This window comes from Camellia sinensis, chromosome 12 (genome assembly GCF_055761805.1).
Source record: "Camellia sinensis isolate YWXY chromosome 12, ASM5576180v1, whole genome shotgun sequence".
NCBI classification, from domain to species: domain Eukaryota; kingdom Viridiplantae; phylum Streptophyta; class Magnoliopsida; order Ericales; family Theaceae; genus Camellia; species Camellia sinensis.
Window position 1 is genome coordinate 149,215,423 of NC_138972.1, and position 72,089 is coordinate 149,287,511.

Consider the following 72,089-nt stretch of genomic DNA (forward strand, 5'->3'; position numbering starts at 1 on the left):
CACCACCATTGTCTGATCGGATGCACTTCAATTTCTGCCCTGTTTCTCTTTCAACCATGGCCTGAAAATGCTTAAATACTTCTAGAACTTGATCTTTAGTTTTTAGTAGAAAAGTCCAAACTTTCCTTGAATAATCATCAATGAAAGTAACAAAATAAAGTGCACCACCATGTGTTCTAACTTTTAAAGGACCACAAACATCCGAATGAATCAACTCCAAAACATTTTCTTTTCTAGAAGTAACATTTTTATGAAAAGAAACTCTATGTTGTTTACCCGCCAAACAATGAACACAAGTTTTAAGATGTGTACCTTTCAAACCGAGTAGAAGCTCTTTCTTGAACAATACTTGCAGCCCCTTTTCACTCATGTGGCCAAGCCGCTTATGCCACAATTTGGTAGAAGTATCATCTTTAAGTGCATTGACAACACCTTTACAAATTTTTCCTTGCATCGAATAAAGTGTATGAGTTTGCACTTAGCCATCACCAAAGAACCCTTTGTGAGCTTCCATATTCCATCACCAAATTTATTGTTAAAGCCTTCATCATCTAGCTTCCCAGTAGAGATCAAATTGAGGCGAATGTCGGGAACATGCCTCACATCTTTAAGCAACAATTTGCAGCCCAAATTTGTTTCCAAGTAAACATCACCCATGCCGATAATCTTGGACAAACCTTCATTACCCATTTGAACAGAACCATAACCTCCTGCAGTGTAGGTAGTGAAGAAATCAACTCGAGAAGTCACATGAAAAGAAGCACCGGAATCAATCACCCAATTGCTCTCTTGGCCCACAAAATTGATACAATCATCTTCACAAATGACCATGAGATCATTGGTAGTAACTGCCGTTGTGTCTTCTTGCTTCTTATCCACACTTTTGTCACGCCTTTTCTCCTTATTCTTGAGCTTTCGGCATTCCCGCTTCATGTGCCCTTTCTCATGGCAATAATAGCACTCAATGTCTTTCTTTGAAAAAGAATCATCTTTTGATTTGTCACGGCTTTGATCACGACCATAAGGAGTCTTACTCCTCCCTCTTGTTTTGCTTCGGCCTCTCACAACAAATGCTTCCGAATGAGAGGAACCTGCTGATTTTCTTCTAGTTTCTTCATTCAACAAGCTACTAGTGACTTGGCCCATTGTGACAACTCCATCGGGCGCCGAATTACTGACGGTCACAACCAAAGTCTCCCAACTTTCGGGCAAATAACTAAGTAGCATCAAAGCCTGCAACTCATCATCAAAAATAATTTTCATAGAAGCAAGTTGGTTAACAATACTCTTTATTTCATTCAGATGTTCCGGAATAGGGCTGCCCTCTTTATATTTTAAATTAACCAACTTACGAAACGGAAAGGCTTTATTTGTGGCTGATTTCCTATCATAAAGGCCCTCTAATTTTTTCCATAAATCATGTGCCGAAGTTTCAGTAGCAACATGATGAAACACACTGTCATCAATCCATTGACGGATAACACCAACGGCTTTTCGATTAAGCCTCTTCTATTCATCATCTTTCATATCCTTGGGTTTGCCAGAATCACCCTCAATGGGTCCATATAAATCTTTACAAAATAATAGGTCCTCCATTTTAGTTTTCCAAGTTACCCAATTGCTTCCATTGAAGCTAGACATATGACCCACATTCCCCTCCATTGATTTACACAAATAAATAAACTCAAATAAACTGTAAGCTTTGATACCAGTTGTTAGGAAAAATATGTGATTCCCCAGAAGTAAATCAATCAATGGGAATAAAAACTAATGCAGCAAAATTAAATCAAAGGCAACACAAGAATTTTTACGTGGTTCCCTCAATGTGAGGTACGTCCACGGGATCGAAATCCGATTCCACTATCCACCAAATAGTTCCAAACGATTACAAACGAGACACGAATGGTCTCACAAAACCACCTTAGGTGAATTTTAAATAATCACAAATAAACAAGAGGAAAGACCACACCAAATAGATGAACCAAAACTTCAGAACCAAAGTTGTAAAAGACCCAAAATAATAAACCAAATCAGCTTTGAATCAAAGATAGCAAAGCATCAACAAATCAAATCCAAAGCACTGATCAAGCACCAAATTGAAGATCAACACGCACGGTCACCGAGATGAATGAAAACCGTATGTCTCTATCTAGCACTTCGGAACAATATATATATATCTAGAATTTTGTAATCAAACCCTAATTGTTACCAAATTGGATTGGGTCTCCACAAAATTAGATATAATATATAAAAATATATTATACCTAAACCAAGCCTAATTAAAATTCTTTAACAGACCATGTAACGCCCTCAAAAATAACAACAATAAACCCATCAGATAAGACATGCATTTACATATAAACTAACCGCATTCTTTTATCCATTAGAGTTCCATTACATAAATATTACATGTTGACATCAAAACAAAATGCCCTACGGGCTTACAGCTTTCCAAGTTAAAACTTGGTTACAACAAAAGAGTACTAACTCGTTTACACATTAAGCCCTTGGCTTGAAGTTACATGTAATACATCAAAAGTTAAACGACAAAAGTATGTCCGCCACTAGCCTCCCAGCTATGTCCTTGGAGGTGGCATGCTACCTGCACCTGAAAATGATATTCCCATATAGGGTGAGCCACAGCCCAGTAGAAATACACTAAACCAACCATGAACAATGACTAAAATATTAGCAATTGATAGATGGCCAACACTGATACATTCACATAAATTATACATTTATGTCTTACAACTTATGAGTCTAAGTTACCTTTCATTTTCCCTTTTTCAACAGATGAGCATGCTAGCTCTATCATTATTTCCACAGATATGTATAAAAACTATATCTCACATTCAGATAAGCATAAAAGCTATATCCACATTCTCAACAGATATGTATAACAACAATATCCCACATTCACAGATAAGCATATAAGCTGTATCCACACTTCTCTAGACAAGCATATGAGCTATGTCTACGGAGTTCATCCCCTATCTTCTCCCAACACTATCCGGTTTAGAGGTACATCCCCTATCTTCCCCTAAACCGCGGAGTACATCCCATATCTCCTCCTCTACACATAACGTATATAAACACATTGGTTCTATATACAATCACCCAATACATACAATTAATGTATTCTATCAACCGTCAAGTTCCATGACACATTTCATTGATTAGTTTCAGTTTACCTAATCATCATGCATTGTCTACAACAATCACGACTATCCTCCACCGATAGCCCAAGCAGTTATTTCTAAACAGAAAATAAATGCACAATGGATATTCAATCAACATTTCATTTCTTCATTCTTCTCAATTAATTAACCCAATTAATTAAACAATGTAATTAGGTCAATTCCCATAATTAACATTTCAACCCTTAGGTCCCATTTTCATCAATGATTCAACAATCATTCCATTTTTCCATGCCAAACATGCATCTAGGTTTATTATGAATAAAACCCCAACTTTTGTAAAATTACACAAAAGCCCCAAACTTTCATAAAATTACCAAACCAAGCCCAACATCTCAAAATACCAAAATTTAAAGACAAAACCCATAGAGAGGAGTAGGATATCCCTACCTCGAAGTTTAAGCCACAAAGGAGATGAAGACTCGAAGATCAACTTGCTCCAAATCCAAACTTTTTCAGATTAAATCGAAGCTCTCAACGCCCTCTATCTTTTTAACAAAGGCCCTAGGCTAGATTCACACCCTAGGGAGATCAAATCTTAGAGAGAGTGCAAGTTTAGAGAGAGAGGGTGTCGGATTTAGGGTTTAATCAAAGAAAGGGACTGAAAAAGTGATGTTTAAGACGCTGCTGTCCGCTGATATAAAACACGCTCGCTCGAGCGAAGTCTTGGTCGCTCGAGCGACCAGACACAGAAAACTCTCGCTCGAGCCAAGAAGTTCTCGATCGAGCGAAGAAAAACCCAGACCGCTCGAGCGAAGGAAGCTCGCTCGAGCCAAGAAAGACAGCTCTCAGGTCCAGAACCAGACGCAACACAACTCTCGCTCGAGCGACAACTCCTCGCTCGAGCGAAGGACCAAAAATCTGGGCAGCAACACTAGGCTCCCAAACACAACCAACCTGTAACAAACCTGACCAACACATCCCATAACTCAATATACAAAGTACAAAGGATGCAGACACGATAATAAACAACAACCAACATCCACGGACACATGTCCGGATCACTGTACAACAAGGGTAAACCCGGGATCGCTATAAACCAATTGGGCCCCACACTCCAATAAGGAGGTATACCCAACACTCCTACCACACCGAATACTTAACCGTGTACACACAAAATATCAAAATACAAATCCATACTCTTGGAACAATTACAATAAAAAAAGATTTGATATATAAACTATTAATATAAAATAATAAAAATGCAAAAAAAAATGTTTTTTTTTTAAATTTTTTTTAATACTGTTATTTTAAAAAAAACAACAGATTTTAAGAATGCTGAATTTTTTTTAAAAAAACACACACATAAAATTAAGAAAAAAAATATCACAATTTTTGCTACTAAAAAAAAAATTTAAAAATCTGTTATTTTGAAAAAACAACAGATTTTAAGAATGCTGAATTTTTTTTTAAAAAAAAACACACATAAAATTAAGAAAACAAAAAACCAAAAAAAAAAAAAATCACAATTTTTGCTACTAAAAAAAAAAAAATCAAAAAATCACAATTTCTGAACTAAAAGAACATTGAATGAAACTGTTTACAATCTCTCAATTCTGGGAAAACCTAAAACCCCTTTCTCTGTAACAAAAGCATATCTCTCTTTATCATCACCATCAATGGCAGGTGTGGATAGAGAAGATCAGGAGCGATCAACACCATTAGATTTGTCATAGAAACCAATGACATGCATTGAGAGATAAAAGAACATTTAATCAATACTACTACTACCCTGACAACCCAAACACTAACAACTCAGCAGTATAAATTGGGAATATATGATATCAAACAAACACCTTGATACTCAATTCAATCAGTAAATCGATTCATGTTAAAAGAAGAATCTTCAGTATAAAATCGATTCATGTTAAAAGAAGAAGGGAGAGGGATAAAGACCCATTACAGAGAGAGATATATATTTACAAACCCAAAAAAAAAATCACAATTTTTGCTACTAAAAAATAAATAAATAAATTTTAATACTGTTATTTTAAAAAAACAACAGATTTTAAGAATGCTGATTTTTTTTTTTTTTAAAACACACACATAAAATTAAGAAAACAAAAAACCAAAAAAAAAAAATCACAATTTTTGCTACTAAAAAAAAAACCCAAAAAATCACAATTTCTGAACTAAAAGAACATTGAATGAAACTATGATCGTGAGAACAATTGAATCAGTTTACAATCTCTCAATTCTGGAAAAATCCAAAACCCCTTTCTCTGTAACTGTTAGCACCATAAATCTGCAATTTTTATTATTATTTATTATTTATATAATTGCAGGACACGTGGCATCCTCTTATTCATTTGGAAGTTAAAAGAAGTTATAGAGATAATGGAGAATATGAAGGACAAAGTGGATGAGTGGGAAGACAAAGTGGATGAGTGGAAGGACACATGGCAAGACAAGAATGAAGATGGAAGAAATGGGTAGTTACTAAGTAGTTATTGCTGTATTTTTTCTTCTATAAATAGCCATTAATGGCTACATTGTAAAAGATCCAGAATTCATAATCAAAGACAATTGATTTCAATATTTTTTGTCATTTTTCTTATCTTAGGAGTAGTTTAACATAGATTTATATTTCGAAGCATTTATTTTCAGTATTTCCATTTCGAAGCATTTTATGTACTTTCTTTTCGAAGCATAAGAGTAGAGGTAAGTATTTATTATTTTGATTGTTCACTCAATCATCTTTCTCCGTCCCGCTTTCTTCTTTTACTTTTTCTTTTCGCTACACTTGGCAAATTTGAAGTCCTCTTCGTTGAGGCAAAAGAACCGTCAACACAATCGCTTGATAATTGGCTTGAATTTAATCTGTAAGGATTTTTCAATCCTTGCTGGCACGCTCGCATTTATAATATTTTCCTTCGTAGGAAAAATAAGCCAACATTTTTTGGCACGCCCAGTGGGACAGCTAAGTGTAAGAAATGACAAACGATTTGGATTTCGCCATTCGAACTTGTCAATATGAAATATATTGGCGTGAAAGAGAAATTTTGGATCTTCAAGAAGAGATCCATTTTCTTGATGAAATAAACTTTCATCCCTTACAATATTATTTGGTGGAAGAAAAAAGACACCATTTAATTGGAGAAATTCATCAACTTGATATGGAAATTCGCCAATGGAATGATGAGTTATCAACTCTCACTACCAAGTCTTTAACTGAGGCTTTAATGGTCGGAATTGTTGAATTTTTTCTGAATTTTTCCATGGTTAAAAATAGTAAAAGCAAAGAATTGATTTCATCAATGGCTCGGGGGGTTCAAGAGTTCGTTTTAAAAGAGCCAAATTATGAAATTAACACAACGAAAGAGCATGTTCTTGAGCCAAATTTGGCTAAGAATGATGTTCCATATATGACTCGAGGGGTCCAAAAACCAAATTTTAGAGAGTCAAGTCATTAAAATAATATATCTATGGGTGATTTTCATAAGCCATTAATGGCTAACATGGAAAAACAACCCACTTTGCCAAATAATTATGAAAACCTATTCGGCAAAAGTCATGTTTTTCAAACAAACATGGTCAAAAATAATGAACAAGCCACTGTTCATGAATTCAAAATTTTTGATATTTTTCAAAATGTCAAAAAGTATAAATTTTCATGGTCACACTATACCATGACTTTTGGTGTTCAAAATCCTTTTTGGATTTGTGGTTCACATCAAAATATAATTATGATGATGTGGCTAATAAAATTAACAAATTGTTCTTATGAGTTCGAAGCACTAAGAACAAGGGATGACCATTTAAAATGCATGAACTTGGCTAGAAAAAGCCTGTGCATTTAAATAAATGGTTGAGAATGGCTTATCTTTTCAAATTGATGGCCAGTTGTTTGTATGTACACAATCAAAGCATCGAAGATACATTCGAAGCATCAAGAGTTGTTTCGAAGGTTGATTACTTCACATTCGAAGCTGTATAAAACTTTGAAGATACATTCAAAACATCAAGAGTTGTTTCGAAGGTTGACTACTTCACATTCGAAACTGTATAAAACTTTGAAAACTTTCGAAATGTGTACATCTCTTCAAATATATGTAAAATGACAATTAATTAGTTGTCGAATAATGCTTGTTTTTGGCATCATAAGTTGGCTCGAAGAACAACAGTTTTGGTGTCTTCGAAGAATTAATAATTGGTTCGAAACACAAAATTAATATTTCCATTAATTATGTGTGAACCAGAACATATAAGTTTTGAATAAACCACAATGGTTGGCCAAAAACAGCTTCGAAAGCCGTTTTGCCATAAGTTGCTTCGAAAGCCGTTTTGCCATAATTTTGTAAGCTTTGAAGCACTCTATCTTGCATCAACAACAGCTTCGAAGAAATAATAATGGTGGTTGTGAACCTTCGAAGCTTTGTCGAGTATTTTTGAGGATGTAATTCGTCTTTTGTCGGTTCCATCGACCTTCGAAGAATGATTTTGGTCCTTTATATCACTTTCGAAGCTTGCTACTAGTAATAATTCGAGTCATCTAGTCATAATTTCATACTCATTCGAAGCACTTTATTGGTGTTGTTACATCATTCGAAGCACTTTGCTGCTTAAGTTAGTCATGTGCTTGGTTCGGCCCTTCAAAAATTCAAATAAACATCATTTTTAAGGGCCGCGGGGGGTAATGTTAGCACCATAAATCTACAATTTTTATTATTATTTATTATTTATATAATTGCAGGACACGTGGCATCCTCTTATTCATTTGGAAGTTAAAAGAAGTTATAGAGATAATGGAGAATATGAAGGACAAAGTGGATGAGTGGGAAGACAAAGTGGATGAGTGGAAGGACACATGGCAAGACAAGAATGAAGATGGAAGAAATGGGTAGTTACTAAGTAGTTATTGCTGTATTTTTTCTTCTATAAATAGCCATTAATGGCTACATTGTAAAAGATCTAGAATTCATAATCAAAGACAATTGATTTCAATATTTTTTGTCATTTTTCTTATCTTAGGAGTAGTTTAACATAGATTTATATTTCGAAGCATTTATTTTCAATATTTCCATTTCGAAGCATTTTATGTACTTTCTTTTCGAAGCATAGGAGTAGAGGTAAGTATTTATTATTTTGATTGTTCACTCAATCATCTTTCTCCGTCCCGCTTTCTTCTTTTACTTTTTCTTTTCGCTACACTTGGCAAATTTGAAGTCCTCTTCGTTGAGGCAAAAGAACCGTCAACACAATCGCTTGATAATTGGCTTGAATTTAATCTGTAAGGATTTTTCAATCCTTGCTGGCACGCTCGCATTTATAATATTTTCCTTCGTAGGAAAAATAAGCCAACAGTAACAAAAGCATATCTCTCTTCATCATCACCATCAATTGCAGGTGTGGATAGAGAAGATCAGGAGCGATCAACACCATTAGATTTGTCATTTAAAGTTGCACCAGCAAAACTTGTCTCTGGCAGCATGCAGTCCAAAATGGAAGACAAAGAGAAAACTGATATTCTTCTTCTCGAAAATCTCTCTGAGTTCAGAGAGGAACTTGCCAATTGTTCAAAGTTTGCTGAACTATTATCAGCATGAATCGATATCCTTGTTAATGATGCATTTTCCCAATCTCATAGAATTCATGCCTCAACTGTTGCTATTACTCGCTTCTGCTATGCATGTGTTGCTGGTTTTCATTTTGAAGAGGGCCTGTATCAAGTAAAGAAGGCCATCAAAACCAACAAAAAACAATTTATTGCCATTGTATGTCTGTAGCATTTTTATGCATTAAAGTTGATTTTTTTAAAAAGTTTATATTTTCACTATATGAATCTTTGGGCTTATATTCATTGACTTTGTCAGTCTCTCATGACTAATACTCTGCAATGGATGCCAGATTGGAGGGGGTAAACTGTTAGAAAAAGCAGTTGCCTTACATTTTTTAGCTGCTAGATGTGATGGTTTGGTGTTTGTTGGAATGATGGCATTTCAAATAATGCATGCCCAAGGATTGCCTGTTCCTAAGAAGTTGGTAGAACACTGAGCAATTAAAGAAGCTTTAAATTTAACTCAGTTTGCAAAGTTCAGAAGTATGCCAATTTTATTTCCAAAAGATTTTTGGTGCATCAATGATCATCTCCCAAAACGAATTGAACTATTTCCTGCTCATAATATTTTGGATGGTAAGGTTGAATCTTTTCAACTTTTAATAAATTTTAATACTGTTATTTTAAAAAAACAACAGATTTTAAGAATGCTGATTTTTTTAAAAAAAAAACACACACATAAAATTAAGAAAACAAAAAACCAAAAAAAAAAAAATCACAATTTTTGCTACTAAAAAAAAAACCCTCAAAAAATCACAATTTTTGAACTAAAAGAAAACCCAAAACCCCTTTCTCTGTAATCAAAGTGTAAAATTTAATGTATAAAGAGAAATAGAGAGAGAATAAATTGTATGTATTATTGATTGTATTGAATATGTTTACAATGATTCCTATATATAGAAGAGTAGAGTAGGTAGGTGTGTAGTAGGTGGAGTAGGTGGTAGTAGGTAGTAGTGGTAGTAGGTGGAGTAGGTGGAATTTTAACAGCCCCCCTCAAACTCAAGGAGGATAAACAGAAACCAACTTGAGTTTGGAGAGAGTAACAAACAGGAAAATAAAAGGACAATAAAATAAAATAAGATAGGAGACACTGTATGGTTGTGTCAAATCGTTGTGGAAGACACGGAATGGTCGTGTCACACTGTTGGAGAAGACACTGTATGGTCGTGTCGGACCGTTGTAGCAGATAATGTCTGGACAGTTCACGAGGTCACACCGGACCGATGTAGAAGCTAACCGGAATCAATGGCGGGACAGTTTTATGGGGTCATGCCGGACCGCTGGAAAAGCTAACCGAAATCAATGTCGGGACAGTTTTATGAGGTCATGCCGGACCGTTGGAAATGCTAACCGGAATCAATGTCGGGACAGTTTTATGGGGTCATGCCGGACCGCTGTAAAAGCTAACCGGAATCAATGTCGGGACAGTTTACAGAGTCTTGTTGGACCCCTAAAAAGTCGCACCCTCAAAAGGTGTGTCCAATCTGTCAAAAGGCGTGCCATCAAAAGGCGTGCCCAATCCATAAAAAGGTGTGCCGGACATTATGGCGAAGCGCGTGACTACCTTGGCTTGTGCGCCCATGTTGTCGTCTAGCACCGAGCGGCGCACAATGCGCGTGTCTGCCTTGGCTATTTAACCAAGACGGAGGCTGAGGCTGAGGCTGAGGCTAAGACAAAAACCTGCTAAAAACCTCTGAAAAAACTCTTCGTGTTCTGAGAGAGATACTCTGTAACACTCTGTTGCCCAGAAAATGGCCTCTTCTTCCCGTGGTCTGCTCACTCTCTTTCCAGACCTCAACGAGTCCACAAGAGAGATAACTGGTGCGGTTGCCCGTGAATCTCAACCAAGCGCCCCTGAGTTTGCTCCGTTGACCTTTCCTATGCGGTCTGTGGAGCAAAGAATGGCAGCACAATCAGATATTGAGGCCAATCAGTATACATTGAAGTCATGTGTGGAGACCATGACGGCTGTCACAAACTTGTCGCACCGGCTTCAGAGTAGGACAAATGAGGTGCAGCAGTTAAACGCTCAACTGGCTCTGCTCCAGCGCATGTATAAGGATGCGCGAGCAGAGATATGTGTGCTGAAAGCGGAAAACAAGGATCTGAAGCGGAAGGCCACCATTATGTTCCGATTCGGAGGTCCGCCATATGCTGCGGTGGAGGAGCAAGGGGGAGTGAACGGGCTCGGTGGCACGGGAAACACAGAGGCAACACCGTCAAGGGCCGCCCAGGACGGAGGCAAGAAGAAGAGACCGGCGGCAGAGTAGAGAAGAAAAATCCCGCCTGTGGATGTGGTTGTTGTGTTTGTTTTGTTTTGTTTGTTTGTTTGTTTGTTTTTTTTTTTGTGTTTTTTTGTTTTTTTTTTGGTGTAAAATTTGGATCGGGGTTGATCCCCGGCATGAAGAAATGACAAGTTTGTGGAATGTTTTTGTTTTGGTGTTATTTAGTGTTGTTGTTTTGTTGAAGAATAAAAATAAAATAAAATAAAAAATAGATAAAAAAAAATATTTTTGGATGGGTTATTTGAGAAAGATCGGTGTGAGGTGGATGATAGATGTTTCAAAATAAAGTTGGGGGTAGTGACCCTGCAAAAGATATATTATTATAGAGTGGGTATTTGAAAGAGATTAAAAGTGTTTTGGAGAAATAAATAAAAAAAAGTGATTTTGAAATCAAACGGAGGAGAGAGAGGGGACAAGCCCATGTGATAAAGTGGAGAGAGAGGGTGTTGATTAAAAAAAGGATTGTGGGTTTGAAAGTGGAAATACGAGATGAATCTGTTTTTTTTTTTTTTTTTTTTTAATGGGTGGTGGTAAGAGCTTAGTCCATTTTCATTGGAACACGATGAGGGAGACAGGGAGCGAGAGCCGAGAAGGAGCCTGTTTTCAACTTAAAGAGCAGCCCCCTGTTTTGGTTGTTCTTCTCTTTCAACTAAAGAGAGAGCCCATCCGAGCCCGAGAGAGCACAGGCCGCCGTTGCATGCTTCCTCTGTCATTTTCCATTCCAACACCAGCGGCGAGTAGGGATTGGCCTGGGCACTAGATCGGCAATTGTAGTAGGAGGCGCCACGTCTGGTGTAGGGTACAGTGTTCCTCTGAAGCGCACCGTAGCTGATGTAGCGTGTGGAGGCTAGGATGCGCCTGCTGACCTCAGAATTGAGCCCGAACTCCTCGTCGTCGGCGAGGCACTCGGCGATGGTCCCCCTGCATCCGGATCTAGTGGTGGGTAGAACCCCCCACCCGACCACCAACTGGTGCTCGTGATCCACACTCGCAACGACGCCGTATGATGAGAAGAAGATCAGAGTGGTGATGAAGCATAGTGTCAAGATCTTGGAAGAGGTAGCCATTGTTGTCGTTGAAGCTTTTTTTTTTTTTTTTTTTATTGCTTTGGTAACCCTTTGCTATGTGCTGTGCTGTGTTATGAGAGAGAGGTTGGTTCAGTCATTCCGAGAGCAAGCTCGAGTGGGTGTTGCTGGGTTGCCTCCGAGAGAGAGAGGATTTGGGCAATGATGGGAAGGTGTGTGTAGAAAATAAGCGAAATAGATTGAGGTCCGGCGGACGGCAAAGGTGAGGTTGCCGCCCGCCGGTGACGCGGAAAATGCTAGGTTCTAAACCTGCTCTAATACCATGTAAAATTTAATGTATAAAGAGAAATAGAGAGAGAATAAATTGTATGTATTATTGATTGTATTGAATATGTTTACAATGATTCCTGTATATAGAAGAGTAGAGTAGGTAGGTGTGTAGTAGGTGGAGTAGGTGGTAGTAGGTGGTAGTGGTAGTAGGTGGAGTAGGTGGAGTAGGTGGAATTTTAACACAAAGAAACACAAACATTTTCTCTGTAATCAAAGAAACACAAACATAAACTCAACTCAGACAACACAAATTCACATACATTATTTAAGAAATATAGTTGATAGATAAAACTACAAAAAAACACAATTCAAAACAAATCATAGATAAATTATAGATACATTATTCAAAAAATCATAGATAAAACTACAAAAAAACATAGTTCATAGATAAATTATAAAAAACACAGTTACCTCAAAAAAACACTTCAAAACAAACATATGAAAAGACAAATGTTTTTTTTTTAGAATAGTTACAAAACCCATTTTACTCCCATTTTACAAAACCCATTTACAAAACCTATTAGTTAGAATAGTTACAAAAACATATGATAAGGGACTTTACTCCCATGTCTTCTCCATTATCGCTTCTGTGAAAATAAAGAAAATGGCACAAAACCCATTTTTCTTTTTTTGCAACAGAGAACCTCAAAACATCACAACAACTCTGAATAAAGCAACTCTCCAATATATGGGTTGTCCTCAGATATAATACCTCAAAAACTCCATTTCATTGCAAAGAGAGACCCAATCTAGGAATGTTTGAGTTTTGTAGGCCGTAATTTGCAGACCCAAATTGAGATTTCTTCTTCCCCGAAAGATGGCGATAACCCAAAGGAGAAACCCAACTGAGAATTCCTCTTTTTGATATACATATCAACCGGTGATTTAGAAATTCAGTGGGAAAAGAAAAATAGAGAGGGTGTAGGGGAAGGATTTGTGTCTTTAATTGTGATCCAAACAAAACCATTCTGCTATCGGGTTTGGATAATTTTGGGTCAAACTTCTCAGATAAGCTCAAAAAAAGAGCATAGTTTTTGGATATAGAAATACTTACCAAATAAAGAAGGGAAGATCACACACATACTACTACCCTGACAGCCCAAACACTAACAACTCAGCAGTATAAATTGGGAATATAGGATATCAAACAAAATCAGTATTAGGCGGAGAGAGAGAGAGAGAGAGATATTTACATACCTGTGTTGGAGAGCTCAGATCGTTTGATAGATTGCAGATCGTTACAGGGCTTGAGAGAGTAGAGATAAAGAGGGTGAGAACAGAGAAGGGAGAGGGATAAAGACCAATTACAGAGAGAGAGAGAGAGAGAGAGAGAGAAGAGAGAGAGATATTTACATACCTGTGTTGGAGAGCTCAGATCGTTTGATACATTGCAGATGGTTACAGAGCTTGAGAGAGTTCCATAGCTTGCAGATCACAGAGAGATAAAGAGGGAATGGGGTGGGTGAGAACAGAGAAGGGAGAGGGATAAAGATAGAAGGGAGGGGAGACGTGGGCAAGCGGGAAGGTGAGAAGACGTGGGTAAGTAGGAAGCTCAATCTTTGGGCGGGAAGTAAGTGTAATATATATTGATATATATTTAAGGGGTCATCTCAGCCATCTATTTAAATAGGCAAATGAATCTTCACCATTCAAATGTCCTAGTAGGACAATTGTTTCTATTATAAATTCAAAAATCCTCTTCCTATATTATATAGATTACTATTTTTTTGGAGCTATGCGCTATATATACTTTTGTAGCCCTTTTCCTGGGTCCGTTAACATATGATCTGTCATCAGTTTCTGTCTTGATCATACAAATTTTTGGGGCTTCAGTTACAATTCCCAGCTGGACTTGCAATCTTCAAGGTGGATGTGAAGTATTGTTCATCAGGTTGATAGTTTCACAGTCTAAAACATGCCTAGTTTTGGTTTCTTGTACATTCTAAATAAAATAAGTCCAAGAAATTGGAATGTTGTTCACATCTGTTGTTTTGCGACATTGCTTGTGACGCTTGATGAGCAAATGATATGATTGGTTAAATAAGATAGATTCAGCCCTTACTGCTTAAATTATGATCCTGCAATGTCATTATTAGTTCCTTTTGATTTGAGTTAACTAATCATCAACATCAATATGAATTTAAAAAAACATTATCCATGTAGATACCCTTAAAAGGTGTTGTGTTCTTGTTGGATTGTCACACTCGGCGGACATGTCCGGCATGTATAGGACACGCTCCTGTGGTATTACCTCTTTGCTCTTTTTAGAACCTATCACTCTTTCGACACTTGGGGGACACATGTACATCGCTTTGATAAACTTCAAACACATTGCAGGGTTAAAGAATATAACTTGGGAGTCAATGATTAAAATGAAAATAATGTGAATTTATACCTATTAATATCGCCTCCTCTAGGCTTTTAAATTTTAAGGACTCCAAAGACATGAACTTCCAATTTGTTTGGAAATAAAAAATTTTAAAATAGATATTAGTAATGTTGATTCAAACTTTTTTTTTGAACATATACAATGTGGAAATTGATTTCTAACTATTTTGAAGAAAAAAAATGATTTTTTTTTTTAATTTTATATTTTCATATGTATATATGAAAATATAGATTTATTTGTTTTTGTGTCCCCGTTGTGTTCTTGTCCTGACTTTAAGATTTCCATGTCCATGTCATGTTTTATTTGTGTTGGTATTCACGCCTCTTAGTTAATAGTACCCTTGATCATATATCCAGCCAGCAGTTTTGATGATTATTATTTTAACAATTTGTAGGATTAGCTGTTTCTTTTTCCGTTGTTTGAATTTTGAAACTGTAAGACAAAATCTATCACTGTTCCTTTCATCTTAGATCTCTTTATTATTTTTGTATTTGGTTATTGACATTTATCATTATTATAAAGTTTTTTGTGTTTCTTTATTATTTTTCTTTTTGTAGTTGCTAACCTTATTAAAGTAAATTTGTGTTTTGTTTTTGTTTTCCATTTTAACAAATCCGAAGAGCACAGCAGAGTCTTTGATTTAGCAGAGCACAGCCCAACTGTGATTAGATTGTATCTTTGATTTCTTGCTTAGACTCTGCAAGAACTGCTCTCTTATGGTAAATAAATCAATTGTATATCAAGAAAATATAATTGTATGTCATCATAACAGGTTATGGATGTAGCAGATTTTTTGGTTAATACAAAACTATGTTTACTTATATCTGGGGGTCTACCTTAAAATGCAACAATGAACCAATTAATACTACTTGAAAGCAATGAAAGGAGTGCTACTGAATCGGAATTAGAAAATCCAGGTGAAATCACTGTAGTGTTTTGCACATTCATACTGCCCAATAACACCAAAACAAAAACATTCTTTGTACTATTTTTAGTTGTGTACTCAGGGAATGCATGATTTTTCTGGAATCACAAGGACAGAATGCTTTCCTATGAGGTAGATAAAGAAAGTATATGGTGACAAATCAGAGAGCATGCTTTGTACTATTTTTAGTTGTGTACTCTTGAGTTAAGTAGTGACAATTCAAAGACTCTGCTTTGTATTATATTTGATTTTGTACCTTTTCTATAATTGTATTTTTTTCCTGCTTCAGCAAGATATTTCAGTTCTCTTCATGTTTCAGTAGTTTGGGCTGCCTTTTTATGGCATTTCGATACCATTCATTTCTTATATCACTGATAGCATGTGTCCATCTTTTAGACTTGAGTCATTCCACAAAAGCAAGGACAAAAAATATGAATATTAACAAAATGGAAAGTGGATTCTTCACCAATTTTTTTTGTAAGTTTTGAAAATGACATTATTGAAACTTTTTTAAGAACATTGTCTTGTGCTGAAATTCGTCTCAAATGACTTGAAATGTTTTGTTTTGTTTTGGGGTGGGGTTTTTTGTTCTCCTGATGGGACAAAAAATATTTCTTCTTTTAATGGGGGCTGTTTTATTTTGGCAATTTGAATTTGTCTCTGATGTTCAATTGGGAGTTGTAAGGATGTATATTCGTATTTCAGTAAGGAGTTTTAACGATGTATATTCCTATTTGATGACAGATGGCAGCACTGTTTAGAATTGGCAAGGGTGAACCTCCTCCTATTCCTAATTCGTTATCAAGCGATGCCCAAGATTTTATCTTCAGGTGCTTGAAAGTTAACCCGAATTATCGGCCTACTGCTGCTGAACTATTGAACCATCCATTCGTGAAGAGGCCACTGTCAACTTTCTTAAGCCCTGCGTCTCCCTACTACAATGGCACAAGGGCTTAAAAACTTTGATCAACCTTTGGCGATTGAAGATGTAAGATTTTGAGGTAAAAACATTCATTTTGCTTTAGTTTCACACTGTTTCGGATTCTTTGTCCTGCCATTTAAATTTGTTTTTAACATAGTAGTTCTCTTCAATTATTTATTTATTTATTTTTTCTAATTACTTGTATTTTACTATGCAGGCGTCGTCTATATGGAAACACAAATGTGGTCAGGCATGTTGTTAGCATCCGTGGGATATTTGATCAGCTCAACTGATTTTGTATAAATGAGCAGTTCTTACAATTTTAAACATCACACTTTCAATGTTGTCTAGTTGACATGGAATTTCAATTTTTTTTCTCTTTCTTTTGTTATTTTCTTGTCCTTTTTCCATATTTTTTTCAGCAATAATGTTCTTGTTTGTTATGAGTACTTGTAAATATTTGATCAACACTGTATATGAGTTATCCAAAGCCAAAGTAAGTGTTGCCAATTGAGCTGGTACCTGTTCTCTGTTTCATGCATGACTACCGAAAATCATCTATTTCATAATTTTGATTATGCTTATTGTTTTGTGATTTTCGTCCACAATGGAAACAGATTTAAATGTTGTTCTCCGAGGCGAAGACTTTCGGATAGGTGTCACGGTTTGAGATTTGTGGGCCAGACTATGCACAAACACAACCTCGTGTGGCACTTGCCAAAGTCCTGCTAGCAAATCCACCAGTATTTTCTTTTCCCTGTTAACATTTATGGCTTGAGATGTTTGAAGTCTTGTTGAATTGCACAAGCATGATAATAATAGAACTATGATAATCAAACAATTTAATCAGACTAACTGTAGTCCTACTCAGAGCAGACTCAAGTTAAATTGAGATTTTAAACCAGTCCTGTTCATGTTGAAATGTGGAATTTTTGAATCCTTAAAAAAATATGCAGATTTTTTACCATGTCCTTTGGCCAATTAGATGAAAAAATTGTCCATTTTCACATACATATCGTTCATTGCTATCAATTCATCATAATCATAAATGAAAATATTCAAAATTACATTTTCCTTATTTTAAGATCAATACATCAACATCCAACAAAAAATTAGTGTGTAGAGAAAAATCAAATTCAGATTAAAATTTGGCAATGCTTAATGAATCAATGTCCTTACATTGCCAGCTAGGGAAGACCAGATACATGGGATTTTTCTATGTTACAAAAATATATAGTTCTTGGGTACCATATCCAAAATTCACTTCTAACTGTTAGATTTGGATAAGGAAAAAAATACAATATTTAATTTATAATTATTAAAATCGGATACAAAAAATGAGGAAAACTTACCATTTACCAGACAATATGACTGCATATGCTTACCACATAACGTGACCTACTTAGGACTGAACTAACCTACTTACCATACAATGTGACCTTACTAAATAATTTTTTTTTTTTTCTTTCCAAGTATGATACTCAAAACCACTAATTTTGTATCATAGTTAGACCCAAACATATAATTAAGCTTTTCCGAGCCAACCAGCATAGCAGCATGACATCTCAAGTTTTAATAGGGTAGCCCTAGCTTCATTACGATGCCACCCTCAAAATGAACCACAGTCATTAAACTGCTAGTATCAAAAGACAAAAGAATCGTATAGATATTAAAATCAGTCTTCTCTCCTCTCGCCATAAGATAATTAAAAGCCACAAGCTGCAATGAAGTCAACATAAAAGAAAATACAAGCGTGTCTTCTATTTTTCTAAATAAATAAAAATTACTGGTAGGGTTTTAAGCAAGGCAAAAGAAGAGAGATGTAGACACAAATTTCACCTACCCATCGGAAGAACTACACGTCAGCTGATTGTGTCAAACTGTGCTCTCAAGGAACCCTTGTACATATCTGACACAGATTCAACAGTTTCAGAGAGAGCACTCTTCATCTCTAAAATTTTTGATGCCATATACTCTTTGTATTTTGAAACTGAATCAACCAATTGGAAGAGTTCTTGAGCACACATCTGGGTTTCTTCTTCATCTTGTATGATTGCTTCCTGCAACTTCTGTTCGGAACCCTTCAGGAAAACATATAAAAGTTTATCAGAATGTGATGGATGAACTGTATATTTGTCTTTGTAACAACATACTATCTACTTTGAAAAGTCCATTTGCACTTGGATTATCCAGCTTTATACAGAACCTTAACCGTCTAATCAAGGGAAAAAAACAGGGCCATACCTCCGAAAACACTGCTGCTTCTCTTTCAACAATATCCAGCTTGTGAGTGTCTGCTTCAACATCCCCTAAAATCTTTTTAGCTTCTGCTACACATCTTGAAGTATAGTCCTGCGTTTCCTTCTTCAATAAGTTCAATTGAGCTTCCACCTGACAAATTGATCATCAATGTAATGAAGGATCAACCTCAGACAACACTTCAAAATTGGATTTTGTTGGACACATGTTCATAGGCTTGGCCATGTTTGGGGAGTTGGCTATTTTAATAGGCTAAAATTTGTGTTTGGGAAGATGAGGGGATTTTTTTTGTAGTTGGATATGATATTTGCGAAAGAAAAAGTGCAATGATTATGGATTCGATGTGACATTTTATCTTATTGGCTATTTTAGCCTATTTTGTCTTTTTGTGAAGTTTTAAAAAGACAAATTTTAGCCTTTGCTAAACAAGGCCTTAAAAAGATTGTACAGTTTGAACAAAAATGCGTGTAATAAATAATGTATAATCTTTTTAAGCATTCTTAACACGTACCTAAAGGAAAACATAAACAAGACTTTTCAAAAATATATCCCAAGCACAAACATTAGAAAATTACAAATAGACGGGCAATGGTTACAAGAATTTATGCTTTAAAATCTAGTGAGATGCCTTGCCAATAAGTACTAAATAATGGTTTCATGACACGGATGGCTCAGGTGTCTCAACAAAGTTGAGAGTGACTGAGAGATTGTAGGCAATTCCTTAATTTAAGAGTACAAAGAGATGGGAATGGTCGCAAAGTTCATTCAGGATTTCAAATTTACTAGGTTCTTCTAAGATTTCTTTCCAAAAATAGTTCAAAATGTAAGTCTATGAATTGCAACGCCCTATGGAGGCCATTCAAAAGGAATAAAGTTTGTGTAAATTCAAACACTAATCATTCAAGGAAAGAAACAACGTGAAGAAAAGGGTTGACTAACATGACCTTTGACATACAATGGCATTGGTGAAGTCAAGGTTTGATCAAGTTCAACCACGTGTTCGCCAGTGAAGAGATGTGATACAGTAACGGTAGATGAAAATGTTAGGGGATTGGGATAGGCCTAAATTAACGTTGGCTAGTGTTGCAAATAGAGATATGGATCTACTTAATTTGACTAACAAAATGGCCTTTGATAGAGCCGCGTCGAGGAGGATTCATGTAGCTGACCCCATTTGATGGGACTTAAGGCTTGATTTGGTTTGGCCAATATTTTCATACCCAGGTTTTTTCATAGAAAAAAAAAAAAGAAAGAAAAAAACTGCTACGTAATTTTCCATTGTGCCAATATTTTCATGCCCAGGTTTTCATAGAACATAAATGGAAAAAAGTTTATGATACATTTGATGGCATTTTTTTTGCTACTTCAAGAAACATCAGACATATGATACTGAGGTTCAAACCACAGCCAGATGAGTGGGGGTGCAACGCTTCCCTACCACTGGGCAATCCCCATGTGCTCTACTTCGATGACATTAAAGTATGTAAAAGCACAAGTATTGGGAACTATGCAGAAATGCATCATTCATTTTATCTATCATATAAATAATGATGTGAAGAGCCATTTGCACTGCCCTTACTTCATCAATCCGGGACTGAAGTGCTGTTATACGGTTCTTTTTTTGCTCAATCTTTGCAGCAGTTTCAACTGATTGTTGCTGAAGAGAAATCAACTCCTCCAACTTTGCCATTGAGCTTTTCTTTATTTCATCAGCAAAGGAGGTAAGTGCAGGCTTTATTGTTGATTTGTAGTCAATCCCTAGCACTGCGGCAGGTGTGGATCCTTTGCCATTCAACACATACTGGAAACCATTTCCAAGCTTTAACCTGGAAATCTCCAATGAAGAAAACAACTTGTCAGATTCATTAATGATCGTACTTGGGGAGAATTACATGAAGTGGCAAGCATATCTTAATGTAACAAATTGCAAACAACAGGAAAATATTGCTTCTGTCATGGATATTGGATTTTCTCACTATTAAAACATTCTCCAAAGGAAATGATTTGCCTAATCTTTGCACAAAAATGACTAGAAATGGTAGTTAGTTTTTCTTTTCTTTCAAACTAACAATATGACCAAAAATGATTGTTGAGTTTGGTATATGACCCATTAGTTTCCAGATATCAAATAAGAGGCATAACCAAAACAGAAGCTACCGTGACTCAAATACATGCGTAGGAAATAATGCCTGAAAACAATTCTTTCTTTCTTTTATTCTTTGTTCAAATGTTTAAAATTAATCAAAACTACAGAAAATGCAATCTAAATTCTCCATAAGATTGTACACTGAATATGTTATTTGACTTTAACCTTGAGTTGGCTTCTTTATAACTGTAGATGTTGATTGACAGATAACCAAAAAATAAACCTTTAAACATATGTTGCACATATACCTGCAACAACTTTTATTTTTGTCAAACTTCACTCATTACTCATACTCTTTTTCACATAATTCTAACTTCTATTCGATTAATTAATGATATAAATAACAAAACTTGATTATATATATACCTAAACAGAAAAGGAAAAAAAAATGTCAGCAACCATAAGAAAGAACTACAAATACCACCAAATATGCATGTATTCTTATTGTTAATAATAATTGCAGTTCATTTAAAAACACATTGAACCAAAACAATAGTCTATATGAAGAAGAAAAAACAAAACCTCTTGATGGCTTGGTTGCACTCAATTGAAAGGGCCTCAAGCTCCTTAAACTTGTGCCCAATTGTCGCATCAAGATCCCAACACTTCTCCTCCCGCGTGTTCCTTGCAACCTCAGCTTCCCCGATATCTCTCTCCACCACTTGCAACTCCCTCTTCATCCTCTCCGCATCCCTCGCATTAATCCCTTGCAAATCAACCCTCTTCTTCAACTCCTCATTCTCCTCACAAATCTGTTAGGATCAAACACACACCCAGAAAAAATATCACACACACACAGAGAACACAATATTTACGTGGTTCGGCCCAATGCCTACATCCACAGACAGAAATGAGAATTTTCACTAAAATGGAGCAAAAATACAAATACAGAGGAGGAGATGAAACTCACTCAACTCACAGCTCTCACTCTCCAATTTCTGATATATATCACATCCTCTCCCTCCCGTCTCTATTTATACACAAAAGGAGTAGGTGGGAGAGCCTTCATTCTTGAGTTGGGTAGCCTCCATTCTTGACCCTTGCTATGGTTGGTGGCTGCCAAGCTTGACTTGGTTGGTTGCCTTCCCATGTTTTTCATGCATGTGGGTTGGAACAACAATTCTCCCCCTCCATACCCATATGCATGACTGACTTCTCACTTGAAGTCCATCCCGGCAATGTCTCTGCAAATTTCGAGTTTGTCTCTCGAGACCACCTTTGTAAGCATGTCAGCTGGATTCTTATCTGTGTGGATCTTGATTAGTTCCAATAACTGCTTGTCCATCACTTCACGTATCCAATGATACCGAACATCAATGTGCTTTGTGCGAGAATGGTACATCGAATTCTTGCTCAAGTCTATGGCACTCTGACTATCACAATGTACCGTGAACTTTTCTTGCTTTAATCCCAACTCTTGGAGAAACCGTTTCAACCACAACATTTCTTTCCCAGCTTCCGCTGCGGCAATATACTCTGCCTCGGTTGTGGATAAAGCAACACACTTCTGCAGCTTGGACTGCCAAGACACAGCTCCCCCTGCGTAAGTGAACAGCAATCTTGATGTAGATTTCCTACCATCAAGATCGCCTGCCATATCTGAATCAGTATAGCCTTCCAAGACTGGTTTAGCATCTCTAAAGCACAAACACATTTTTGATGTACCCTTGAGGTACCTCAGAATCCACTTGACTGCTTTCCAATGCTCTTTTCCTGGATTGGAAAGGAATCTGCTTACAACTCCAACCGCATGAGCAATATCTGGTCGGGTGGACACCATTGCATACATCAAACTCCCTACAGCGGATGAGTAGGGAATCGCCTCCATCTCTTGTCTTTCCTTCGTAGAGGAGGGACAAGAATTCTTGCTCAGCTTGAAATGATTAGCCAGCGGAGTACTGACTGGCTTGGCATCTTTCATGTTGAACTTCTCAATCACTCGTTCAACGTACTTCTCCTGTGACAGCCACAACTTTTTGGCTTTCCTGTCACGCACAATATTCATGCCCAAAATTTGTTGTGCAGGGCCTAGGTCCTTCATGTCAAAAGACTATAATAACTCCTTCTTCAGTGATCTGATTGTTGTGGCATCTTGTCCAACGATCAACATGTCATCAACATAGAGCAGAAGTATGATAAAGTTTCCACCGGGAAATGTCCTGACATAAACACACTGGTCTGCAGCAGTTCTATTGTACTCATGACCTACCATGAATGAGTCAAACTTCTTGTACCACTGTCTCGGCGCTTGTTTGAGGCCGTAGAGACTCTTCTTTAATCTGCAGACTAAGTTTTCTTTCCCTTTGACTTCAAAACCTTCTGGCTGCTCCATGTAAATTTCTTCCTTCAGATCACCATGGAGAAATGCTGTCTTCACATCCATTTGTTCAAGTTCCAAATTCAAACTAGCTGCTAGTCCCAAAACTACTCGAATGGATGTCATTTTTACAACTGGCGAAAAGATTTCATCAAAATCAATACCTTTCTTCTGCCCAAAACCTTTGACAACCAATCGAGCCTTATACTTGACTAGCTTTCCGCTGCCATCTTTCTTCAACTTGAACACCCATTTGTTCTGCAATGCTTTTCGTCCCTGGGGAAGTTTCACCAAATCATAAGTCTGATTCTTCTGCAAGGATTGCATCTCTTCTTGCATAGCTTGCTGCCAGTTACTCTTCTCCTTATGATTTTGAGCTTCTTGAAAACTTTCTAGCTCCCCCTCATCAGTAAGCAAAATATACTCAGAAGTAGGGTATTTGGTTGATGGCTTAAATTCTCTTGTTGATCTTCGTAACTGTGGACCAACAGTCTCTGGTAGAGGGGGTTGTGGCTCCCCCTGCTCAACACCCTCTGTTTCTGGATCTTCTTCTTCTAGAAATCCATCCTGCAACTCTACATCATTGACTGCATGCTGCGGTAACTCTTCTTCATCAGTGGCATGCTGTGATGGTGTAGGGTTTGGAATAATTTCTGAAACATCATCATCTTTGGGTTTGGCTGGTTGCCCAAAGTCTTCAAAGGTCTGGCCTTCTTGAAACACCACATCTCGGCTTCGAATGACCTTTTTGTGTTTCAGATCCCACAATCTGTATCCAAATTCTTCATCTCCATAGCCAATAAAGATGCATGGAGTGGCTTTGTCATCCAGCTTCTGTCTGTGCTCCTTGGATACATGTGCAAATGCTTTGCACCCAAACACTCTCAAGTGAGAGTAAGAGATCTCCCTTCCAGACCATACTTCTTCTGGAATCTGAAAATTCAATGGAATTGATGGCGATCTGTTGATCAAATAGCAAGCAACACGAACAGCTTCTCCCCAAAATGGCTTTGGTAGCTTTGCCATTTTGAGCATACATCTGACCTTCTCCACAATGGTTCGGTTCATTCTCTCGGCTATACCATTGTGTTGTGGGGTTCCAGGAACAGTCTTCTCATGCCGGATGCCGTGAGTAGCACAGTAGGCTTTAAATTCCTTTGACGTGTACTCGCCTCCATTGTCTGTTCGGAGACATTTCAGCTTCTTTTCAGTCTCCCTTTCCACTATAGCATGGAATGTCTGAAAATGCTGGAACACCTCAGCTTTGGTCTTTAAGACATAAACCCATACCTTCCGTGATGCATCATCAATGAATGCCAGAAAGTATTTTCTACCACCCAAAGATTCCACTTCAATGGGACCGCAAACATCAGAGTATACTCTACTCAACAACTCTGATTGTCTTCTGGATGATGAATGGAAAGCTACTCTATGATGCTTCCCAAACAAGCAGTTGTCACAAGGATTTAATTTTGCATCTTTGGCAAAGGGAATAAGTGACTTCTTTGCCAAAATCTGTAACCCTTTCTCACTCATGTGACCCAGCCTTTTGTGCCACAAATTTGGTGACGTCTCATCTTCTGCTGCGTTGAGACTATTTGAATTCACCTCCACATGAGTCTTGTATAGTGTGCCAATTGCCTGTCCTTTGGCTACCACGAGAGATCCCTTTTTCAACTTCCATATGCCTTTGCCAAAGTAGTTCTCATAGCCTTGTCGATCTAAGGCTATCCCTGAAATAAGATTCAGGCGTAAATCGGGAACATGCCTGACATCTTTCAACACCATCGTGCACCCAACTTTGGTTTGGATATGAACATCACCAATTCCCACAATTTTTGAAAAACTGGAGTTACCCATTTTCACTGTACCAAAATCTCCAGCTTGGTACGTACTGAAGAACTCCTTCTGGGATATAGCGTGGTAGGAAGCTGCTGTATCTACCACCCACTCGGTGTCGTTGTCTGACATATGGAGGCATTCTTCTTCTTCAACAGAGAATAATGCAATATCCTCTGAGACAGAAACTACAGTGGTCCCATCTTCGGTCTTTGGCTGTCTATTGCCTTGTTGTTGTTCTCCCTTCAAGGCATAGCAATACTTCTTTATGTGACCCTCCTGGCCACAATGGTAACATTTGAACCTTGGCCGGCTCGTTCTTTCTTTGAATTTCCCTCTGTCTTGAGATCTTCCTCTGCTGCGTCCTCTACTTTTGCTTCTTCCCCTGCCCCTGCCTCTACTTTTATTTTCTGTGACGAGGGCATGGGATTGATCTCCACCCATTTATTTCTTTCTTGCCTCTTCACTAAATAAGGCATCTGTAACCATGCTCATGGTCAGTTTCCCTTCTAGGGCAGAGTTGCTGAGAGACACCACCAATGTCTCCCAACTGTCTGGCAAAGAACTGAGCAGCAATAGGGCCTGCATCTCATCATCTAACTCCATTTTGACAGTTGTTAGTTGGTTCACCAAATTTTAAAACTCACTGGTATGTTCAGCAACAGAGATACCGCCTTTCAACTTCAAATTCACAAGTCTCCTCATCAGGAGGGCTTTGTTCCGAGCAGTCTTCGACTGGTACATGCCTTCTAACTTTATCCAGAGAGCATAGGCATCAGTCTCCTGGGCGACATGGTGGAAGACACTGTGATCAATCCATTGTCTGATCTGGCCAATGGTCTTTCGGTTCTTCCGCTTCCAGTCTTCGTCTTTTTCCGTTGGTGGTTTAACTCCATTAAGCTCAATGGGGTCAAACAAATCTCGGCAATACAAGACATCTTCCATTCTAGGCTTCCAAATGGCATAATTGGAAGCATTTAACTTTATCATAGAACCTGAAGTCGACGTTGATTCCTCCATCATACAATAATGATCGTTGGCTGAAAAAACAAGTTTTGCTGTGGAGTCGGGACTGGTCAAATTAGCCGGAAAAGCATTTCGGATTGCCAAAATAAAAACTTCAAATTTTTCAAAACTTATTTGCAAAATCTGATCGTACAGATGTGTCCGGAATACTCCAAATAGTCGGAAACCACTATTGGATCACCCAAATCGGATCTCAAATGGCTTAGATCAAGCCAAAACAGATTGAATGGTTCAGATGGGCAGAATCTGGTGCGCCTGCGAAGCACCTGATTATTCCTCCGGTTCTGCTGACGTCAGCGGCTCAGTCAGCGGCTTGGTCAACTCGGCTCCGGCTCGGCTTGGTGCGCGCGCGTGCTGATGGCGCGTGTAAAGCACGCGCTGTTCCCTCAGTCGTCTTCCTCCTTGAACCGCGCGTGGAGCACGTGTCTGCGAGTGGGATCACGCGCCGGTGCCTGAACGGCGCGTGTGGGCGCGTGATGAGAGTGGGATTCACGCGCCAACTTCCAGGGGCGCGTGGGAGCGCTTGCGGCCTCCGTTTGGTGTCTGTTTTATATTTCTGGACTCCTCTCGTCGAGTCCTTGCTCCTGGTATGCTCAAAATCGGATTTCGAGCAATACGATTTCTGGGCAGTTTCGAAACAATACTCTATTTTTCCGAAAAACGTACAACTTGGCTCTGATACCACTTTGTTAGGATCAAACACACACCCAGAAAAAATATCACACACACACAGAGAACACAATATTTACGTGGTTCGGCCCAATGCCTACATCCACGGACAGAAATGAGAATTTTCACTAAAATGGAGCAAAAATACAAATACAGAGGAGGAGATGAAACTCACTCAACTCACAGCTCTCACTCTCCAATTTCTGATATATATCACATCCTCTCCCTCCCGTCTCTATTTATACACAAAAGGAGTAGGTGGGAGAGCCTTCATTCTTGAGTTGGGTAGCCTCCATTCTTGACCCTTGCTATGGTTGGTGGCTGCCAAGCTTGACTTGGTTGGTTGCCTTCCCATGTTTTTCATGCATGTGGGTTGGAACAACAAAATCTTCTTGTTCTCCCCAACCTTCGCTTCCAATTCCTTCTCTTTCTCCTCCAAAACCTTCTCAACCGTCGTAATATGTCCATTCAACTGCTCGATCATCGAGTGGAACTTCTTCACATCCTCCACCAACACACTCTTCTCCTTCTCAAGCAATTCCTTCGCAGACGGCTCAGTCCTCACACTCTTCAATTTCGCCTCCAATTCCCTAACATTCGCCTCCACCAACTTCAAACTCTCTTCCACCGACTCCCTCTCGTACTGCAACTTCTCCATAAACTCCCGATCAAGCATTTCCATGGAATCGTCATCGCCTCAAATAAAATGCAAATAACTATTCATAGTATAAATAAGCATACTATTATCTTCGAAAAGCGATCGCACTTGTGACGAATCGTTCAAATGATCATTATACATTGCGACTTGAACAAGCCAGTGAATTACAGCGAGGAGATTGGGCCATGAGTGAGGAGTACCAGGGGCTCTGAGAGCGGACTTGTTGAGTTTAATCGGACAATTGAGGTGCTTGAGAACTACGTAGAGGTCTTCTTCGAGTTTATTCGAAGGGAATTCGAGGCGAGAGATGACGAATTTTAGGGTTTCGGTGATGTCTTTGGCGGATGGGAGAGGGGGTTTGAGGGAGATTTGGGGGGAGTGAGAGGAAAGGTAGGAGTTGATGGTTCGGAGGGCGGAGAGTTGGTCGCTGCGATCGGTGATTGGGACGGAGGCGGAGCGATTGATGCTGCTGCAAAAGCTGACGTCGGAGTCGCGACTGGTGGTGGTAGCGCCGCTGTGGAACTGCCATGGATCGGCGGCGGTGGGGGTGGGTGGTGGTGGTGGTGGTGGTTTCCGGTCCGGTGCGAAGGAGTCCTTCAGACGGCGGCGCCCGGTTCTGGCAGCCCTCATTTTTGGAGATTGTGATGGAGTCCTCTGCCTGCACTAAAATTTCCTGCCTGTTTTCTGGTGACGATTTTTTGGGGTTACCCTCGCTCTTTTCAAAATAGTTTCCCAAACCACCAAAATTTGGAAATATTTCCCAAGCCATTCACGGTTCGTTTGGCAAGTTGGTTGGTGGTTATTTTAGTCATCAAAAAAAAAAAAAAAGTTATTTTAGTTATAACAAATAAAATATCACATTAAATTCATAATTATTAAATTATTTTCTCACAAAAATAGTCAAAAAATTCAAAAAATTCTTCACAAATTAAGCTTTTTAACCCAGACTAAAATAGTCAAAAGAGTAAAAAAAAAAGTAAAAAAGCAAACCCACTTCCCAAACGGAGGCTAGTCTTTTTTGAATTTATTTATTTATTTGTAAGTTGAGTTTTTTATTTTTTTATATTTTTTGTTTTAGTAAAATGTTTTAAAATTTTAAATAATTTTTTTACTTTTTTAGATGTATCTAAAAAATAAAATATTTATAAAAAATCAATAAATAAACAAAAATAAAAAAAAATACTAAATTCTTTTATTTCTTTTGGTATTTAGTGAGTTTTCTAAATATTTTTTCATGAATGTTATATTTTTTAAGTACATTTTATGTTACATATATCTAAAAATTAAAAACAAAAATGTTTTGAATATTAAAAAAATTCAATGAGAACCAAAAAATATGAAAAAATTGCTTGGTTGGGAAAGAATCCGGATCCTCGGCCGCCCTACCCGGCAGCCCCCTAAAACGACGTCGTTTTGGGGGTTTTTTGTTTTTTTTTTCTTTTCTTCTTTTTCGTTCTGGCTTTCTCTCTCTTCGAAACCAGAGGGGAGGGAAGAGGGAGAAGAGGGAGAAAGGAGGAGGGAGGAGGCTGCGAGCTCGCCATCGCAGCTCGTCGCCTCGCCGCCGGCCGTCGCAGTCGTCCGATCGTCGCCCGATTTGGATCGTCGCAGCAGCTGCACCGCCGTCGCTTTCGCCTCCTCCTCATCCTCCTCCCCCACTGGTTATGGCCCCCTTCAGTCCGGCCCTTCCCTCCCTCTTCCTCCTCCTCCCTCCCTCTCTTCCTCTGCGTTTTTTTTTTTTTGAAAATTTGCCCCCAAAACGACGTCGTTTTGGGGGCTGCCGGGTAGGGCGGCCGAGAATCCGGACTCTTTTCAAAAAACACTTTTTCCAGAAAATTTTACTTTTTTTTTTTTGTTTTTACTGAATTTTTTTAATATTTTAAGCGTTTTTATTTTTTATTTTTAAGACATAGCTAACATAAATATACCCAAAAGATAAAAAAATTGTGAAAAAAATCTTTTAAAAATTCACTAAATACCAAAAAAATACAAAAAAAAATACGAGAATTCAGTATATATTTTTTATTTTTTTAAAATATCTTTTAACAATTTTTTTTACTTTTTAGATACATCTAAGTAAGGTGCATCTAAAAAAGTAAAAAAAAAATGTTTAAAATTTTAAAAATATTCACTAAAAAGAAAAAAATACGAAAATCAAAAAACTCAATTTTCAAAAAACTTAATCCAAAAAATTCAAACTAAACATACCGAATACTTTTTTAAAAAGTGTAAAAGAAAAGTGTATTTTTGACTTTTTTTGTTGTTTTTTTTTAAATATGTACAAAAATAAAGAGGTGATGTGACAAAAATAAATTAAAAGTTATAAAATTATTTTATACCCACTTGCCAAAACAAACCTTTATCCTAAACAAACTGAGCTTTTATGTTTAGTCTTTTTTTTCTCTCACTTTGGTAATTTATATTTTAAGTTTTTATTAATTTACTCTAAAAACTAATTTGTATTCAAAATTAGACAAAAATGACATGTTAAAAACCATGTAACATACCAAAAAAAATTAAAAATTAAAAAATTATTATATAACTCATAAATTTGACACAAACTTAAATTTCAATATAATATATTTTATATCATATGGTAGTTAACATGCCATTTTTTATTTTGAATATAAGTACGTTTTGGAAGTAAATTGACAAAAACCATGAATAGGTAAAGTGTGAAAGTGTCCTAATATAAAAAGGACAAGTTTGATCCCATTACATCTCAGTCATTTGACATTTTGAAAATTACATTTTCATTCTAGTGGTTAATAGTTTCATTTCACAGCCCCTTACTTATATAAAAGATAACAACTCCTACTAGAAAAATAGAAAAAATTACATTGAAAAAAAGGTAAAGCAAAATAAAAGAAAAAAAAAAGTAAAGCAAAGCAACAAAAAAGAGAGTACATGAGTTTAATATATTTATTTTGCTTAAATAATTACGATAACTAGGGTTAGTGTAATTTCCCAAATATCAAGGAATGATAAGTATTAAATCCCTTTACCTAAATATATTAACATTAAAATTTGAATTGCTTAAGTTGTCTCTTTTCAAATTTAAATAAAATTAATTTGAGTTAAAATTTAAAATTGGCCAAATTCAAAAGTTTAATATATATATATATATATATATATATATATATATATATATTAAAAACAGTAAAAAAAATAATATATATATATATATATATTATAAGTCACATCTTTATTTTAATTTTTTTACATGTTTTTTTATATAAAATTAAAAAATTAATTAAAATAATGGATAAATTACAAATATACCTCCTAAAATTTCTTTAAAATATAGATTATCTCCTGTGATTTGAAAAATTACGAATACCCCATTGTCATGATTTTTTATTTAATAGAATTAACTAAAAAAATAAAATTCATAATTGTTCACCTATACAATAATAAAATTATCTAAATTATTAATTGAAACATATTTATAACATCGTTAAAAACTGTTAATTAACTTAATAATTTATTAATAAAATGGTCAATTTTTTATGAAATATATTTATGATTTATCCTAAAATAATTATTTTTCAAATGAGACCTAATTATCGTATATTATTTGACATCTTTTGAACTAGGGGATGCACCAATAAATCCCAAATTAATAACTTATACACTGTTTAGTCCTAAAAGATTTTTTATAGACTGAAAGGTCCCATTACAATGTTTCAAACATTAGATTAATGTTTCGAACATTAGATTTCGAACATCAGATTAATGTTTCGAATATTAGATTGATGTGCAAATGAAACTAAATGGAGCATAAGAAAACTTTTAAGACTAAATGGTTCAACTTTTCAAAAATTAGGACTTATGAATAAATTTTCCTTTGAACTATATGTCCATCTAATAATGAATTTAAATGGGTTCCAGCCCATCAGAACCACAATCAGGCCCGAAATCACACGAAGCCCGGCCCACGTCAACCCAATAGATCCATCCTTCCCTCACTTCACCATCTCCCACATTATAACTCTTCCCCCCCTCGTGTCTGCAAACCCACCCGCGCTTGCTCTCTCTAAAATTTCGTTCCCTCCAAACCCTTCCACACAACAAAAAAGAGTAAACACTTAGAAAATTGAATTACAGAGACAGAAAATCGAGTTTCGATTAGGGCACCGTCATCATCATCGTCTTCATCGATTCTGAAACCTAGCAATGGGGAAAGACGACGATGAGATGAGAGGAGAGATAGAGGAGAGACTGGTAAACGAAGAGTACAAGATTTGGAAGAAGAACACACCGTTCTTGTACGATTTAGTCATCACTCATGCTCTTGAATGGCCTTCTCTCACTGTTGAGTGGCTTCCCGATCGGGAAGAGCCGCCGGGGAAGGACTACTCGGTCCAGAAGATGATTTTGGGGACTCACACATCCGAGAACGAGCCTAATTACCTCATGCTCGCTCAGGTTCAGCTTCCACTCGAAGATGCAGAGAACGATGCCAGACATTACGATGACGATCGGTCTGATTTCGGTGGATTTGGCTGCGCCAATGGCAAGGTACAGTGTGTAATTAATTGTTTGCGTAGCAATTGTTTTTTTGAGTTTTAGATTGATGATTTACTTTATGAACTGATGTGAGGAGTGATTGGATTGAGAAATCGAGAAGCTTTATTTGGTCATGTGAAGAATTTGGCAGTTTTAGGGTTTAGGGTTTTCTTGCAAATTAAATTAGTAAGAACGGTTGCTTGGGTAGTTAACTTGATATTTGTATTCAAAAGGTGAAAGATTTAAGTGTTTGACACTCTCTGGGGTGAGCTGATGGGTGAGCAATGTAACCCAAACCCTAACCTTTTTTAAGGGGTAATTCTGTTAGTAACAATAACATTAATTATTTGGGATAGGGATAAGATTGACGCCTGTTTGTTTTCAGAGGTAGAACGGATAGGGTGGGGATTAAGTAAAATTGCGTTTGTTTTGATGATAGTTGTTAGTGTAAGAATTGTTAAATTATTTTTATATAAAATAATAAAACAAATAAAAAAATTTAAACATTAATGTTCAAAATTTTTTTTCCAACATGTAAAAAATAAAAAAATTTCTAATCCCCTCACTATTTTTCTAATACCACCTTTACCTCCTCCATCTCAATCCCCCGTTCAACTTCCATCTTAATTTCCTTCTCCATCCTAATTCCTTCCCCAAAAATAAAACAAACTCTAGAATCTATAAATTGACTTTCTTTATGGAAATTTAGATTTCTTTATTGCTTTTAAAACATAGAATTACCTAATATAGACTCGGGAGATTCAAAAATCTATTCTGTTCAATGTCTACATGGGTTTTGAATTAATTGGTTTATGTACACAAATTTTAATTAGTTAATTCAAAATGAAACTATTCAATTTGTGCCACCAAGCAGAACCTAAAGACCTTTTTCATTTTATGGCTAAATGGTGATATAATTTTATCTTAGGTTCAATTTTTTCTGACTATGGAACTTTGGTATTCAGAACCTCTATATGCTATTTTTGTTTGTACATCTGTCACATGAATGCATGTAAACTTATGTTATATGTACTGATAAGCTATGAAGCTTTTTGAATTTTAATTTTAAATATTTTTATTGCAGGTTCAAATAATTCAACAAATCAATCATGATGGAGAAGTTAACCGAGCTCGTTATATGCCCCAAAACCAATTTATTATTGCCACTAAGACGATTAGTGCTGAAGTATATGTTTTTGATTATAGCAAACACCCATCGAAGCCTCCTCTAGATGGTGCATGCAGTCCTGATTTGAGGTTGAGGGGCCACAACACTGAAGGATATGGTTTGTCATGGAGTAAGTTTAAACAGGGTCATTTGTTGAGTGGTTCTGATGATGCCCAAATATGTTTGTGGGACATCAATGCGACTCCTAAGAATAAGGCTCTGGATGCCATGCAAATATTTAAGGTACTTTTCTCTGTTCAAGGTCGACATACTATACTACATCATGTTTAGTTTGCCTCAAACATGTGACACAGTTTACACAGCATTCCTTCAAGGCTACAAGAACTGAAACATCTAGTAAATCGATGCATGCACTGAATAAGATGTGCTAGCTAGGAAAAACAATGTATTTTGTTATCTCGTAGTAATCATAGTACAGAAATAAAATTGTTGATTGGTGATTTATAAAATTTGATATTTGCTGAAACAGGTTCATGAAGGTGTTGTAGAAGATGTAGCATGGCATCTGAGGCACGAATACTTGTTTGGTTCAGTTGGGGATGATCAGTATCTGCATATATGGGATCTCCGGACTCCATCAGTCACCAAGCCAATTCAATCTGTAATTGCTCATCAAAGTGAGGTCAGTGTCCAAAGTTTCAGAAGTCTATTGGATGCTTAGATATGCACAGACACATTCATTGAAATGGTTCTATTCATGATACATGTACATAAGTTTGGATGAACTGACACATGGTATAAAAGGTGTAATACTTTCACCCCTTGATGATTTTTTATAGTGTCAAATTTTGAGTAGGGATACCCTTTTCTCCCTCTTGTCATCTTTTCATTTTTCCACCCCTTTTACCATTACCAAATGGAGCAAGGTCTGTTAAATATTGCAGCATGGGTAGGCAATTTAACAGAAAATTAATTTTCTGGTTGGAAATTAAACCTGGCTTGAAAATATTTTGTTTAAATTTGAGATAACTATGTAAATTCTTTTGAAGAATAAGTACAAGAACTGCAGTTCATGTTTAGTTCATGTTTGGAAAAGGTGTACATGCTTTGTGTGCAGTTCTATCCCCTTATGAACAACTTCTAGCCACAGGTGTACATACTACGTGTGCAGTTCTATCTTATACCCATTACATATATACACATGTAAATAAAAAGAAATATAATTGAGAAAGTTTAGAGGATGTTGCAACATTAACGAGATATTGTTTGGGAATTATGGGTGAGACATGGTTTTGTGGATAAGATTCAGTTTTTTAGTGTTACACAGCCACAGCTTCAAAAAGACTTATACACCAAATTAACATGTTCACTTTATACAATAGTATATATATATAATAATGGATGGGATGCTGTGGGTGAGATTATGTTTCTTTGGGGTCATGGTGGTGAAGTTGTGTTTTGGAAAAATCTTTTGATGACATAACCAACTAGAAAACACAGGAACAAATTCTATGTTTATTCCACTCCCCTTGACGATCTGTCAGACCATCAACAATGACAAATAGTTTGTGGCCTACTCAATCATTGTACTAGTTTTCTTTTCCAATTATCATTTGTAGACTCAATACTTTTTTCCTTTTGTTATGTAAGCTCCCTAGTTGCAGGGACACTTGTTTTGAGAGGAGATTGTTATCTCTATAACTCAGATAGATGCTAATTCTGGCATTTGTTAGACGTCACCATTGTTTATCGTTTCTGCTTGGGCTGGATTGACTTGTAGATCTTTATTGCTTTCATACACCTCAAGTGCACCCTTGTTTAGCGTATCTCTGAAATGCAAAATGCTGCTTACATTAGCTTACATGGACAATTTCATGTTGCACTTTTTTATTATTTTTTTTATATATTTTAAATTTTAATAAATTGGCATATTTAAAGATGTGTGTTATTTCAGTTTCCCCTAATATTAACTTGTGATAATTTATTTTCTTCATGCGTCGGACCGCAAACTTTTGTTGCTTTTGATTCTGACGTTCATATTAAACTACTTTGCTAATGTACTGGAAATATGAGGTTATACTGTTGAATGGGATACATTACTTTTTCCCCCCTTCATTTTTTGGTAGGTTAACTGCTTAGCTTTTAATCCCTTTAATGAATGGGTTGTGGCGACGGGCTCTACAGATAAAACTGTGAAGTTATTTGATCTTCGCAAAATCTCCACAGCTCTCCATACCTTTGATTGTCACAAGTAAGAGTGTTCTTTCCTTGGCATTTTATTTTATTGGACATTTTTGGAATTGTAGAGCTTAATGATTTCTTTTGTCTTTGCCTCGAAGAGTATATTAGATTTTCTTAAGCATGTGCGCATATGCAAGCATGCACGTGTTAATATTGACTAATGGACCTCAATTTTTGCTGTGATGTACAATAGGGAGGAAGTTTTCCAAGTTGGGTGGAATCCGAAGAATGAGACCATCCTAGCTTCTTGTTGTCTTGGGAGGAGGCTTATGGTGTGGGATCTTAGCAGGTTTGTCCTCAAAGAACTACTAGTTATTTGTTGCTGTTATTTATTGTTTCCTTTCTTCTTCTTCCTCGTGTTCGTGTGTGTTCTAAATAACACCAATGCATCCCATCCAGGACTGAAATCTAGATGTCCCTCTTTGCTAGTGGTAGGAGATACCACTTAAGCTAACAGTTGATGGTTTGTTGGGGTTAATGAATGGTTTTTTTTATTTATTTGAAAGTGTTTTTAATCTATCTTTTGCTTTGTTGCCCGAAGTTTTGATCTTTACTTTGATATCAATGAAATGCTTGTTGCATGGGTAGCAAATGGCCAGTCGTGGTTCAGAACAGAAGATATGTTAAACAATAACGATATAAACACTTTAGTTTTGGCCTTCCTGATTTTATTGGTCTGTAACACGACTTAACGGAAGATTCCTTCTTCAAAAAGATCCCTAAAGATGGTAGTGCCAAGCATATTGTTGTGCTGACTGAAATGGTACCCATAAGGTCGAGAACTTGGGTCTTTGGACCAAATAATTTCAAGGTTTTGGAAATTTTTTTGGCCCAAGAAAGGAAATAGTCTGTTAGAAACTCTGAATACATAGCCTAGTGATATTGCTACTTTGGATGAATGGGAACTTTTTTCATAGTTTTCTTGATCATAACTTCAAACCATGTAAGTATAATTTTGAGACTAACCTAGTACTGAATGCCAAGGACAACAAAGTTAGGTTTTGTTATATGGTTGGGAATAGCATCATAAGTTGGCTTACTTAAGTCAAAAAGTTCTAGAGCACTAAAATGATTAAATGGTGTTACTGATACACTGGTGGATTTGTCATTGTAGTTTGAAACTTTTATTCATGGCCTGTTTGAATATTGCATGGATTGGTGTCTTTTACATTATAGAATTTGGATTGAAATTTTTAGTTTGTGTGAAGTCATGGCTATAAACCTAAGTAGCAGAAATAAATATTTGTCAGTTTTTGAGCGGGAAACAGTAACATTATTAATTAAATAAAAAATATTATCCAGCCATCTGTTGATATACTTAGGTGTTGTTTGGTTTATGAATTTGGGGAGGGATTTGAAAAGGGAAAAAGAAATAGTGTGTAAAATTAGGTGAAATGTAGGTATATTTTATTTACGTTTCACCAATCGTTCCTCGTTCCCCTTCTAAATCTTTTTCTAAATTCATGAACTAAATGCAACCTTAATGATTTATATTAACAAGATAAAAATTTACATGTGGATGCAGTAATTCCGATCTGCTAAAGCTAAATAATACTTATAATTCTTGTTCTTTTATCATTTTGTTTGTAGCAGAAATGTCCTGATTTATCAGAGCATCTTTAGGACATGAATTAGTCCGACTGTCATTGGGTTCCCCAAATGAAGTGGTGCTACCTAATGGTTATTCCAAGTAAAAAGTATATTTTGCCTAGATTGTTGATCTTTATTTTTTTATTATTATCTAGGATTGACGAAGAACAGACACCAGAGGATGCTGAAGATGGCCCATCTGAATTACTCTTCATTCACGGCGGTCATACGAGTAAAATTTCAGATTTCTCATGGAACCCCTGCGAAGATTGGGTTGTTGCTAGCGTAGCCGAAGATAACATACTTCAGATCTGGCAGATGGCAGAGAACATCTACCACGATGAAGATGACATACCAGCAGATGAATCCACAAAAGGTTCCTAGTAGTTCCCATATTAAAGAATGCTCAATCGTGAGCCAGAAAAAAATATAGTAGATTCGAATCATCTTTTTCCTTTTTTGGTGTATTGTTGTGTACCTTCATGATTTTCACTGAACTGAACTGTAGTGTTATAATTTATGCAGTCTTGGTTAGCAGCAAACTTGGCTTGTTATCTACTGTGATTGTCCCTTTTCCACCCACCCTCTCTATTCAATGTGATACTTGGACTAAACGGCTGCTAACGAAATAAATGCTTATAAATTATTAACATTATAAACTATTATCAATTGTAACAATATAACAATCTAAATCTTAAAATATTCAAATATTAGAATGAGTTGTATAGTTTATGTATATCTAAAATTATATAAATGAAGTATTAATTATTTTAAATATTTTTAATACCCACCAACTCTTAAAACTTTTTTTTAAAATTAAATTAAGGTGGTAAATTAAACTGTCACTCCTAATGCATGACTATTTTATCAGTTTGGTCCTTGCAGAAAATATTCTATCACTTTAGTCTATAACCTATTAGATTCTTCCAATTTTGATCTAAATTCTAAGGACGTACTTTTGAGACAAAAAAATGTTAGGTGGGTTGGGTTAATTTGGACGCAATTCATATTTGGGAATAATTCATGAAAATAAAGTCAATTACATTTTTATCTTCTAAAATATTGGTGTTTTGATAGTTTCATAGTTAATTTTTGGGCAAATTACATATACCTCTCTCGAGGTTTGACTAAATTACAGATATCTCTTGAAGTTTCAGAAATTACATCCTGCCCCCTGAGATTTGTATTTTCATAACAATTTATCCCCTGAGGTTTATATTTCATAACAAATTACCCCCTAATTTGTTATATAAATATAACATTCAGAAGGAAATTTATAATTTCTCAAACCTCAGGAAATATTTATAATTTAACTAAATTTTAAGAGAGTATATGTAATTTGTCCTTAATTTTTCACTCCCTTCCTCATTTTGTTGTTTGACTAAAAAAACATAATTTCTATCAATCACACCCTGTCACATCATTTATGAAAATATGATCTTACAACACTTCCACTCCCCTCATTTCTCTCTTCCTCCATGTACTTTCATAAAAATGTGTTTTCTCTTTTTCACATTTTCCTAAAACATAATTTGTCAACATGCAAATTCTTCATTGGACTATTTTAAGAAGTGAGTTAAAAGTCATTTTTAATTTTTAATTCACTTCATTCTCTTATAAAAAAGTTAAAAAATAACTTTTAACAATTTTCTCAACACATCCCATTATGTATATCACTTCCATTTGTCACCTTTCACGATTTGTCTATTTCTCTCTATCTTTTATGTTCTCTTATGTCCTCTTTTCTAAACCACCGCTACCTTTTATTAGGAGTGTTAAAAATGGCCTGTGGCGGTCTAAAATTTATCCGCGATTCGAGGATGGATTTGGTCTGTTTAGATTTGTTTGGGCCCAAATTCGAGCCTAGCTCAAGCCCCTAGGGCAGGGCCTGGACCATTGTTTTGAAGCCTTGCCCATGGCCTAGCCTATCGGCCCGCTTAAGGCCCACTTAGGGCTTGGCCCGAAGTCCAACTTGTCCGAGACCCAGTATATTTTTTAATGAAAAATAATAAAATTTTGATAGAAAAAATTTAAAAAAACAAAAAAAAAAATAGTCCGGCCTATCCAAGCATGACCTAATCCCGAGGCCAGGCCCAAGTCCATTGTCCCCGCCCACCAGCCCACCTAAGGCCTGAATACTCCTGGGCTTGGGCCCTAGCTGAGGCTTAGTTTTTTGGCTCGTGGGCCGGCCCAACCCGGTCTGAATTTTGACGAGAGCCCGCGAGGCCCAGGTGAGCAGAATCAGGTCAGATTTACATCCCTATCTTATGTTTTACCTCATCTCCTTCTAACTCTCATTTCATCCTCCAACACCGTTTACTTGTATTTTTTATTTTTGCTTGATACAAAATTTATTTATGTAATTGGATGATTCGAGAATGAATTTAAAAGTAATGTTCAGTATGTTTGATTTCAATTTTTAAAAAATTGAGTTTTTTATTTTTCGTATTTTTTTTTATTTTTAGTGAATATTTTTAAAATTTTAAGTAATTTTCTTTTTTACTTTTTTAGACGCACCTTACTTAGATGTATCTAAATAGTAAAATATTTGTAAAAAAATATTTTAAAAAATTAATAAATAAACAATATATAAAAAAAGTACCGAATTTTCATTTTTTTTTTGGTTGTATTTTTTGGTATTTAATGTATTTTTTTATAGATTTTTTTCACAAATATTATATTTTTTAAATCTATTTAGGGCAAATTACATATACCCCCCTCGAGGTTTAGCAAAATTACAGATACCCTTGAGGTTTGAGAAATTACAGATACCCCCTGAAGGTACTATTTGCATAACAAATTAGGAGATAAATTGTTATGAAAATATAAACCTCAGGGGTTAATTTGTTATAAAAATATAAACCTCAGGGGGTATCTGTAATTTTCAAAACCTCAGGGGATATCTATAATTTAGCTAAACCTCGAGGGAGGTATATGTAATTTGCCCATGTATTTTTTATGTTAGGTGTGTCTAAATTTTTTTAAAAAACTACTTAAATTATTAAAAAAATTCATTAAAAATATTAGAATATGAAAATAAAAAAATAAAATTTTCTGAAAATTATTTTTTTTGAAAACCACAACCAAAGAAGCTAGTTAGTTTTGAGATTATATGTTGAGCTTGAACTTAGACTGAACTGTGACACAATTTAGTTTTGCAAAAAAAAAAAATTAAAATTAAACACCAAAGTGAGTGAATTTTTATTTTATTTTATTTACTTATTTATTCATTAGAGATCGCCTGTGTCTGAAGGCACTATCTAATAAAATTCTTATATTACAATCTATGTGTTGCAAAAATGTTAACGACCATAAAAATGTTTTATGAAAAGTGTCTCAAAATTGTGATCAAACAACCAAAAATGTTTAGGATCAATCAGTCGACCTACAAATGCTAGATGATTTTTCGTAAAACTACTTAAGAGAAATTATGTAGTATACCCAAACAAATATAGCCCTAAATAGTATATCAAAAAAAAAAAAAAAAAACCAAAATCAAGTAGTGTGTGGTTTAACTCTGATACAGTCGAATTCACATGTGAAGTGAATTTAAAACATACATTACTTTTATTAACATTTATTTTGTGTTTGAATTCTTGATCTATATATTATTTTTCTAAGTATTTTTTTATGTATGAAGTAGCTGACATTACTTGATAAAGCCACTTTTTGGGTGAATCACTTCAATTTCGTAATTATTGTTCTTAAAAAGCAACTAATATGCTATTTCTAATATTTTTTATTTATCATTAAATTAGAGCTACCCTAAATAAAATAAAGGGGAGAAATGATGGGAAGTGGTCAATTGTATACGTCTAAAAAAAAAATAATTAATAATAATAATAATAATTGGAAAAAGAATTCACACCAATAAAAAAAAATCTCTTCTAATTTTATATGTAATGATATGACAAATTACATATTAACTTTGGATTTATTACAAATTCAATCATGTAACTCAACTCCATTGCGATGTCATTGCAAACGAATTGTAAATTCCAAAGTGCAAGTCTTTAACATTAATCTGGAAGAGTTACCCTCTATCTTTCCTAAACAAAATTTTTTGTTCTTTCAATTAAAATTTGCCGAGAAACAGATAATTAAATGTGTTGCTAATAATAAATTTAAATATATAAAATAAAACATCATTTTCTTATGGAGAGTTATATAATTGGAAAGATCCCAAAACTAAATTAAATACGACAATAATTCCATGTACGCATAAAAATCACAAAACACATGTATACAAAATCAATATGCAAATTGATTCTAGATAATGTGAAGACTACAACCATAATGAATTTAAACCACATTAATTTTTTTATATATAAATTACGAAATGTATTGTAGTACTCTTAATGGTTCCATTCAGCAGAGCACCATTTGGGTCTAACCCCAAATAAGACTTCAGCTACATATTTAACAGTTCTTGTCAGTTCCTTGATGTTGTATTGGGATATTAAATTTGTGGAAAAATAAAAAGAAAGAATAAGTGAACAAAGTAAAAGCTCATTGCCAATCTAAGATATCACTGGATCCATGGCTTAAACATGACATGTGTTGATCTCATAATGATCAATGCGAATGTCTCAAATATGCATATCAAATTTTCAACAGACTATTACATCTGGAACCTAATGATTTTTACCATTTCAAACTCAAGAATGTGTAGCCTCATTTTTCCATATAATGTAAAAAGGTGCTTTAAATTTTAGTTACATCCACCAATGCAAGTTCTCCTTGAACCTGCATATATGACATTCTCCATTTCTATTTGTACATCAAAATATACGTAAATTCCAAGGGACTGACAAAAAGATATATAATCAATTACAAAAATTGAAAAGAATAGCCAAGATATCGTGCATGATGAATAAATTACCATCAACCAAATGAACACAATAATCAAATTCAAAATCCAGAATAAATAACCCAATTGAACCAATTAAAAAAGATGAATCTTCACCATTAATTAATAAAAAGTATGATGAATCTGCAACAAAATTCAGTGAAACAAAAATACCCAAAACTTACGGGACATGAGATAAGACAACCCAACCACGCATATGATCAAATAAACAATCCGCTTCTTGGCTTCCTCAGCCAGGTCCCGAACCGTCACAACCGGCTTTTGGGTGCTCATTTTGGACCCCAAGATTCAATCTTTCACACCACAAAACTCATCAAACATACATAATAATCAATGTTTCTCCCTATAACCCTCAATTCTCTTCCAATCAATGTTCCTCTCTATAACCCTCAATTCTATAACCCATATGAAAAATAATTCAAAAAGAAACACTAAAATTCTAAAATTCATTTTCCAAAAAGAACATATCAAACCCATTACTAAACTCAAGCAAAAACCAAAAATACTGTAACCCAAATCCAAGAGGAGAGAAACCCACAAAAATATCATGGATTGCAAATTTGTAAGTTATAGTTTACCTCTAAATGGTTGCGATGTCGTCGCAAGATGAGGGAGGCGAAACAGGAGAGCGAGAGAAGAGAGTCGGTGATCGGTGGTCGAGAGGAGCGATGACAGCAAGAGGCAAGGAGAGGTGCTCGGTAGTCGATGAGTGGCGATGTCGTTGTGAGAGGAGGGGGAGAGAGAGAGGAGGGTATGAAAGAGAGAGGATTTCTCTAAAATGAGAAAGATGAAGGATTTCGGCAGAGATGAAAGAGGAGAGAGTTTGATGAGTGTGGGTCTCTCTTTTGTAGGGAGTGGATGGGTGTGTTTTGAAATTTGAAAATTGGAAAAGTGAGGTGTGACAGATGAGGATGGGTGGTTGCAAAATTTGTGTGTTTTAGGGGGTAAGTTCTAGAGTGAGTGTCACGACCCAAACCTACCCCTATAAGTTTAACGTCGCAACCGGCCAGTAATCCTTGGATTACCAAAGGCCTCTTAACAAAATAACATGTAATTAGGGGCTGCAGAAGCAAATAGCAATTAAACAACTTCCATTGAGCTGTGCAGACTTATATGAGACAGGGAAAAAATTTAAAACTTTATATACATATATACACATATTAGATAAAGAGGGACTTAGCCCTATTTACAAAATACTCAAGACTTGTCTAACCAATCAAGAAAACAAAACTTAAACTTTAAATCACGTAGCTATAGTCACTTGACATATTCGGAACCTCTACGGGAGGCACATAGGTTGGCTGACAAAAACATATTCCAGGCAGATGCCTTTAAGCCTGGTCACGCGTCTGTTCACCTACATACATAAATAATACAGTGAGCTAGAGCCTAATGAATAATAACAGAGTAAAAGGTTTTAATGAATGATGTCCATATCGAATTTAGAATCAGATTTCACATCCTTATCAAATCAGAAGCATAGTCATGTTCCTGTTCATATTCGTATAAGAAATAGAGTCATATTCATATTCATATTCAAATAATGTGTGGTACTTCCTTTAGCGTAGCATATCATGTTGGTTAAGCATATCAAGTTCCATAATGGAACCTCCGATACCGGGTAACATATTTCATACGTGGGCTACGGTATTGTTTCTCCCGGGCGAGGGCCTGTGCCACGATATTATTTCCCCCGGGCAAGGGCCTAGGCCACGGTATTATTTCCCCTGGGTGAGGGCCTGGGCCACAGTATTAACCCCCAGGCTAGGGCCTCATGACCATAAGCCACAGTATTATGTCCCCTGGGCGAGGGCCTTTGCTAAGGATACCACAATTACGTTTCAAAGAAAATTGGACAATCATTCATTTATACAAAACATAGCATTTTAGAAACTTATCATCTCATATCACCAGAAAATAATTAAAGTTAAACATAACTTTACAGAGTTATTACTCACAGATAGTTGCAGAAATAGATCAGACATATCACAAATCAGGCAGACAATAGCGCGTGACCTACACAAACACATAACATATACACATCGAAACACAATATCAATTCTTTGATCAAGCTTGACTTTTCTTGTCTTTTTCTACCCAAGTAGTCCGAGATTCTACTACGTGTATTCTTCCTTTAGTTAAATGAATCAGATTCTTATTTCACATATCCTTTCATTACTAAATCATTCTTTTCTGAATAAACCAATTCCTCACTTGGCTTCTTAATCAAGTATCACTAAGTTTATGACTTATTCTTTAATCAACTAATTAATATTGATTGTTAACTTATTAATCCTTATAGAGCCATAAAACATGTCTAGAATGCTTTGGAAAGAGATGGGAATAAAAATGTGAATTAAATGCGATTTTTCAAAATATGCTAAAAATAGGGTCTTCGCTCGAGCGCCACTTTGGTCGCTCGAGCGGACTGTAAAATTTGAAAAACTTCTGGGAGCTCGATTTTCACGCTCAAGTGAGACTTTCCTCACTCGCGCGGACAGTGTAAATTTTGGAATTTTCAGAGTTGTAATTGAAGTTCAGATTTGATATTCAAAGCCTCAAAACATGTATTTGTAGTACACAAATATGGAGAACCAATGTATAATTTAGTAAACACTCTCAATTAGAAATTATTTATTTAAAATCATGCTCCAATTGTCCAAATTTAGTTTTAACTCAATTCCTCCATATCAAGCCAAATTCCAAACCCAAAGTGATTAATCGCTAAATTAATCTCCATAAATTGAACATGGCTCCAATTTCTCATTTTCTTTAGTTACATAAAATTGACTTCAAGCTCTTTTTATTTTCCTTCAAAACATGAAATTAAAGTCACAAACTCCTTACAAAATTATTCACTTGTATGAAATTGACATCAAAATTACTAATTTTATATTCTTATAAATTTTCCCAACTAATTTCCATAATCTTAAACTTAACTTAATTTGTAACCTCAACTTAATTCATAACCATAGGTGTTTCAAAATATGCTTAATTTAAATAAAATCTTAAATTGCATTACATGCATGGATTAAAAATCTAATTATAAAATCAAAACTTTATCTAACATTAGGATTAATTCTAAATTTCCATAAACTTGATGTTCATAAAACATTTCATTTTTCTCTTCAAAATATGAATTTAAATGGCTTAATTTCTTCAAAATCCATGATGCATGTAAATATAGATTCAAATACTCATAGAATTCCCTCATGCATGTAACAATGGAACTTAATTTCATATAAGATATGCAAAATCAAACCCAAAATAATTAATTTCTAAGTTGATTTCCATAATCATTAACCTAACTCATTTGCATGGGTCAAATCTTTAATAAACCCTTGTTGCATGTAATTTATAGAACTTAATTCAAGAATAATTCTCTAAATTGAACCCAAATTTAACAAATTAAAAGAATCATAACTCATGTTTTTCAACCTAACTCGATTTAACATACAAATCCAATTTCTATGAATCTATGATTAATCCTCAAATCTTTATTTTTAATCTTCTCAAAATACACCTTCAATAAATTTTTGTCTAGATTAAGTAAACAACACTAGAAAGAGGATGAAATTTCTTACTTGTGGACGTGCCCTCGGGCCTCAAATTGCGTGCCACAGTTCGGACTCGTTTTGTCACGGTTCTAAATCTTGAACCAAAGAGTCCAAATTCGGCAAATCGTTTTTGAGAAAACAGATTTTTAGAAAAGAAGTGCCAAGCATGGACTGCTTTGTCAGATACAGAGTCGCCACCTAAATATTTTATTTTGAAAAATTTAGGAAACCCTGACTCGTTTGCCTAAGGTCACGTGTCCGTCATCACCAAAGTTGCCTCGGCTCAGGAACTTGGGTACGATTGGGGAAGGTCAGCTATGAGCACCCCCTCCCGCCCAATCCGAAGATCGGCCTCTACTAACCATGATATCTCGTTTTTGAAAATACATGCGTTCTTGTTCTGATTAATTAGATAGAATTACTATGTGATGCGCACAGCAAAACAAGTATAGACTAGATCGCCTAATTTTGGAACAAAGCATTGCATATCCGTTTGTTTGGAAATGTTTTGAAATTTGCTACTCGCAAGTAGGCTAAAATGCGGATTTCAATGAATTATCCCAATTCAAGTAATCCAACCTTCACCCACAGGCATTCAGACAGTTTATCACATAAACATATAGTCACATGGTAAGCATGCTGTCATGTTAACATTCACACTCATGCGAGATGCTAAAGCATAAATACTTACATCGTACTCCGTGCCAAAACAGAGAACTCGTTAGCAATCATGCATGATCCAAGTCCATGTTAAGTGCCTAATGTATCACATACAAAATGCAGTCTAGAATAGGCTTGGCTAATCCTAGGATGGCATGTGAAATGCAACAGATAACACGTATTCAAGTTAGATTTGAAATACTATGCAGTTAGTATGATGCGCCGAGCCTGGTGCATGCAATACAGATGAATGAATGCACGCATGCATAATATAAGGTATGCTAACTGAAATATGCCCTAAATCTAACCATTATAAGCGGTTAAATAAAAGGGAGAAAGAAATGGGGTTGGAAGACATGCACACACGCACCCACACTTATTACAAATTTGCCCTCACTCGGAGGGACCGAATAAATAATACAAGCCACCTAATTAACTAACTCACAAGCTAATTAATTATTACAGAACCCAATCGAATAACTAGCTACAAATAATTATTACACAACTTAATTAATTAACGAATCAATTAACTAATTGATGAATGACAACAAGCAAGTAGGGAAAGTAGTAAACGGTGCTATTCCAGTTCTATTTGAAGAAGGGAGGCATGCATGCTCGCTTTGGAAGGCCTTCCGGTTGCTCTTTAGAGGCTCTGTTTGCATGGTGTCTTCCAGTGCTTGTTGCTGGACCTTACCAAAAAACTGCAGGGGAAGTCACCAGTGGCCTGCTGGCCAGGAAAGGAGACCTGCCGGCCAAAGATGGTCCATTGCCGGCCAAGGGTGGCACACTGCCAGCCATCAGTGGCAGGCTGCCGGCCACTGGTGTGCTGTGACACCAAACTGCAACGAAGCACAAAATAGAGAAAAAGAAGGGTTTCCAAAGGACATGTACGCACCATGGAACTCCAAATCACCTCAAAACATCAAGGGAGAGGCCTAGTCGGATCCATGACCATCAATCACGCATCCCGATGCATGATGGCCAAAGATCCAACTTATGCAGATCAATATGAAAATGAATGCACAAATAAAGCAAGTAAAGCCTAGAACTCTATCATGAATCATCAAGAGCTTCGGCGACCGAGAATTGAGACACGTTCCATCACTTGAAGTATGAAACGACCCTCATTCCTCGTGCTCGGATTAACACTTAATCCGAGCAATGCAACACATAAACATGGCAAACATGCAACATGACCTAGATATGAAAACATGCAACTAACCCAAGCATGCAACAAGCATATAAGCATGATGGGAGGTGACGACCTTGGACAACATGACAAAATGCAACATGAACATGTGAGCATGTAAGGTATGCAAAGCTAAACAAGTATGCGACAACATACGAAATGAAACAAGCATGTGGCAACATGGTAAGATGGGCTTACACCAAAGATGGACGGCTCTCAACTAGGTCCAAATCAGGAGCCAAAGCAATGAATTAAGCCACACAACACACTCAAGCATGCAAAATGCGAAAGGTTCATCAAAGGGGCCTAAAAGGGCAACTCTCAAAAGTGCCTAAGAAGTGACAAATGTGCAAGTGTAACAACACTATATGCACTGAAATGAGATGATAAATGATGCCAAATCATTTAAATAGCTCAAGGATAACATGCGTGAATCACCGAAACACGAAGCTTGCAAGGCCAATTACACTACAGCTATACGAAGCATGAAGGATATGGCAAGGGCAACCCGAAACAGTCCTAGTACATACTGATATGAGACTAAAACATGCATAGAAGTAAGCCAAAGCAAGCTAGCATACAATGCTAAAACATAGGACATGCAAGGCTACAAAAGAGGCAATGCACTACACCTATGAGAACCAATCATGGCATGACTTGGACAACCAAAAACAGTGTTACATCATGGTATATTAGGACCCAAAATGTACTGAAATGATGAGCCAAAGGCTTAGGCTAAGTGGCATGCACAAAAATCCATTCTTGAAGCATAAAGCACAAGCTATACAAAGCATTCAAGGCATGTCAAATGCAAGTGAACAACAACATTTCATGGACTGAAATAGCATGTGGAATGAGGGCAAGGCATGCAAACATCACATGTATGGCATGATAGGGGCCTCAAAACCCAAGACTAGCCTAAGCATTTACACTATAGCTATACAAAGCATGAGTGATATGGCCATGGCAGCCCAAAACAGTCCTAGAACACTTTAAAATAAGCATAAAATCATGTTTGAGTGAAGCCAAAATATGCTAGTATGATGAGTCAAAACATCATGCACAAAGGGCTAGTAACCAAGATTTGTTCTACACCTATATGGAGCATGCAAAGGATGATCAAACCAACTATGTATAGGGTCATAACATGCCAAATGATGATCAAATACATGCTGAAATGTAAACCAAACAAGCTAAAATGACATGGCATGGCATGGAGCATATCAAGCTAGTTTAGGGGATTTACATTACAAGTGCATCATGCAAGTATGGAGTGACAAAACCAACCCAAAACAGATTCATGGCATGGAAAAACATCACCAAAAATGGACTGAAATGGACTCAACAAAGACTATGCACACATGCTACTTTGATGAGCTATAAATGGAGTTACACCACACATGCTAGATGCAAGCAAGACATGACCAAACGAGCCTTGGACAGGGCCAAGGCAAGTCCTACAAGTCACAAAAAAAGGCCTGGACCAAGCCTAAAAAATGCATAGAGGGATGGTCCTTTGGAAGGCCAAAAATGCAAGTAAAGAGGAACACAAAGAGAGGGGACTACCCCCTCTGATTTAGGACCTCAAAACCACACCTTTACCACTGAAATCCCACTGGATTTCAGTGGTAGGAAGGCCAAACCAAGGCTAGCTCGGAGGCCTCAAGATATGGCTTAAAACAAAGCCAAACAAAGCATGCAAGGGGGCTACACACCCCAAAAAGCAAAATGACCTTAACCAAACTTAAAAAAAACTTAAAAACAAGACTTTTTCCAGTTATAAGCAAAGCCTAAATCAATATGCAAAGAGGGCTAAAACAAGGTGCAAGAAAGTGCAAAAAGGGGGAAATGCTCACCCTTGAAGACCCTCTTCGAAACCAGCAGTTTTAGGGGGGTGGAAGCTTGCTTTCAGACCTCAAGAAGACCTCCCAAGAAGATTGGTTCAATGGTGGTGGTGTATCTCTATGTGTTGTAGTGTAAAAATGCAAGGAAATCCAACTTCAAAGCATTACACACAAACAATATAGAAAGAAAGGGAGTTTTTGCTTTTCAAAAACTCAGAACCTCTGTCAAAGAGGATGGCATCCTCTTTATATAGAAGGATGAAATGGCAGAGCTTCTTCAAGAAGCTTTGCAAGGGCTTCATCCCTCCATACACGTGTATGGAGGGGAGCAAATGAAAATCCAGCTGGCTCAAAAGATCTGGAGGAGAACTAGCTGAGATATGGGGGGTGCCGGCCATCAGTAATGGCCGGCAGTGGCTCATTGATGGCCGGCAGGAACAAGTACATGGTCGGCAGTGCACCACAGGGTCTACTCTGACAGGACCTAGTCAAGGTCCAAAAAAAGGGCAGAAAGGATACAGGGTTCGGGAAGCTCGAACCGGTGATGTTCCGCCGCGACAGTCGAGTACTCAGTGAGCAATCGAACTAGTTGTTGGGTGTACCTGCAAGCACAACCAAGTCTCGAGGACGGTCAAAAATGGGGTGTCTATAGTTGTCCCTCTTTGACAGAACTTAACAGTCACAAAGTGACGGGAGTGAGTGTCAAAGCCCAGAGACGACCCATTTTTGACAAGGCCGAAGACCCAGACAATCAGTCAGTATAGGCATGTAGAGATGCGCCCGAAGGCTGGGGGCAAAATGCAAATGATATGTAAGATGCAAGAGCATAACTTATACTTATGCTAAGGACGTTGTAATGAAGCAAATCATGCAACAGTTTTAAGCAGGTGAAAAAACAGTCCTACATATTCCGACGGGAAGAATATAAGACAATTATGCAATTCTTACCACGTTTCATGCGGAGTGCATACAATACCCGTGCGGCTCGTCTGGTCATGCTAGCTTCAAATGCACCGTACATACAATATCGTGCCTGAAAAAGAGATAAACTTAACAGGTACAATATCATTAGCAATATGCATAACAATGCAATTGAAAAGTTCGTGACAATGCATATGAAGTGCGCATAAACACATGTAAGTAAAACAAACACAGAAACGCATGCAATGTGTAAAGCGGGAATTGAACACATGTAAGTGTGAACACGCCCTCGGGCCTCAAGTTGCGTGCCACAGTTCGGACTCGTTTTGTCACGGTTCTAAATCTTGAACCAAAGAGTCCAAATCAGACAAATCGTTTTGAGAAAACAGATTTTTAGAAAAGAAGTGTCAAACATGGACTGCTTTGCCAGATATAGAGTCGCCACCTAAATATTTTATTTTGAAAAATTTAGGAAACCCTGACTCGTTTGCCTAAGGCCACGTGTCCGTCATCACCAAAGTTGCCTCGGCTCGGGAACTTGGGTACGATTGGGGAAGGTCAGCTATGAGCACCTCCTCTCGCCCGATCCGAAGATCGGCCTTTACTAACCATGATATCTCGTTTTTGAAAACACATGCGCTCTTATTCCGATTAATTAGCTAGAATTATAATGTGATGCGCACAGCAAAACAAGTATAGACTAGATCGCCTAATTTGGAACAAAGCATTGCATATCCGTTTGTTTGGAAATGTTTGAAGTTTGCTACTCGCAAGTAGGCTAAAATGCGGATTTCAATGAATTATCCAAATTCAAGTAATCCAACCTTCACCCACAGGCATTCAGGCAGTTTATCACATAAGCATATAACCACATGGTAAGCATGCTGTCATGTTAACATTCACACTCATGCGAGATGCTAAAACATAAATACTTACATCGTACTCCGTGCCAAAACAGAGAACTCGTTAGAAAGCATGCATGATCCAAGTCCATGTTAAGTGCCTAATGTATCGCATACAAAATGTAGTTTAGAATAGGCTCTGCTAATCCTAGGATGGCATGTGAAATGCAACAGATAACACGTATCCAAGTTAGATTTGAAATACTATGCAGTTAATTATGATGCGCCGAGTTCGGTGCATGCAATACAGATGAATGAATGCACGCATGCATAGTATAAGGTATGCTAATTGAAATATGCCCTAAATCTAACCATTATAAGCGGTTTAAATAAAAGGGAGAAAGAAATGGGGTTGGAAGACATGCACACACGCACCCACACTTATTACAAATTTACCCTCACTCGGAGGGACCGAATAAATAATACAAGCCACCTAATTAACTAACTCACAAGCTAATTAATTATTACAGAACCGAATTGAATAACTAGCTACAACTAATTATTATACAACTTAATTAATTAACGAATCAATTAACTAATTAATGAATGACAACAAGCAAGTAGGGAAAGCAGTAAACGGTGCTATTCCATCTCTGTTTGAAGAAGGGAGGCACGCATGCTCGCTTCGGTTCCTCACTTTGGAAGGCCTTCCGGTTGCTCTTTAGAGGCTCTGTTTGCAGGGTGTCTTCCAGTGCTTGTTGCTGGACTTTACCAAAAAACTGCAGGGGAAGTCACCAGTGGCCTGCCGGCCAGGAAAGGAGACCTGCCGGCCAAAGATGGTCCATTGCCGGCCAAGGGTGGCACACTGCCAGCCATCAGTGGCAGGCTGCTGGCCACTGGTGTGCTGTGACACCAAACTTCAACGATGCACAAAATAGAGAAAAGGGAGGGTTTCCGAAGGACATGTACGCACCATGGCACTCCAAATCACCCCAAAACATCGAGGGAGAGGCCTAGTTGGATCCATGACCATCAATCACGCATCCCGATGCATGATGGCCAAAGATCCAACTTGTGCAGATCAATATGAAAATGAATGCACAAATAAAGAAAGTAAAGCCTAGAATTCTATCATGAATCATCAAGAGCTTCGGCGACCGAGAATTGAGACACGTTCCATCACTTGAAGTATGAAGCGTCCCTCATTCCTCGTGCTCGGATTAACACTTAATCCAAGCAAAGCAACACATAAGCATAGCAAACATGCAACATGACCTAAGTGTGCAAACATGCAACTAACCCAAGCATGCAACAAGCATATAAGCATGATGTGAGGTGACGACCTTGGATAACATGACAAAATGCAACACGAACATGTGAGCATGCAAGGTATGCAAAGCTAAACAAGTATGCGACAGCATACGAAATGAAACAAGCATGCGACAACATGGTAAGATGGGCTTACACCAAAGATGGACGGCTCTCAACTAGGTCCAAATCAGTAGCCAAAAATGATGAATTGATGGCATAAAAAGCATGAAATGGCAAGACAAACATGTATGCCAAATGGCCCAAGTATTAAGGCACAACGAGGACAACTCTTAAGCACACTTAAGGAGCAACAAACATGGATATATGGCAATGAGGTAAGCTCTGAAATCTCATTCAAATTGATGCCAAATCAACTCAACAATGCAAGCATAGCATGTTATGATGCTCAAAGCCCAAAGTAAGCAAGGGAACTTAAGCCATGGCCATACAAGGCAAGCCCCAAAGGGCCAAGGGGACCTAAAATAGTCCTAGGGCAGGTCCAAACAAGACCAAAATCAAGCTCAAAGCTAGCCAACACAGGCTAGAGCACAATGCTAAAAACATGGAGCATGCAAGGCTTTAAAGAGGCAATGCACTACACCTATTGAAACCAATCATGGCATGACTTGGGCAACATAAAACAGAGTTGCATCATGGTATATTAAGACCAAAAATGCATTGAAATGATGAGCCAAAGGCTTAGGCTTGATGGCATGCACAAAAACCCATTCTTGAGGCATAAAGCACAAGCTATTAAAGGCATTCAAAGCATGTCAAATGCGAGTGAACAACAACATTTCACGGACTGAAATAGCATATGGAATGAGGGCAAGGTATGCAAACATCACATGTATGGCATGATAGGGGCCTCAAAACCCAAGACTAGCCTAAGCATTTACACTATAGCTATACAAAGCATGAGTGATATGGCCATGGCAGCCCAAAATAGTCCTAGAACACTCCAAAAAAAGCATAAAATCAAGTTTGAGCAAAGCCAAAATATGCTAGTATGATGAGTCAAAACATCATGCACAAAGGGCTAATAAACAAGATTTGTTCTACACCTATATGGAGCATGCAAAGGATGATCAAACCAACTATGGATAGGGTCATAAGATGCCAAATGATGACCAAATACATGCTGGAATGTAAACCAAACAAGCTAAAATGACATGGCATGGCATGGAGCATATGAAACTAGTTTAGGGGATTTACATTACAAGTGCATTATGCAAGTATGAAGTGATAAAACCAACGCAAAATAGATTCATGGCATGGTAAAACATCACCAAAAATAGACTGAAATGGACTCAACAAAAGCCAAGCACACATGCTGCTTTGATGAGCTATGGATGGAGTTACATTACACATGCTAGATGCAAGCAAGACATGACCAAACCAGCCTTGGACAGGGCCAAGGCAGGTCCTAGAAGTCACAAAAAAAGGCCTAGACCAAGCCTCAAAAATGCATAGAGGGATGGTCCTTTGGAAGGCCAAAAATGCAAGTAAAGAGGAACACAAAGAGAGGGGACTAACCCCTCTGATTTAGGACCTCAAAACCACACCTCTACCACTAAAATCTCACTAGATTTAAGTGGTAGGAAGGCCAAACCAAGGCTAGCTCGGAGGCCTCAAGATATGGCTTAAAACAAATCCAAACAAAGCATGCAAGGGGGCTACACAACCCAAACAGCAAAACAACCTTAATCAAACTTAAAAAGCACTTAGAAAAAAGACTTTTTCCAGTTATAAGCAAAGCCTAAATCAATATGCAAAGAGGGCTAAAGCAAGGTGCAAGAAAGTGCAAAAATGGGGGAAATACTCACCCTTGAAGACCCTCTTCGAAACCAGCAATTTCAGGGGGTGAAAGCTTGCTTTCAGACTCAAGAAGACCTCCCAAGAAGCTTGGTTCAATGGTGGTGGTGTATCTCTATGTGTTGTAGTGTAAAAATGCAAGGAAATCCAACTTCAAAGCATTAAACACAAACAATATAGAGAGAAAGGGAGTTTTTGCTCTTCAAAAACTCTGACCCTCTGTCAAAGAGGATGGCATCCTCTTTATATAGAAGGATGAAAAGGCAAAGCTTCTTCAAGAAGCTTTGCAAGGGCTTCATCCCTCCATACACGTGTATGGAGGGGAGCAAAAGAAAATCCAGCTGGCTCAAAAGATCTGGAGGAAAACCAGCTGAGATAGGGGGGGTGCCGACCATCATCAATGGCTGGCAGTGGCTCATTGATGGCCGGCAGGGCCTCATCAATGGCCGGCATGAATAAGTCTATGGCCGACAGTGCCATGCCATGGCCGGCAGTGCACCACAGGGTCCACTCTGACAGGACCTAGTCAAGGTCCAAAAAAAAGGGCAGAAAGGATACAGGGTCCGGAAAGCTCGAACTGGTGACGTTTCGCCGCGACAGTCGAGTACTCAGCGAGCAATCAAACTAGTTGTTGGGTGTACCTGCAAGCACAACCAAGTCTTGAGGATGGTCAAAAATGGGGTGTCTACAGTAAGTAAAGCACACGTGACAATGTGCACAATGTGTGAAGTAGGAATTGAACAAAGGTATGAACACATGTCATTAAAGTACATGCCGAAACATGCACAATGTGTAACCACCTGGAAAATGAACAAAGGTATGAACACATGTCATTACTGTACATGCCGAAACATGCACAATGTGTAACCACCTAGAAAATGAACAAAGGTATAAACATATGTCATTAAAGTACATGCCGAAACATGCACAATGTGTAACCACCTGGAAAATGAACAAAGGTACGAACACATGTCATTAAAGTACATGCCGAAACATGCACAATGTGTAACCACCTGGAAAATGAACAAAGGTACGAACACATGTCATTAAAGTACATGCTGAAACATGCACAATGTGTAACCACCTGGAAAATGAACAAAGGTACGAACACATGTCATTAAAGTACATGCCGAAACATGCACAATGTGTAACCACCTGGAAAATGAACAAAGGTATGAACACATGTCATTAAAGTACATGCCGAAACATGCACAATGTGTAACTACCTAGAAAATGAACAAAGGTATGAACACATGTCATTAAAGTACATGCCGAAACATGCACAATGTGTAACCACCTGGAAAATGAACAAAGGCGTAAATGTGATAGAGATTAGGAAATACATGACAATGCATGTAAGGTGCGCATGACGACGCGCGATAAGGAGAATGCATGACAATGCATGATAGAGAAAAATGCATGACAATGCATGATAGAGAAAAATGCATGACAATGCATAATAGAGACATCTTAAAAGGAGACCTCCGGTTTACCTCCCGGAGGGTTTGGGATGCGTCAAAAGGATACACCTCGTGCGCATTGATGGGTGTAAACCATCGTATATTGAGAACGTGATTCCCGAGCTCTCATGGAGGCGTTTCGAATCAAGTTTTGAGCATTCCTCGGGATTGTTGGGGCCTGGGAACAGATGTCAAGATAAAATAGGCCAGGGAGGCTGATAGAAGGCTGCTGGTCCTTGGGGGCAACCGCCGGCTACTGCCGGCCATCTGGATTAATCGCCGGCCATCGACAACACACTGCCGGCCATCGATGGGCACATGCTGGCCATCGGTGGCAGATTCGGGAAAAAGGGGCTTTCAAACCTTGGGTCTTTAAATTAGCTCAAAACCAACTCATTTCTTCACAAACCCTTCCATAGAAATCACTTTTCTTCCTTTCTAGGTGTGCCTTCTCTCTAGATTCGCGCATTTTACGCGTTTCCCAACACCCTATACAACCTTGCATCACTAAGGATTCTTGGTTTTCTTCGATTTGCACCGATCAGAAATTGCATCTGAGGCTTCTTTCATCATTTCCCGCGTTCAAGGACCATTTCCCCCGATCTTCTCTCGAGGTTAGTTTACTTTCCCGGGTTTTTCAACTTTTTTTGAATTTTCTCTCTCTTAGGGTTTGAGTTTATTTAATACTTCGACATTTTGCTCATTTTTGTATCTATCTCAAATGGCTGACGATGTGCCTCATGACGAGGGCTTCCTCGCACTCCCTCCAGTAGAGTTAGCGGCAGAGTTTGCGGCTGAGCTAGAGGTTGAGCCTCAGCCGTTACCATTGGACGTACGTCCCTTCGACCCCGCGGTGTACCATCTGGAGACTCACATCATTCCAGTGGCGGGAGGCATCCATACCTTTACCGATTTTGCTGAGGACGTAGCAGACGACCTCTTGTTGAGAGAGACGATGTCTCATCTGTCGGCCATTGCCGTGGAGGTACCATCTCTACTTTTCTGTAGTATTACTCTCGAATACCTGTATTTCTTGCGCTGTTTCAATCTGATTGCATCTCATGCTTTAATCTGACTGTATTTCATACATTACTGATCTGCCCTTGCATGTACCTTACACATCACTACCCTGTATATACTGCACATAACCGCATCTCATGCGTCACTACTCTGAATTTGACCGCATCTTTGACACATTACTGTTCTGGACACAATTGTATTTTCAATACATCACTGATCTGATCTGAACTGTGCTGATCTGATTTGGACCTGTATTTTCAATAGGAGGGATCTCGCTCCTTTCGAGGCTACGGCGCTACGACCGCTTGCGACTGGTACAATGTGCCCCCTACGGGGGTCCGTCGGATTGTCAACGAGACCGGCTTCGGTACATTTTGCTGCAGTCTGACACGGGTTACAGCGAGTCGCCCTCTCCTGGGGGCTCTTGTGGAGAGGTGGTGGGACACCACCAATTCCTTCCATTTTTCTATAGCGGGGGAGATATCCATGACCCCTTTTGATTTTACTTTGATCATCGGTCTAGGTGTGGGAGGTGATCCGATTCCCCTAGATCCCGACATGGGGGAGTGGGTGGTTGCATGGGATGCATTGCTTGGAGCACGTCCACCCCTTGCTCGAGTGGGTATGGTTAGATACTCTTGGTTCGAGGAGCAGTTCCGCGGGGAGGATCCTGAGACTGATGAGGGAGTGGAGTAGTACGCCAGGGGCTTCCTTCTGTTCCTTTTTGGTACCACCTTGTTTTCGAACAGGTGGAATACCGTAGGTTTATACTTGAGTGCTCTGGTGGTACTTCCGCGGGTCCGCTCCTACAACTGGGGTGCAGCCGGCCTCACCACTCTTTATGGATACATGAGCTCTATTTCTCGGATGTGCGGGAGAGTGATTGGAGGCTACTGGTGAGCTTGGGAGGTACACAACCTAGTTCCCCTTTTCATTGTTTTGCTTAGCATTTGTACGCTCACTTTGTTCAACATTTGCACTCTCCGTACTTATTCTTGCACTGTATGCTATCTGCTTTACATTTTCTGTACACCATATATGCTGCACACTACAAACCATGCATTGCACACACAGGATCTACACACTGCTTATGATACCCCACGTGCACAGGATCTAATGTTGGCCTTTCTAGACCTACATCTGTTATGCACTGTACTGAATTCTGCTTTCTGTGTTTTCAACATTCTGTTCATACGTTGTACTGATCACATCTGTCCAACAGCTTTGGGTCTATGCATACTTCCCGGCGCTTGCTCTAGATCCGATGTCCCATTCTCTGATGTATATGACGGTCCGCTCCGTCGCAGGACCCGGGAGAGCTTTATATTCTTCCGGCAATATTTTGACACCGTCGCGGCGCGTGAGGTAAGTTTGCAATAAGATTATTTCAGTTAACCCAATGCACCTGCCTTAGTTATTTGACGACTGATCATCTTGTTGGTCCTCTTTCTCAGATTACATGGCGACCATGGGAGGTGATTCCGTCAGGGCTCCGGGGTCAGTATCGCGCTGCCCACATTATGTCCCAGTACCGCATCCTCTTTGAGGGGCCGATCTGTCGAGCCTGGTTTCTGAGTGAGCGCTTTATGCGGCAGACTTTGGGGTTGTCTGCCCCATTTGTACCGATGGCGCCTCCACCGTCGATGAGGGAGACACACAGGCTATCTGCCGACCAGGTGATCTAGTTCATGGTGGGGCTGGAGACAGATTACTTCCGTGCTGAGGGCGACTACGCGACCTTCATTCAGACGCATCTGATGCCGCCTTTGACTGGTGTCCGCGGAGGAGAGGGAGCGAGGGCTCCAGCTGCTAGAGGCAGATGCGGAGCAACCAGATCTCGTAGGAGGAGAGGTCCCGAGGAGAGACAGGGGTCTGGATGGCTGGTGATGCTTGCTACTATGACACTTCGAGGGCAAGCTGGAGAGATTTATCAGGTTCCTTTTGCTCCTCCTCCAGCTAGTCACGAGCTTATCGGAGGTTACGACTCGACTCCGGTATGTACTACACTGTCATCTTTTGTATAGTCATTTGATTTCACTTGATGTTCTGTAGAGTACTAATGATTTCAATCATTTTTTCAGGCTCCCATTGAGTACACTCATCAGTCTCTGGCGATGACGGCTTCAGTGATGGGGATGTTGCAGACGAGCATGGACCTACTCAGTATCTATAGTATTCCGGTAAGTTCTTTCAAACTGCACTTCGTGCCACGAAGTCCTTTCTCAACACATCATCATTTGTATAGCTTGCACACTGCACTGATCTGATACATTATTCCCATACACCACTCACGATATATATTCACTGCAAATCATTCACTATTCACAGTTGCAAATCATTCACTATTCACAGTACATCTTTTTTCCTGCATTTGATATATTTTGATTACTAATGCATTTTTGGTGGATCGTCCATCTTTTAGATTCCTTTCTTGCCGCCAGGCCCACCGGGCGTTCCAGCAGGAGCATGGGCGGGCCCTTCAGCACCTCCTCGAGCAGCAGAGAGAGCAGGACGAGCGACTAGTTCACGGGGGTCTGCCCCAGATGATGATGAGTCTGACGAGGAGGCGATGAGTCCGCAATCAGATTCAGAGTCAGACGCTGATGGTAAAGATCCTGGACCTTCGTCCAGGAAGAGGACTAGGACGGATTCCCGCACTTGAGGCCATCGGCACTGACCCAGACATTTTGCTACTTCAGATGCTGATCTTCTTCTTGTTTTATTTTCCTTTTTACTAGTAGTTTTGCACATTGTACTGCGCTGGGCAGATTTAGTTTAAAACCAAACTCTTTTGTAAAAAGAAACTATGACGGAATGAAAACAACCCTTTTTGTTGAAAAAGTGTTTCGTTTGTACATTCTATGCATTACATCGCATCGCATTACTTTACACAACAATGTAAAAGAAATCGAAGTTTTGTTTTAAAAACCAAATGCTTAAATTGCACTAATCAGGTAGTGGATTGGCTAATAACAAAACAACTCGATAAACAAATTGGAGCCTAGCAAGTTTACAACTTGATAAGCAAATTACAACAACTCGATAAATGAAAGAAAGGTAATTACAACCTGACACAGAAAAGGAAACTAATACATCTTAAACAAGACACGACAGAGTCCAACAGGACAAAACAAGACCTTGAAAGACACAAAGAACAGGACTCCACTACGACAGACAGCTGGGTCTTCAGTGAGGGAGCCAATGGGCAAGAGGGAAGCATTGCCGGCCAGAAATGGATCCATGCCGGCCATCAGTGTGCCACTGCCGGCCACTGCCAGCCATCGATGGCAGACTCTCCGAAATGACGACATTTGTCCTCCACTCACTACCTTATCTTCTATATGAGTTCCAGCTTCCGGATTCTCTTCATTTTAGCTCAAATTTGCACCAAATGGAAGCACTCCTTGCTCAAAACCTCACAAATTGGATTGTCAACTTAGATAGCTCGAAAAAGCTCAATTTCCGGAGTTTTGGCATAAGTGCACTATTCACGCTGAGCCGCACTCCGCTGCGTTTTGCATTTCTCCATGCCGCGGCAAGATTTTGGAATCCGGTGACACATGTCTTTAGCTTTGGCGGCCAAGAGATGTGCCCCACCTTTGAGGATTTTCAAGCTTTGATGGAATCCGAGTGTGACGAAGAAATCTTGCCACAATTCCGTTTCGGCCATGCCCAAACCTTAGGACAAATGTGTGGCCTCGCCTCGCATGATGCTCGATCATTGGTTCACGACGTGGAGCTGGACATCCCAAGCTTGGTTTGTCGGTTTTCTGATGCTGGTAACCACGACGACCACAATTGGCAGGGCTATCGGCATCACGTGCTTTGCCTATGCTTGCTATCTCATTTCTTGCTTGCCCCGGGCTCCGACGGGTTTAGCACTCGTCTGATTGAGGTGGCCAAGGGCCTGAAGGAGGCCAAAAGCTGCATTGCCATGACATTGGCCGAGACGTTGATGGGTTTAGACGCTTTTCATCGTCGAGAGACGGTTAGGCTTGCAGGGAGTCCACTACTATTACAGGTAATGTTTCTTACCCCATCTCACATATGTATTGCTCGCATCACTCGGCCCTCGGGCTCGGTTTTTCTCTCAAAACCCTTTTCTCGCTTTTCTCTCATCGTACATCTCTTTATTCTTTATTCTCTCATTTTTTATCCCTCCCCAGGTGTGGTTGATGGATAAATTGAAGATTGTGGACTCCTGCCCAGCATACTCAGCTCGCAGCTACTTTTTTCGGCAACGTCTAGTCGATGCCCCTGATGAAGGATGGTGGTACAGCTGGATGTGCAATTTGTCCCCAGACCACATTGCTTGGCGGTGTCCTTGGCTCAATCTGCCGGCGATGAGCTACAACATGAGTCGTCAGCCTAGGATCTAGTTGATTGGCATGACACACTGTGTATTCTATTTTCCATTTCGAATCCGGCGCCAATTTGGACATGATCAGACTTGTCCGGAAGAGGGGATTGAGTACCCTGCTACCTTTCCGGTGTGAGACACGCAGCTAGACCAGTATGCCGCGGCTTGGAGAACAAGAGAACTTCTGGCTCCTGCTCCTACTTTGAGCTGCACCCTTTCTGATGAATGCCTAGATTGGCTCAATGAAGAGGCACAGGTGGGGCCCACTTTGGCAGCGGAAGCTTCTACCAGCTTTGGGTGGGGAGGTAGGCACACCTGACTATGCCCCAGATTTATCTGCTTTATCAGTACTTTCAAGTTTTCTTTATGAATGTAGTAAAAAGCAACTTCAATTTGTATTCAAGAGTAGGAGAACTCTGTATTGAAATCAATGAAATTGAAGGTTGTGGGTACTGAAAATTTTTCGCTTTGGTCCAAAAATGGTCTAAGTTGTAAAAAGATTAATTTGAACAAAAATCAACTTTTATTAAAATTTTTCAAAACCATTTTCGATATGGATTAGAACTGGACACGCTTGAAATTTGTCATTGAGATGCACAACCCGGATTCCAACAACTGAAAAGTTGCCCCTAGTTTGAATAGTGCCACAACACTGCACGGCAACGGAAAGTTGTCCCTAGTTTGAATAGCATTGCACCGGAGATCACAACCGAAGCTCTAGAATGCTGAATAGATAAAGATGACCGAGATGATCAAATAGAGAAAGTTGATCGGGAAAAAGTTTGTGACTAAACTTCAAGATGAAGTTGCCTACGTATCCCAAACATGGGAATCAAGCCTTACGTTGTTCAGGCATAGGTTCACTCGAATATTTTCTCTCTTTTTGCGCTCTAACTTTTGCCAAGGCCGCCCTTTGCGGGTTTTCAACCTTGCGAGCTCAGTTTTTATAATTTCAACTCTTTTTTTTTTTTTGCTCTAACTTTTGCCTAAGTCCCCTTTTCGGGTTTTCGGCCTAGCGAGCCTCTCAGGGGTAATATTTCTTCAACTTGTCCATGTTGATCGGCTGTGAGAACTCTAGGCCATCTAGGTCCATTAGAACTACAGCTCCACCTGACCAAATAGACTTGATAATGTAAGGGCCAGTCCAATTAGGTCTGAACTTGCCCCTAGGGTCGTGGATGGAAGCTCGGTTGTCTTTGAGCACCAAATCTCCTTCTTTCAAATTCCTGGACTTAACTTTCTCGTTGAAAGCCCGGGTGATTCTGTGCTGATAACCTTGGACATGGTACAGTGCTTTTAGTCTTTTTTCATCAAAGAGCATGAGTTCCTCAAATCTGCTCTGCTGCCAATCTGCCTCGGCTATCTGACACTCAGCCAGTACTCGCAAAGACGGAACCTCAATCTCGATAGGTAGAACGGCCTCCATCCCATAAACCAATGAATATGGAGTCGCCCCAGTAGAAGTTCTAATTGAAGTCCGGTAGCCCCACAGCGCAAACGGCAGCTTATCTGGCCAGTCCCGGTAAGTTTCCACCATCTTCTGCAAAATGTGTTTGATATTCTTGTTGGCGGCCTCAACTGCTCCATTGGTCTGCGGCCGATAGGTGGATGACTTATGGAAAGCCACGTTGTATTTCTCCCGCAAGTCAATCACTTCCCTCTTGAAGTGGGAACCATTGTCTGAGATGATCTCGTTCGGGACCCCGTAGCGACAGATGATATTGTTCCTGATAAATTTTGCCACATGCGAAGCCTTCAACACCGCATAAGACTGGGCCTCGACCCACTTCGCAAAATAATCTATCGCGACTAGGATGAACTCATGCCCATTAGACCCCTTCGGAGTAACAGCTCAAATCACATCGATTCCCCAAACTGAAAATGGCCATGGCAAAGTCATGTTGTATAGCTTCGACGGCGGGATGTTCATGCAGTTTGCATGGATCTGACATTTGTGGCATCGCCGAACAAAACCGATACAATCCTCCTTTATGGTGGACCAATAGTAACCCTGTCTGAGGATTTTCCGAGCCAACATTACCCCGTTCATATGTGCTCCACATTCCCCTCCATGGATGGCCTCCATCAGGTGTCTTGATTCTTCGGCATCAACACACAGTTTATGCATTCCCAGATGACCTCTCTTATACAGCTTACCCTCGCAGATGATGAACTAAACGACCATTCTTCTGATTGCTCTTTTATCCTTGGCATTTGCCCCTGGCGGATACGCCTCTTTCTCCAAGAAGTTCCAAATGTCATAATACCAGGGGTTTTCATCTTGAACCTCATCTATGGCAGCAATCGACTCGTAGGCTGGCGCAAATTTTTGGTCAATAATGACTGGACGCATCCGGACTCCGAAAGGGATGTCTATCATGGAAGATAGAATTGTTAGTGAATCTGCGAACCTGTTGTTCTCTCTTAGTAGATGAGCGAAGTTTAGCTTCTCGAACCGAGGAATTAACAAGTCCAAGGTCTGATGGTACATTATCATCTTTTCTTCCATGACTTTCCAGTCTCCTTTTGCTTGAGACACAACAAGGTTCGAGTCCCCGATGACGTCCAACCGTCTTGCCCCTAGTTCCAGGGCCGCTTCTAGACCGACAATACATGCCTCATATTCTGCTTCGTTGTTCGAGACTTTGAACCGGAGTTTGAAGGCTAGAGGGATACGGGAATTGTCGAGTGCTATCAGCAACACTTCTATCCCATACTCGTATTGGTTTGACGCTCCGTCAAAGTACACCGTCCAAAACTCGTCGTCGATGTGCAAAATGGCCTCGTCTGGGAATAAGTACTCAACTACTTCACCTTCTTTCACTGGATGAACAGCTAAGAACTCTGCTATTGCTCTTCCTTTGACTGACTTGCGCGTCACATATTTCAGATCAAATTCAGAAAGCAACAGCAACCAACGAGCCAGCCTACCCATAAGTGCCGGTTTCTTGAAAAGATATTTGATGGGATCGATTTGTGAAACCAACATTACAGAGTGAGCTAACAGGTAGTGCCGCAGCTTCCTGGTAGCCCACACCAAGGCTAAGCAAGCCTTTTCCAACGGCGTATAACGAGTCTCATACTCTAGCATCTTCTTGCTCAGGTAGTAGATTGCTCTCTCCACTTTGTCTTCTGATTCTTGCGCGAGCATGCAGCCCATTGTAGTCTCAGTCATTGAAAGGTACAATATCAACGGTCTCCCCAGCTCTGGCAGTGACAACATAGGTGGGTTCTGTGAGTATTCCTTGATTTGCTCAAAAGCAGTTTGGCATCGGCCGTCCCACTGGAATTTCTTTCCTTTCTTCAGGAGGCCAAAAAGTGGTTCACAAGTCAAGGTTAATTTTGAGATAAACCATCTTATGAATTGCACTTTATCCAGAAAGCCTCGCACCTCCTTTTCAGTCCTTGGTGGTGGCATTTCTAAGATGGCCTTGATTTTGGAAGGGTCGACTTCGATGCCCCTTTGTGTAATCAGAAACCCCAGCATTTTCCCTACTGTAACACCGAACGTACACTTTCGAGGATTCAACTGCAGTTGGAACTCTCTGATCCTTTGAAAGAACTTTTGCAAGGCGGTGTAGTGGTCCTCTCTTTCCTTGGACTTGACAATCATGTCGTCCACATACACCTCAACCTCTTTGTGGATCATGTCATGCAATATTGTGGTCGCGGCCCGTTGATATGTAGCTCCAGCATTCTTCAACCTAAACGGCATCACTCTGTAGCAGTATGTCCCCCACGGGGTGATGAAAGTAGTCTTCTCCCGATCTTCGGGTGCCATCACAATCTGGTTATAGCCTGAGAAGCCATCCATGAGCGAAAGCAAAGCATGCCCCCCTGTGAAGTCCACTAACTCATCAATATGCGGCAAAGGAAAGTCGTCCTTCGGACTAGCTCTGTTCAAATCCCTGAAATCCACGCATACCCGGATCCTGCCATCTTTCTTCGGCACCAGAACGATGTTGGCCAACCAAGTCGGGTATTCGGATACCAGCAGGAACCCCGCGTTGATTTGCTTGGTGACCTCTTCCTTAATCTTGATGGCCCAGTCAGGGCGGATTCTTCTGAGTTTCTGTTTGACAGGTCGGGCCTCGGGGTCAAGATAGATCCGATGCTGTACAATCTCAGGATCGATTCCAGGCATGTCTTCGTAAGACCACGCAAAAACATCTTTGAAAGCTTTTAACAAAGCGACTAATCGCTTGCGTTCCTCCGAAGACAACGTGGACCCGATCTGGACCAACCGTGGGTCCTCCTCAGTACCAACATTTATAATAGTGATTTCATCAACTAAAGGTTTAACAAATCTCTCCTGCTCTTGATCAATTAAACGTTGTAAAATCGGAGGAATTTCGTCCTCGTCGTTTTTATCAAAATTTTGAAAATCCTGATTCAAGCAATAAATCAAGGGCACAGAAAAGTAATCGAAGGCCACAGCCACGTCATTCTCATTAATCTCTCCATCCGGTCCATCAGATTCTTCTGTTACAACAGACTCAAAAGAGAAAGAAAAAGACGACCAAGACAGGACTGTGGCATCCGAGTTGTCACCCCCAGGAATACCGGACTCAGACTCAGTCGAGCTGAAACCTGATTCCGACTCACAAGACTCGGTGGAATCAGATTCCGGCTCACTACCTGACCCGGTGTTGCTTGATAAAAATCCATCCTCGTACTGCCAAATGAGAGAGGGTGCGATAGATGTATCCAAAATAGTTGATGGTAGGCCCGCAGCTGTTTCAATCCCAATCACAGATACCGAGAAGTTATCCCCCAAGCACCTCTATACGATCGGAGGATCTGAAAGTAGACAAGCCAGCGCTACCCCCATTTCACTGTCAGTGTCCTCAGACTTCACTTTCTTACTCTGTTCAAACTCAACTGCTGGGTCCGTTTGCTTTTCGGCAACATCATTCTCGAATAATTGCAAGCCAAAGAAGATCTCAAACCCCGGCACACAGTGCTTCTCCTCGTTCATCCACGGCTCTGGAAAGCCACAAAACGGAAAGTCCTTCCCCTCCCGGACGAAGCGTCCGTTTAGGGTACCCTGAATGAGCTTATGCATCAGCTCAAAAGGCTTTCCCACCTGCTTTGCTCTAGCTCTTCTAGCCATTTCCTTTCTTTTCCTTACCCAATCCTCTTTGGTGGGCAGATAACCCAAGCCAAAGGTATGAGGGTTATGTGGCACTTCGGCCAATGCTGCGACGCTCTTCCGGCCGCTCTTTCCTAATCCCATCCCGGGAATGTGTTGGAGCTTGTTCATGAGGTATATTGATTGCGCACTGACATACACCTCTTCATTAACGGCCATGATGTTTTGTATAACCCGAGCCTCAGCTAAGGTGAAACCAGACATGAACACATCCTCGATACCATGCTCAATTTTCAAGACTGGCGTGGATACTTCCGGCGGTGGATGGATCGACGAATTTCCAAAAACGATGGCTACTCCTTTCCCATAGGGGTATTTCACCATTTGATGCAAGGTGGACGAAACCGCCTTCACTTGGTGCAACCATGGTCATCCCAAAAGCATATTAAAGGTTGCAGGAACTTCTAAGACGTGTAAGTCTATCTCATGCTATCCCAGCCCAACCTTGGTCTGAATTTTCACTGTTCCCATCACTTCCCGGCTTGTGTTGTCATACGCCCAAATCACCTGGGCTGTCGGCACAAAGTCCGTGGTCTTTAAGCCGATTGCATAGGCAGTTCTTGCCGGGCACACATTGATTACGGACCCTGTGTCGACAAGCACTATGGGTATCCATTTATTTCTACACTCCACGGAGATGTAGAGTGGCTTGTTATGGTTCGCACCCTCAGGTGGCAGTTCCTTATCAGAGAAAGTCAACATCGGGGTAGCTCCTCCCGGAAAGACCAGCCCAACTAGTTGCTCTGGTGTGGTATCTATGGAGAGTTTGGCCCTGTCCATGGCTGATAAGACAGCTTGTCGATGCACTCTTGATGCCATAAGCAGTCCCCAGATAGAGATGTCTGCTTGTATCTTCTTAAGTTATTTGAGCACAGCCTCATCTTCAAGTTGCTTTTCCTTCTGCTTCTCTGCCTCTTTATCTTTCCCAGACGCCTCTGGCTGATCTAGATGTGGAGGCTTGAAATATCGTCCACTCCTAGTCATATGGTCGACTTCACCAATGTACCAGGTATTGTCGAGTTGATTGCTCCCCCAATCCTCATCTGTGTGGGCAAGACATAAATCATCGTCCTCCCACCACATTCCATCGGCAACCGACAGACACCTGTCCGGCTCCGGTACCATCGTACTTGCAGTACTTTCCGTCCACATGCTCACAGCATTATCTGTCCTTGTACACACAGCACTTTCAGCCCCTACATGGGCTTTAGCTTTCCTGATTCTTTCAGAATCCTCAAATGTTTCCTGTCCCAACTGCGTCAGTATAGCTGGTTGTTCAAAGTTTCCTGCATTTACAATGTCCAAGTCTTGAGCGAAATTCTTAGCGTCGGCGCTCTCCGGCGATGTATAATGATCTTCGGCCCTTCCGGCCACAATTGACGTTCTTGTCCCTGCCGGGCCCTGTTCTGGTTGGAACTCTTCCACAACATTCGGTTGATCATCCAGCCACCCGGTAACCTCTGCCGATTCCTCATGATCAAACCAGTTGACTGCCGCGTCCCCTGGATCTTAGTCGTTGAAAACCTGGAGGTTGGCTAAGTGTAGACACCCCATTTTTGACCGACCTTAAGACTCAGAGATCACTGATTGAGCTCTTGGTGATATTGCATATTGTGCTTGTTCTGAGGTTTCAGAGTCTCGGCTGCGAGCCTTGCCTCCGGACTTCCGGACTCTTTTGTGCTTTACCTCGGTTTGCGAACCAGGTCCTGTTTTCTCCGTTTTCTCTTCTCGAAGGGAGGGAGAGGTCTCGTAGACTATCTCTCAGTGGCCGTAGGCTATGTTTTGTGGTCGTAGGTCATTTTTCCCGTTTGGAGCCCGGTTTCCAATTTTTCGGAGCCGTCGACCGTGTGCCTCGGTTCGGAACCGCTTAACCACCTCTGTTTGCTTTGATTTTTGGCACACACCTTGTTTCCTCCCTTTTGAGGAACACTGTGGCCCGAGAGACCAACTTCGTGGTCGTCCGCCACCTCCGGTGCTTCATAGTTAGTTTTCGAGGCCCCGGACCGCGCGTTTCGGCCCCCGAACCTTTGTTTTGCATCCGTCTTGGCCCATTTTTGGCAGGGGCCCTATTTTCATGGTTAGGAAGGTGGTGGTATGGTGGGAGGCCACCTTTTCTTCTGAAAAACTAGCTTTCCCCTTTTTCTCTCTCCTCCAGTCGATTTTTCTTGCAGAAAGCTGGTTTTTCTTACTTTTGAGCCAAGATTTCTTGTTTTTCACACCACCATTGTGTTATGCTCACTTGGGAGGCCACCGATATGGTAGGCCGACTAGTTTTTTCTTCTTGACCCTTTTGAACCCCTCTAAAAGCTGGTTTTTCTCTTTCCTGGGTCACATTTTTTGCTTTTTCACCACATGGCTGTATTCTACTCATCTAGGAGGCCACCTTTCTGGGTAGGCCGACCAACAATTTTTGTTAAAGCTTTTGACCCCTGGTCGGCCGACCAGGGGAGGTGGTCGGCCGACCACCTTGAACCTTTTGAGCTGGTCGGCCAGATTTGTCTCTCTGGGTGTGTTCCAACTGTGCCAGCTGTTTCACACTTGACTCACTGTCCGAGGGCTTTGTCCTTATTTTGGCCCCTTTAAAGGTGGTTTTGCCCCCTTTGCTTGGTTTCAAAAAGAGTTTGGCCCTTTTGGTCAAGCTTCTTGAGGAAGCTTGACCCTTTTGGTCTAGCTTCCTCAAGAAGCTTGACCCCTTTGGTTAAGCTTCTTTTAGAAGCCTTGACCCCCCCTCTTGGCTTATCCAAGAAGCCTCACCCTTCTCCCTCTATATAACACACACTCCACCTCCATTTGCAAGGGTTAGAAGCTTTGGGCTGAGATATACACATACAACCTTCTATATCTATACTTCAAGCCTCCAAACATCCATTTTCTTGGATATTTTACACTACAACCCATAGCCTACCAACCCCACCATCCATTCCAGCCCCTTGAAGCTGATTTCCAGAGGTTGGGAGCTCACAATCTTGGACCAAAAGCTGCTGCTTTGCTGTGCTACAAGGGTAAGTCCTCATTTACCCTTTTTTTGCATTATTTTGCTCTATTACTTAGCCCTACTTGCAAGCATTTCTGGGCTTCGACCCAAACTGAAAAGTGTCTTATTTTGACCCCCCCTTCAACTTTGTTTAAAGACACTTTGCTGTTTGTGGTCTTCTACCTCCCCTTATCCTCTATCTCTAGTTTAGGGATATTTTTTGCATCATGTTTTAGCCTTACTTGTGAAAATTTTTGAGATTTACTATAAACTAGAAAAAGTCTTGTTTTGACATCCTCTTCAAGTTTGGTCAAGGTCCCATTTCTTTTTGAGGTCATCTTCCCCCTATGCATGCTTCATCTCTTCATGATTAGGGCTATGCATTAGAGCACTTGCATTGGCCATGGCTTGACCTCTTAGCCACTGAAATCCAGTGGATTTTCAGTGGCTTAGATGTATTTTTGAGGGCCAAAATCAGAGGGGGGTGAGCCCCTCTCTCCTTGTCTTGTTTGGTGGTCTTGTTGGCCTTCCAAAGGGACCCCTTCTTGCATGCCTTGAAGTCACTTTCCAGGCCTTAATATGAGGGTTTTGGGGCCTGCCTTAGCTCTGTCTGAGGCCCTTTTGGCCATGTTTTATGCCTATGATGCATGTGTGAAACAACCCTCCTCAAGGCCTTTCAAGAGGGCCTTCCCTTGCATGCTTTGTTGACTGATTTCAGGGCCTATTTGGTGGGTTTTAGGGCTGTCATAACCCATTTCCAGAGTTGATTTGGTCTTGCAAAATGTCTATCTTGTATGTGCTTAATAATCCGTTGTATGGCCCTCCAAAGGAGCTCATCATTTTTGCACATGTTGGCTACATTTCAGTGGTTATTTGGGCATATTTTGACATGTTTTATTCACTGTTTTTGTCTGGTTTGATGAGTTCTCATATGCTTCATATACATGCCATGTAAACCATGCTTGCTAGTCAAAGTTGCATGTTATTTTAGTCCATTTTGTTACCATCTTTTGGCCATGCTTTAAACTAGAAATGTGCATGTTTTGGGACTGCCTTGGCTCTGTCTTTGTGCTTCATGATCAAATAACGCTTGCTTTGCATAGTCATAAGTCAATACATGTGCCTAGCTTTGGGTTTCGGGGTTTGTTTCATGCATCGGGTGCCATATTTCCATGTTTCGGGACCATTTAGCATCATGTTTAAGTGCTGGAAATTACATGTTTGTATGCCATCTTTCATGCCTTGCCATGCCTTGTTAGGGTTGCATGTTGTGCCTTAGGTTCGGTCCTCGGTTTGCGTGCATGTGTGCACGCATTTTGATTGCCTCATTTTCATCTAACGGCTACTGATGTGAGTGTGGCTGAGGTCCACTCATGTTGGTGTAAGTCCATTATGCATTGTGTATGCCATTTCATAGTATTGCGTATGCTAGGTTGTATGTTAGAGCATTGTGTATGTCATGTTGCATCGTGCATTGTGTATGCCATTTCATAGCATTGCGTATGCTAGGTTGTATGTTAGTCGCATTATGTATGCCATCTCATTTGCATTGTGTTTGGGATAGGAGTTAGCCCAAGCACGGGAAACGAGGGACGTTTCGTACTCCGAGTGACGGAACGTGTCTCAATTCTCAGTCGCCGACACTCTGGATTACCCATGATGGAGTTTAGGTCTTGTTGTGTTTTCATGTGCATTCATTTCACATCGAGTCATGCAATTCGACTCCTCGGCCATCATGCATCGAGATGCGTGATTGGTGGCACGAGGATCGAGGACTACGCTCCTTGAAGAGTAGTCAAGCACACATATGTGAAAATACTTTGCCACACCCCTTTCTTGCTCTCTGTTGCAGCAAATCAAGAATCAACAGCTTTCTAAAGCCTTACACAACATTCGGAGAACAATTGCAAACATAGGCAAACCGGGGCATCGCAATGGATTTCTGCGCAAGGCAACTTAAGCATGCATCATTCATCATTCGGAACAGAGCTGAGGCGGTCCATGGATTTGTGTGCTAATTTACTTGCTTTCCTAGATTAATTTGTTAATTAATTAGGATTTTTTATTTATTCGGACAGTACTATTTATTTGGACTGCATATTATTTATTTGGACCCTCCTAGCGAGGGCACAACTGTAATAAGTGTGTGCGCGTGTGATGTATGTCTTCCAACCCCATGTCTTTCTCCCATTTATTTACCAACTTATGATGGTTAGATTAGGGCATGTTTCAATTAGCATACAGTATGATAGCATGTTTGCATTCATTCATCTGTTTTGCATGCACCAGGCTCGGCGTATCATACTAACTGCATTGTACTTCAATCCCGAGTTGAATACATGTTATCCGTTGCATTTCATATGCCATGTTTAGAATAGCCGAGCCTATTCTAGTTGCATTCTGTATGTGTTGCATTAGCCATCTTAACATGAACTAGGATCATGCATTTGATTACTAACTAGTTTCTGTTTTGGCTTGGAGTACTAGGTAAGCTCTTATGCTTTAGCATCTTGCATGCGTGTGAGTGTTGCCATATTAGCATGCTTACCATGAGGCTATATGCTTATGTGATATATCTGCCTGAATGCCTGTGGGTGAAGGTTGGGTTATTTGAATTGGAACAATGCATTGAATGCGAGTTTTAAGCCCACTTGGAAGTGGCAAAACCATATTTTCTAAGCCCATTTGAGGGTGGCAAAATTCATGTCTTAGCCTACTTGCGGGTAGCATCATCAAACCATTTTCAAACAAACAAACATGAAATGTTTTGTTCTAATTTAGGTGATTTGGTCTATACTTGCTTGCTGTGAGCATAACATAGTAAATCTAGGCTAATAATCGGAATAAGAACGCATAATGTTTTCAAAATTGGATATCATGGTTAGTAGAGGCCGATCTTTGATCGGGCGAGCGGGGGTGCTCACGAAGTGACCTTCCCCAATCGTACCCAAGTTCCCGAGCCGAGGCAACTTTGGTGATGACGAACACGTGGCCTTAGGCAACGAGTTAGGATTTCCTAAATTCCCCCAAAATAAATATTTAGGTGGCGACTCTGTATCTGGCAAAGTATTCCATGTTTGGCACTTCTTTCTAAAAAATTTGTT

General features: G+C 39.1%; 2 protein-coding genes and 1 long non-coding RNA gene across 4 annotated transcripts; 2 read left to right on the top strand and 1 right to left on the bottom strand.

The window, feature by feature from the left end:
* The first annotated feature begins 11,546 nt into the window (after positions 1–11,546).
* Positions 11,547–17,152, top strand: LOC114295497 (uncharacterized). 2 transcript variants are annotated; one of them, XR_014345710.1, is made up of 3 exons: positions 11,547–12,098; positions 16,453–16,709; positions 16,848–17,152. It is a non-coding gene; the product is annotated as an uncharacterized LOC114295497 (long non-coding RNA). The 2 variants fall into 2 exon arrangements; XR_014345711.1 differs by lacking the exon at positions 11,547–12,098 and adding an exon at positions 14,868–15,502.
* A 1,143-nt stretch (positions 17,153–18,295) lies between these two features.
* Positions 18,296–28,234, bottom strand: LOC114295502 (kinetochore protein NDC80 homolog). Its single transcript, XM_082897714.1, is given in 6 exon segments — positions 18,296–18,711; positions 18,875–19,021; positions 20,469–20,715; positions 21,558–21,778; position 27,190; positions 27,267–28,234. Coding segments are annotated over 6 exon segments (1,743 nt in total). The 5' UTR covers positions 28,175–28,234; the 3' UTR covers positions 18,296–18,492.
* Positions 28,235–31,450: 3,216 nt separating this feature from the next.
* LOC114295495 (histone-binding protein MSI1) lies at positions 31,451–37,552 on the top strand. The gene is made up of 6 exons (XM_028239729.2): positions 31,451–32,062; positions 33,135–33,461; positions 33,709–33,861; positions 35,306–35,430; positions 35,614–35,709; positions 37,166–37,552. The coding sequence occupies exons 1-6, from the start codon at positions 31,718–31,720 to the stop codon at positions 37,392–37,394; spliced, it is 1,275 nt and encodes a 424-aa protein (XP_028095530.1). The 5' UTR covers positions 31,451–31,717; the 3' UTR covers positions 37,395–37,552.
* Positions 37,553–72,089: the final 34,537 nt, after the last annotated feature.

Bases quoted from the DNA above. Each gene is read 5' to 3' on its own strand.
- LOC114295495 (XM_028239729.2), top strand. From the start codon at position 31,718: ATGGGGAAAGACGACGATGAGATGAGAGGAGAGATAGAGGAGAGACTG. The intron at 32,063-33,134 runs GTACAGTGTGTA...TTTTTATTGCAG, and splicing joins TTGGCTGCGCCAATGGCAAG to GTTCAAATAATTCAACAAAT. The intron at 33,462-33,708 runs GTACTTTTCTCT...TTGCTGAAACAG, and splicing joins ATGCCATGCAAATATTTAAG to GTTCATGAAGGTGTTGTAGA.